At 32.9% G+C, this 66,323-nt stretch overlaps 6 protein-coding genes across 9 annotated transcripts in view; 2 read left to right on the top strand and 4 right to left on the bottom strand.

Moving 5' to 3' along the window:
- LOC134708335 (uncharacterized) overlaps positions 1-3,666 on the bottom strand; it is a 17,146-nt gene extending 13,480 nt beyond the window's left edge. Inside the window, exons 1-2 of one of the 3 annotated variants that reach the window (XM_063568784.1) lie at positions 3,506-3,666; positions 2,669-2,740 (exon numbers count right to left, since the gene is read on the bottom strand). The gene's annotated coding sequence lies outside the window, so the exon portion shown is untranslated. The remainder of the gene's footprint in view (positions 1-2,668; positions 2,741-3,505) is intronic. The other 2 variants (XM_063568785.1, XM_063568783.1) reach the window with 2 other exon arrangements.
- Positions 3,667-6,882: 3,216 nt separating this feature from the next.
- LOC134708333 (uncharacterized) lies at positions 6,883-22,845 on the bottom strand. Of its 2 annotated transcripts, none has more exons than XM_063568781.1 (3): positions 22,807-22,845; positions 9,285-9,669; positions 6,883-7,711 (listed from the first exon to the last, which is right to left on the bottom strand). In XM_063568781.1, the coding sequence occupies exons 2-3, from the start codon at positions 9,558-9,560 to the stop codon at positions 7,088-7,090; spliced, it is 900 nt and encodes a 299-aa protein (XP_063424851.1). In that variant the 5' UTR covers positions 9,561-9,669; positions 22,807-22,845; the 3' UTR covers positions 6,883-7,087. The 2 variants fall into 2 exon arrangements, with proteins under 2 accessions (XP_063424851.1, XP_063424850.1); XM_063568780.1 differs by having other exon boundaries at positions 22,744-22,818.
- Positions 22,846-26,870: 4,025 nt separating this feature from the next.
- On the bottom strand, positions 26,871-28,455 carry LOC134705525 (baculoviral IAP repeat-containing protein 3-like). The gene is made up of 2 exons (XM_063564243.1): positions 27,941-28,455; positions 26,871-27,020 (listed from the first exon to the last, which is right to left on the bottom strand). Exons 1-2 carry the CDS (start codon positions 28,260-28,262, stop codon positions 26,893-26,895), a joined length of 450 nt encoding a protein of 149 aa, XP_063420313.1. The 5' UTR covers positions 28,263-28,455; the 3' UTR covers positions 26,871-26,892.
- A 7,428-nt stretch (positions 28,456-35,883) lies between these two features.
- Positions 35,884-37,380, bottom strand: LOC134708332 (baculoviral IAP repeat-containing protein 7-B-like). Its single transcript, XM_063568779.1, has 3 exons — positions 37,350-37,380; positions 36,646-37,182; positions 35,884-36,065 (listed from the first exon to the last, which is right to left on the bottom strand). Exons 2-3 carry the CDS (start codon positions 37,157-37,159, stop codon positions 35,938-35,940), a joined length of 642 nt encoding a protein of 213 aa, XP_063424849.1. The 5' UTR covers positions 37,160-37,182; positions 37,350-37,380; the 3' UTR covers positions 35,884-35,937.
- A 4,144-nt stretch (positions 37,381-41,524) lies between these two features.
- On the top strand, positions 41,525-44,313 carry LOC134705524 (baculoviral IAP repeat-containing protein 3-like). The gene is made up of 3 exons (XM_063564242.1): positions 41,525-41,593; positions 42,740-43,284; positions 44,003-44,313. Exons 2-3 carry the CDS (start codon positions 42,765-42,767, stop codon positions 44,122-44,124), a joined length of 642 nt encoding a protein of 213 aa, XP_063420312.1. The 5' UTR covers positions 41,525-41,593; positions 42,740-42,764; the 3' UTR covers positions 44,125-44,313.
- A 16,549-nt stretch (positions 44,314-60,862) lies between these two features.
- The window catches only part of LOC134708331 (uncharacterized), a 9,066-nt gene continuing 3,605 nt past the window's right edge, over positions 60,863-66,323 (top strand). Inside the window, exons 1-3 of the mRNA XM_063568778.1 lie at positions 60,863-61,031; positions 61,872-61,919; positions 65,452-66,323. The exon at positions 65,452-66,323 is cut by the window's right edge and continues 3,605 nt beyond it. Coding sequence (XP_063424848.1) covers positions 65,597-66,323 — 727 coding nt within the window. The 5' untranslated portion in view covers positions 60,863-61,031; positions 61,872-61,919; positions 65,452-65,596. The remainder of the gene's footprint in view (positions 61,032-61,871; positions 61,920-65,451) is intronic.

The following is a 66,323-nucleotide window of genomic DNA, read 5'->3' as shown; positions in this document are numbered from 1 at the left end:
TGTCAGTTGGCAAGTAAGCCAAACCAAAGATTTCTCAATGAAGTGTAACTCATCCTTACCCGAGTCAACTAGTTATATCTAGTAAATTGTAGCTATACTGATATCAGAACATTTGTTTTATCAAAAATAAAAAATAAATAATTTATCATATATGTACATTCAAATCTTTATAATTTACCAGGTAAATTTGCGGAAAAGTAATAAATACAAATTGCGGAAACGTATACTTTAAATTTGCGGAAACGTAGTATTGGGACTTTGAATAATTAGCGGAAATGCAATACGCCCAATAAACCATAATGCGTCGGACATTGTATGCATAAATTATGCCCGCGTCACACTGTCCCGATTTTAACGCCGATGACAACACGATTATGGAAATTTACAAAATCGGGACTGATCGTATTCAAATCGGATTCGTAGTGCCATCTTTAACCGTCGTAGAACAATCGGTCACTTTTTCTAGCCTTCGGGGACAACTTCGGGAAGTGTTCTAAATTTGTTAACATGTTAAAAAATCCCCGAATGTGCGTCCGATGTTGAGGGTTCGTATTGAGTTCGTATCACCATCCTCACCATCGTATTGTCACCGGGAATGTATCTTTGAACATCGTATTGCATTCGTGTTTCCATCGTTTCCATCGGGCAGTTTTGACATTACGATGTCTACACGAAGCTACCCGAAGGTCTTACGATGGCAACACGACTTCGTGAAGACCTCGTAGTCCCGTCGTGTTGCCACCGAATAAAAGTACGAAGGCGACAAGATGGAACTACGACGGCAATAAATCCAGCTAAATGTAAGTTAATTGTCACGCTAAAATATGTTTTAAGTGCCATGCGCTGGTCAGTCTAATACGACAGTTAAGAAAGACGTTCACAAAACATGGAGCTCATATCATATAATTCTACAAAAACAAGAAAAGCGACAGCGTTGTTTCTATTAATTCAAATGGAACAAGGAGAGCAGCTTTTACAGGCTCGGGATTTACTTTTACAAGTAAAATATTATTTTTTGTCAATTTTTCATATCAAGTAACATAATGAAAATCATGAACGTGCCTCGTACACCAACACTGCAGGTACACGTATATAGGGAAATCAACTTTTTCTTCATTATTCTGATTTTTTATTTTTTTGTTGTTGTCACACGAATGTTTACTCCATCACCACTTTGTATTCTATGTCATATTTTGCCGCATTTTCCCCACATCCTTCCTTTTGTCTATATTATTATAATATTCTCCTGGAAAGAGCTCTTTTTGAATAAAGGGATCAACGAACCCATTACCTTACCTTTAAGATAGATCAGTAAACATGGGCATAATTATGGGTGATTATTCAGACTAGTGCACACATTTTACAGTTCAAACAATGCGATGCCGAGCGTGGCATCCCCTTGTATGTAACATATTGAGGACCAATATGGACACTATATTTGTATATGACAATGATAAAAATACGCATATTTGATACATAAACTATTTTTTTAGAAATCAACCAAAACATTCAGTAACTGGAAATACCTTTAATATTGTCTTTAGAACCAGCAGGTAAAAAAATTAGCAACCAATTTCCTGTGTATTATGCTATTTCAAGGAGAAAAAACAAGTCCATCTGCATGACCTTGACCTTTGGCCTTGAACGTAAAAACTGTCAGATCATTACAGGGAGGAACAATATACCAAATGTGGTTAAAATCTTTTGAAGCATGTTGGTTTTAGAGTGTCTACAAGGGTGATATTGTCTTGTATTACAACTGCCACTGTGACCTTGACCTTTGACCTTTGAAGCTTAAATACCCGTCTTCTGTTAACCTTCGTATGTCCATCTTTTGCTATCGTATATAATTTCGGCACCATCGTATAGACTTCTTTCTTCATCGTACTTTTTTGGTATTTTAACGAGATCGGGACCAACTTCGTACAATTTTCGCATTCGGATGCCCATCGTATAAAAAAATCGGGACAGTGTGACGCGGGCGTTATAAAATTAAGATTTTTAACTGTATGAAATAAAATTAATTTAGGGTTTCGCGGAACACAATGTCTCGCCTTCGATCAAGCTGTAAACTTGAACTCTGAGGCTGAAATTTAATCAAGACACTATATTTTTATGGGTAGGAGCTTCTGTCTAAGTTCAGAAATATTTCCGGTGCCTATAAAATAGCCGACTTTAATTTATTTATTTGAATCTGAGCTGGCAAAATAGCATATTATCTTTTATGCTGGTATCGGCAAAACAGCTACAAGTATTGACTTTAATTACAATGCATATAAATTTTAAATACTATTTTAAATATAATAGCTTTGAGAATCGTGTAAAAAACGTTCGTTGTTCATTCGTCAATGAATCATTCAACGTGCGTGTATCGTGTATTTATCATGCATCGTGCATCGTGCGTTCATCATTCATTTTGCGTTAATCCTCCGTGTAACGCTCATCGCTCATCATGCGTGTATCGTGCGTTCACCGTGCGTGTATCGTGCGTTCACCGTGCGTGTATCGTGCGTGTGGTCAGTTTGAATTTTAGAAGGTCTGTATATAAAAAAAAGTAGACGCGACCAGATCAACTTACTTATTATCTGAGTACTAATTGTAGTTAAAAATGTTTTGATTTATACTTGGACTAATAGTCCCGTGATTATATGATTAGTTAAATACTTACGTCTGTTATTAGTACATCCTGCTCATTCTGTAATTGTCATGCTTCAATTTATTGCACACACATTAAGTTAAACTGTGTAGAGATATTGTCGATATTTTATGCTTACATGTTGTATGACAATCAATAATGGTCAAGGATATTCTGGCAATTCGTAGACAATTGTAATTTGTAGGAAACGATATAGAGCATGTCGTCATAAAACAAAACAATTTTAAATAACAACTTCCCTAAAACGGCATGAAAATAAACTGTTTTTGCTGATTTATTTTAGATCGAAATTTTCTCAATTAGGGAAATATAAATATGTGTATAGTGTATGCGTATTTGGTTTAGTCTTAACACAGCAAAAAAATCAATGAAGCAGTGACGAAAGCTAAATATAGATCTAAAACTAGACAGATTCTAAACATAGAACTACAAATAGGAAGATTCTAAGATGACTAACTTTGTATACTTTTAAGATTAAGTACGGTAGATGTTAGAATTGGTAACTCGTCGCTAATTTTTATCGTTTATCTATGCATGGTGCATTGGCTTCCAAGCGCCGTTCTTTACTTCTTCTGTATGATACATGCCTCTCTTTTATTTTGTGTTTACGCGCAGCAGAGTTTTATGATTGTTCTACAGTTCTGTGAACTTTTCTCCAAGTCTTGATTTTCGTTATTAAAGAACTGAAAAATCATGCATTCTGTATACATAACATGAAAGAGTGTAAAAACACTCATCTTTTTGTTAGAATACAACCCTCGCTATGTCGAGGACAGATGCGGACACTTTTTGTAGGAGTTATGCCTCTATTATCTTGGAATTTAGATCTTAATATACTTCTATGCTCACCAGTATGTCAGTCAAAACACCCGATCCTGCAATGTTAGCCAGTAATAGTGGAGATCTATTAGTAAAATTAGTCCACTAGTAACACTAACAACAGTATATTTTAATACTGCACAGTATAAGATGTTAGCAGTTGTAGAACGTAACAACGTACACTATATATAATTACTCGGTACAGACACCGGGATCTTTTCCCGGATAATGTTAACAACGTACTTGTTGTTTAATCCGGATCAACGACCGAAATAACGTCTGCGGTAAAAGCGACTGCTTCTTATATGTCAGTTTTTGTAACAACACCATCAACGCATCACAAACCACTAATTTCATGAATGTTTGTACTAAAATGTGGAAATTATATGTAGATGTGCTTATCCACATAAAACTGGCACATTGGTTCAGTTGACCATTATTTGTAGAAGTTATTTAATGAATGGCTATTATCTATTTTGAATTTATTGAACCATAAAACTAATTTTTGACTCTTCACATTGAATAATCCGCGAACGGATTATGTAAAAATGTGATGAGCCAAAAATTAGTTTTATGGTTCAATAAAATCAAAATAAATTATTGCCATTCATTATAAATTTATAAATTTCTATCAAAAATAAGACTCACAGAAATTTTTATATTATCTATATTAACAATAACAACGTACACACATGTTGGCGTATGAATACATAACGTCAGAGTGGGCGTGTCGCAATCGAAATTGACAACATTGAAAATAAAACTAATAATTTTAACCAATCAGAAGACAGTAAATACACCAAATTTATTTATTAATCTTTAAACTTTGGAACCAGTTTTAATATGTTACAACTTGTGTGTTGTATAAATGTACATGTATGTTGCTACATTTAATGATACATGTGGTAATAATTTTACTGCACACATAAAAAGACACATGAGTTAGTTATGTGTTTAACTACATTTGTGCATGCGTTTCCGTTTCTGTTGCCGCGTAAATTTACCATGGATATTAATATGTATACGCCTGCTATGTATGCTGCGTTCATAAATGAAAAAGAAAGTGATCATATCAATTCCGTGTTGTTGTACATATGAACAGGGACGTATATAGTCCTTGATATGAAGCAATTAGTTATTTTTGAATTCGATTATGCTCTTTTACGTTGAACGTTGATTTTGTTGAACGAGGAATACTGCTTTCTCAAAAGTTGCTATGACAGGGCTATGAATCAATCAGTTTAAGGTCATCACTCAAGAAATTTTACGGTCGCCATCATGAGCTGATTGGCCATTTTGGCAAAAGTGTGTCAGAAATCATATCTGATATTCTTCCTCAGTCATAATAACCTTCCATCATTACCAAACCGAACAAAGAAATAACACGACGGGTGCCGTATATGGTGCAGGGAATGCTGGATCCTTCCGGAGCACCTGATATCACTCCCGGTTATTTAATGGAGTTCGTGTTGTTTCTTAACTATTATTTATAACTGTTGATGTAAATGTCCTTTGGTTTTGTGAGTCTTTGTTTACCCCTTGGTTTTGATTGTTATTGTCTTATTTTAGCAAAAATGCCGTGGTGTCGTAGTGAATATGGAGACAAGCCACCGACTCTTGTCGTTTTTTTCAGAATACAATACGCGTTATGTCATGACAACATATGCCGACAGGTTTATCAATATAAAAATAAGGAGATATGGCTGTAGGAATATGTGGTATGGCCAATGAGGCAACTCTCCATCCAAGTTACTCTTATAAAAATAAACCATTATAGGTCAAGGTACGGTTTAAAGGGCCCCTAAAAAATACTAGTTTAAAAAATTTAAACGGGGAAACCAACGGTCTTATCTATATAAAAAACGAGAAACTATTTCAAATGAGACAACTATCCACCAATTGAAAGTTCAAATGAAGTGAATGTAAGCAATTATAGGCAACCGCTCGGCTTTCAACGGGGCTGGAAATCACTTAAGTGATATATACACAAATGTTTGTGAATTTTCTAGTATTATAAGACTTTATAAATGATATTTAGTGTTAACTTTTAATAACCACGATGTTCATGTTTTGTTTAACCTTTATCCAATAAAAACTAAATATTCAACAATAAATGCGTTTATGTTTAAGATTTTCTTCATGTTTTATTCATGTATCGAATATTAAAGTCACACATTGAGCAGACTTCTTTTTATTATACTGTTATAAATGTAAATCGATCTTATAATAAAGATATTTATCCCTTCATATTGAATTGCTGCTTAAATGTAATCGTAATTACCATGACGGTTAAAATCTAATGTGAGGATCGTACCGACTTCGAATCTTATACTTATTGTTCTAAATGGATATATATGTATCAGTTATACTGATGTTGTATTATTTCTTTATCCAAAACAAGTTTGGTGTAATAAGTCTAATAATTATAGTTAGAGCTAACACTTGTAGAGTTAAACTTCGGTTGGCTTGATTGCTTTGTTTGTATAAACGTTTGCTCAGGCATTTTAATAAAGATTGACATCCGCAAACAATATAGATGGATGGAGTTAAATCTGTATACATTACAATTAAATTTGGTTTGACGTTGTTCTTGAGGTTAGGAACATTCAATTGTACTTAAAGATTATATGTCTGTCCAAAGTCAGAAAATAACCCATGATAATGTGCCTGTCACAAGTCAGATACTATAAATGATAACGTGCCTGTCCAACGTCGGAAAATATCATGGACAATGTGCCTGTCCCAAATCTTAAAATATCCACGAAAATGCGCCTGTCCCAAGTTAGATGATATACAATAATAGCTCGCTTATGAGGTGATTATCCAAACTTGTAAACCCGAGTAAGAGTTATTCTACGAGGGCTTTAGAAATGTACTATGATTTATGACCTAGTGTACTGACTGACTGAAGTAATAAAATAACACTTATTGTATAATTGATACACTTAAGATCATTCATGTCTAGTCTGGTTGTTCCGTAGTTGCCGAGGAGAAACTCTTTAAAATAGTTTAGATTAGACAACGGACGATGAAGGACGCCAGTAATAGCTAAAATTCACATGGCTTAAGAGATAAAACGACAGAATACAAACTATAAAAACACAACTCCACACACAAAAAGTTTAGCACAGGACCCCCCCCCCCCCAAAAAAAGGGGGCTGAATTCTACTGGTCCCACTTGAACCACTCGTCGTGTTACTCATTGATGCGTGGGACAAGTTGTCTTTTGTAATGTATAAATGTCGCAATAATCGTGTTCATTGATGACACTGGCATGTCATATCGGTAACAGCATCATGATAGGCTCCGACTGACTGACTACACGATAATATAGCTCATTGGAACCCTTGAAGCAATAAAGACTGCAAGAGAGAAAGCAAAACATAAGACATCGTTAACGTACATTTGAAATATTTACAATTTTGTGAAGTGATACATGATTTGGTTTTTGTTTTCATATTTTCTAGTCTGAGATAATTTTACGTAATATCCGACGATCACATAACGTTGAATGTCAGAAGAACCTATAATTTATGTGACAAAAAAAGTGAACTAACAAATTAAAAATACATGAACAATGATTGGTTACATAAAAAAAAACGGCTTACAGTATCATAAATACCATTTAAAAATCGTATTGTTTTCCTCAAATTGTTTATAACTTATTCTCCTATAAACATTTGTATTTTTTGCAAGCCACCATAATGTAGATGACTTTCTCAGTTCTTTGGATGACTTTTCATCTCTATAAAACCCATTCTTCTCCATAATGTCAAGGACGTATTGGGGAGACTGTTCGTTGATATGTCCTGTGCCTCCCTGATTCCGTGTAGCCCAGCTCAATATAATTCCATCCCGAGCATGCCTAAATATATTATCTAGATAAACACTTTCATATTGTTTTGGTATATGTTCAGCAACTTCTAACGACAAGATCCAGTCATAAAGGGGAATTCCGTATTGTGGTATAGTCAGATCCATAAACTTAACTCTCCCTTCACTCGTTTCCTCGCAAAATGGCGCTCCGTCATATGCGTCGTAAGATTTGACTTGTCCTAATTTGAGTATTTCCCGCTTGTAAGCACCGGGTCCATCACCGAAGCTCGCTACTTTTTTACCACTGAGAAATGAAGAAAGTGTAGGGATGAGGGCTTTATCTGTCAGATGACTTCCAGAATCTTCATAGCTTGTATCTTTACACCATCCTCCTTTATTTGATGTTTCTTTGTTAGAATTCTGTAAAGCACAGTATAAGAAGCGTATATAGATTCAGATTCAAAACAGTGTAGCTGTAGCCATTGATTGACGACCTAAATTATTCAATTGACTAGGGCAGATTAGGTGACCGCTTGTCTGTAACTACCACTGCTCAATACTTGCTTATTTATATAGAATTTAAACTGTGGGGTCACCAAAGGTTCTTAACGCCTTTAATAATAAAATAATTCGAAAAAAATAATCAGGAATAGCCTTTATGTTTTGATTTATATTATTGATACAAATCAAAACATCGTATCATTCCTGATTAGTTTTTTTATTTACTTTATTTAGGTGTTGAGAACCTTTGGTGACCCCACAGTTTAAGTGTCTTAAACAAGTACATAGTGAGCAGTGGTCGTTACAGACAAACGTTCACATTATCTATCCCAGTCAATGGGATAATTTAGGTCGTCAATCAATGGCTACAGCTACGCTATTTTGAATATGATTCTATGTAGTACTCAGGGTTGTTTTGTTCGCCTTGACTTTAGAAATTTGATTGAATCAATGGCAAGTCATTCAAAATTTGCAACATTCAAGGAAAAAATTGATTGACGCGTTTTGCAACACTTTGTTCACAAATTTACCACGAAGAATAAACTGGTTTGAGATAATTATCATCGTCGTCATGAAAAACTTAAAAGCATTCAAGATAATTGTGAATTTTCTGAAACGAAATGTGTAATTTAGTCCGAAATTTTGGAACTTTATGGGCCATAATAGGGTTGTACAAGCGATGATCGTCCGTGCGTCATACAAAATGTACATTTATACTTATAATGTTTTTGCATCCCAGCAAAAAAGAATACAAAACGATGCATTCAAATTCGAATAAAAGATAGTTTAACAAAGATATCAGCTTTATAAACAATATAGATATAAGTATAATAAATTTATACCAGAAGAAGTAATATTATTAACGGTACCAATTTTCCTGCACCAGATGCGCATTTCGACAATACATGTCTCTTCAGTGATGCTCGTGGCCAAAATATAATATGCGATGTTTGTTTTTTGTTTTCTTTCTTCCGATACCATGATAAGTGTATTTAAATATTACATATAATATCATAGGTCTACGTTTTCTTCTGAGAGGCAAATCCGTTATGTGAATTAGATTGAAACAAGAATGTGTCCACTATGCACTATCATTTTCTGTGTTCAGTGGACCGTGAAGTTGGGGTCAAAACTCTAATTTTGTATTGAAACTAAAATATATATATCGTAGGGAATACATTTCAGGTTGATCGGACTTCATCTTCATCAAAAACTACCTAAACCAAAAACTGTAACCAAAAACTTTAAGCTATAGCGGAGCAGACGGACGGACGAACGAACGGACGCACGGATTTAAAAACATAATTCTCGTAGAAGGGACATACAAATCTGTTTCTTATGTACACGCTTAGAATATATGCACGAAAATCCTTACCATAAACGAACTAGCGAATATTAAGTGTTATGTACCAATGTCTAAATCTTTTTTTTTTTTTTATAGAACAACTGTATATCATACATCTAATTATCTATATAAAAACAGGAATCATACCTCGCACTGTAAACGTCCAATTGTTCTGCTCATTTCATTTAATTGTTGGGATAATTGATTTCGCATCTTCCATACATCATTGAGAACCTCTCCATTTAATTCAGGATCATAGTTTGTTTTCCCACTCACTTCTGTAGGGCAGTTAGTTTTCATCATGTTCGGAATTATTTGGGGATTTTTTGTAATGACTGCATACATTGATGATAATAACAACAATAGAATCGTCAGAATGATAGACAGTTTCCAACATGGTTTTCTTTCTACATTCAAACTCATTGCATGAATTGACCGTGACAACTTTACAATTATATATATACATGTACTTCATTAAGGTCATTTGTATAATTCCATACGTCAGTGCACCCGCTGTGTCCTTGTTAAAACACTAAAAAAAAAAATTAGAAATTTCAACATAATTTCCAATTCCAAAATTTTCTCAGTAGACCATACTAATAGGACTATTATACATGACAAATTTATCATACAAAAAAAAATATTAACAAATATTAATCTTTATGCCATGCACATGTTACCATTATTTTTGTTACGTGTCGTTCATTATCCGCATTAGAATGCAATAAATACTTTAGGAGTAAAGCCGGAAAATCCAACTTTATTGAAATATGAATAAAAGTTCGTCGTTAAATATATGTTAAACATCGTATGAGGCAAAAATGTGGGGACACAAGAGAACATATAATAAAAGGGAGAATACTGCTCAAGAGGGTAAGACAAAACGTGGAATACCACTCTACTGAAAAAAATAAGATCTGAGTTATACGGTGAATTTGAATGCAATGACCAGGACTTCTAACACAGGCACTCGTCTCAATAATATGTTTTCTTATATACCTTTATATAACAGTGTTGTTATTTAAAGGTATAGAGTGGGGTGCTCATTTTCGCCACATTTTTCCATGTTTTCTTCAGTTTATGTTCAGGTCTTTATGTTTTTGAAGTATACTGATATTTCTATATGAAGATAACTTCAAATGCAAAAAATTCTTAGCTTGAAAACGTGTTTGTTTTGGGTAAAATCATCTGAAAAGTTGGATTAAAGGGTGTTTGAAATTTTCTATTTTTTTGTCAACGGGTACACATATTCGCCGTTTTTACATATCTATTTAAAACCAAATAGCTGCAACTTTAAACAATATTTATCAAATAAATTTCATTAGACACGAATAGCAGACATTTGAAAGGTGTAAAAAAGTGAAATTTAGGGCAATCGGTCAAAGAATTACTAAGGAATGCTTCTTTGAAATCGTTTTTGTCATTCAGGAAATTGGCTGAAATCGTTTTCCATTTTTTCGGTCCTTTACCGTTGGTGCCGAAATTTTGTCTCATTTTCAAAAATAATCAAATTTTTTATAAAAATATAATTTAACGGCATATTTCTTCCATTTCAACCGTCCTTTGAAGTTTTTACACCTCAAAATCATAAAACGGCGAAATTGTGTCCACGGCAAATATGAGCGCCCCACTCTATAGGTAGTTTAAATAATTATCCAGGTGTAATGATAAGTCGTTATACAGACCTTCTAAAATTCAAACTGACCATTATTCCGTGCGTTCATCGTGTATCGTGCGTGTTGCGTGCGTGCATCGTGCGTGTATCGTGCGTGTGCCAATCGTGCGTTCATCATTCATCGTTCCGTGTATTTTCCGTGTAACGTGCGTGCATCGTGTATTCTTAATCGTGTATCGTGCGTGTATCGTGCGCTCATCAATCATTCATTCTAATCGTGTATCGTGCGTGTATCGTGCGTTCATCAATCATTCATTCTTAACCGTGTATCGTGCGTTCGTCAATCGTGTATAATTGTGTATATCAGATAACGTGCATTTGTCAAACGTTCATCTCTCATTTTGTAACGTTCATACATTGCGTTTTTTATATGATAGTCGGTTATAGAGCTCACCAAAGCTTATCTTTTTTTCTCACGGTTAAAGTATAAATATTTGTTCCGACTTAAAATATTCTGACATTTAAAAACAAAAGTGCTTTTGCAAAATTTAGATGTGGGGTAGCTCCACTAAAAAAATGACACTGGAAAGTATGAAAGAAAAGAAGTCCACGAAATGACATGTGTTGTCGCTCTACTATTGAAAATGAACTTCATGTCATTCTAAAATGCCCATTATATGTAGTTTTAAGACAAATATTATACATTTAATGAACATTTTAACCTATCATTATCAGATGGCGAAAGTTTTATATTTTTATTTAATAACGGTAATGTTGCTGGTTTAGTCGCCAAAACACCAACAATATTTTATTTAAAAGAAACTATACAAATCCTTGGTTGAACTATGCTAGATTATGATTCTTCGCTTATTTGGTCAATTCATATGCTACTAAGATATTTTCAAATATTTAAGTTTTGATAAATACCATTATAAATATTTTGTCTTAGTTTCTAATGGTCACATGTACGTAATGTTATTTCATTGAGAAAATACAATATACAAGATTGTCGGGTAAATGTGGATTGCGGATTAAAATGCTAAATGTCAAACTTGAATTAACAAATTAAACTGAGGTGAATTAACACGAATATGTATATCCTCTTCAACAGTGTTTGAAATCTCTATTCTGAATTTCATTTAAACTAAACTAAATATGTTTTGTGGAAAAATTGAATATAAATAAACATTATGTGAAGACATTATTTAATTTTTAATTAAACAAATATAGGATCAGGCAAATATAATATGTATCATCATAATTTTAAATTTGAGGAACTTAACTTGAAATTGAATTTACAAATTAAGATATATAATCTTGTTTTTATTATTATTATTTTTTATATAAAATAGTTTAAAATATGGTAATATTATAAGAAGACTTTATTTAAATGGAATAAACATGGAACACTTTCACGGATTCATTTTTCATTGTGTTCATGGTTGCCTATCAATGACACCGTTTTTATGTATGTCTAAAAGATTATTATCCGAAAAAATAATTCACAATAGTATGTTGTTAACTAGGTTGGTCCCCTCCGTACAACATTCAGTATGCCTTCGGAATATACAAAAGTAAGGTATTGTCAAGAATTTCAATAACGGCCGGGAAACAGACTAGTTGTTAACCTTCTATGATTATGAAAGAATGACGGATGTTTTTTTTCTCAGTACGTCTAAACGCTTCTTAGGAGTCCTTAGTGCACTAAGGCCTTGACTATGCTACTAAGGACTAGAAGGAGTGTTGTTATATGTATTATTTTGATATATCATGTTAGAGAAAATTCTATTTAATGCATAAATTTCAAATTTTACATTTTAAGTAATTTAAAACAATTGTATCGAAAATATTTATGCTTCAAATATTTATAATTAAATGTGTTTTAATTTTGCTGTTCTTTTATTTCTTTTCCAACAAAATTGTTTGTCATATGAGCACGACTTTGATGTGCGCTAACTTATAAGTAAGAGTGTGGTCAGCTTTTTAAAATGTTTATGTAAGATACACGAAGACAAAAGGAAAATATTTATTTATAAGTGTTTTGTTTTTATTTTAATTCCGGCAAAGATGCGTGCATATACAAATGGTTTCAATAAAAACCGTAAATTCCGAAACAGCTATATATGTTAAAGGGAAATTCCGCGATTTTTTACTTATCATCTAATTATGTTCATCTTAACATAAAAAACACATTTGCAAAGTTTTAAATTTATATTCCTTCTAATAACGGAGAAAATCAAGTATCTGTAACTTTTTTGGTTGAATTCTCGAGTGGGTCGTGACGTATTAGCCCGATTTATTGAATTCTGGGAAAAAATAAAATCTGTTCAACTCTTAGAGCTTATCGACAATATACGTAATTAAAAGCGCACAGCTGACGAATGGTCGTAGTTATTAACCACAATATAATAATGAACGAAAATAAATATGCATATACCGTTTTGTATTGATTGAATTAAACTCCTATAAAATTATCTCTAGTAAATGTTTTTGAATAAATTTAATTAATTATTGTTGAGATTTTATTCATAAAATATTTATTGAACATTTTAACTGATATTGAACTGAAAATATTTCAGTTCTATTTACCGTTATTGTTTTGATAATCATTTCAATGCAACTAATGTGTGAGCAGAGTGTGTATATTATTTTGTAAAGGTCACTGTATATTTCTCGGCTTGAGGTCAATTCGTTTACCTTGTAGCTATTTAGCCGCAGGTGTGAGTTCAAGCGTACACAGGTATAAATGTTGTTATTTGGAAAGGATAAACAGAAAAAATTAGAAAGAGTATGATGTCACGATGTTAATACACTAAGATTTAATACACGATGAGAATAAAGATTCAATAATTAAATTGTGTAAATTAATTGAAAATCAAATTCAGATTCGTAAATCCGCAAATGTATAAAAATAAAAGGAAACAATTTTTGATTACTTTCTTAGCGGCAATTGGCGTAAAGATTCAGATATGAGGTAAACAATAGTAGTTTTAATCTTTAATAAAAACTAAATGCAATATTACCCAATTTGATATACCATTGTACATCTGTTTGATATCATTGACTTTACCGGAATTTCTTAACTTGTATTCAAATCTGGCTGTGTTTAAATGCTAATAAAACTATTGCAATTTTAAAGTTTTTAATTGATAAAAAAATACAACATACATGATTTTTTTTTTAGTTTCTTTTTAACATTTTATTCTTACAAGTTACATAATTAAATTCATTTGACAATCATTTACACGAACTTTTTGTGAAAAAATACCAATTATCTAAGCTAAGGCATTATTTTTTTTAAGGATTTTTGAGGATTTTTTTTTTATTCTATGATAATATTTGTGCAGTGTTGAACATGATAGCCGTCATTAATCCAAATAAGTCATATAGTAGGTGAATAAAAGTTATATTTTATTCATGCATAACTGATATTGACGAATTTAGAATGGTTCGTCCATACATCGTTGTTCTTGAAACAATCATTATTAGTGTACATGTAAGTTTCCTGACGTATACGAGCCATTGAGGATGAGCTCCAGAGAAAGCAGTCTAGTAGCGTTTAGTTCGTTTGTTTGTTGGGAAAGGAGAGGAAATGCAACCGCTTGTACAGATAAACGACAGAATTACCATACAAGCATTTATAGTCAACACAATCAGAAACAGTTCCCATCGTTAGACGGGGAATATGAAGGCTTTCAAGAATGAACAAGTGACATGTCTAACTCGAACAGTTAGAAAACGCACTATCGACATCGACCGCTTGTTCTTGATATTTGAAATTGTATGCATATATTCGTATACGTTTATGATAGTGATGAGTTCTTGTGTCTGACAAAAACTAAATTCCTTCATGGTTATATCTTGCCATACGTTTATATTGGTTTGTAAGGTGATTACTCAAAATCGTTATTTGAAAATCCTGTTTGTGAGATGTATATTCATTTTAATACAGAAATTTCGTCTATATATTTCACAAGTGTATAACACGGAGAAGCTCTGAAGGTCCATTACTCCCATTTTGTTTGGGTGTGAACCATCGATGTTGACAGCAATATCAAAGAATAAGATGATGATGGTAGAAAGAACTATGGGCGTCATGTGGCAAATATTACATGCATATCGGACAATGAGTTGTCAATCTGTATAAAAAGATTTCCTGTACAACCATATTATTGAGAAGGAATGTTTACATGCTATACTCTCGTACTAGTATTACAGGGTTCTTGTGGTGTTCACCTTAGACACACATCTTTTTAACGATGTTTAAAAAAAAAGACAGAACCAATTTAATGTCATATTTCCTTATTTTTTAAATAAAACTAAAAGTCTTTCATCTGACAAGAATACCCCTATTTAGCGGACAAGTAATTTATTCTTTTTTCTGTTATTGAATACCAAGAAAGAAAATTTGAAACTTTGATACTCAAAAGTTTCCCAGCAAAATATTCACATCCCTTCGGGATAATTAGCGTTCGTCCAGTGGCATATATAACAATTATGACGAATTTCTTCCTCTGTTCGAGAACACTCTTATTGAAATATAAATCTGTGATTTTACTATGTCCACAACTTCAATGAACCAAAGCAAAAGTTATACATCGACCTGTATTTAAATCAAATTGGTTCTCTTCTTCTTCTGGTATACAATAGTCTATCGACTATTGATTAGTGCATACTGTTGGCATATGTGGACTAGTCTATTGACAACACTTTTACCCCTATTTATTCAGAATATATGTTTTTTTCTTATGTTCAATGTATACATGTATATCTTTTAAATTGCGCTATAGTTCCGTAACTTTCTATCCAGTCGTATAAACGAATCGTCGGCAAGTGCGTACATTTTTTTAAATCAATATTTCTGGTATGTTCCAATCTGTCCTTCACTTTTGACTATCAGTATATATTACATTTTCCCAAATTCACCATTGGAAAAAATATTTAAATAGATTTTAATTTCATCAAATCTTATTTTTTGGGTATTATTTATATTTTTATGAATAATATTCTTTACACCAGAAATGTTATTTATAAACAAGCGTATGAGTTTGGTAATGACAAGAAGACAGAGTTGTATATTATACATCTGATAGTTCAAAATGGAAAGTTAAATGTTATCAGCCGTGTACACTGATCAATACCTGCAGAAGTGAAACGATGCGTGAACTTGCAAGCCCGACAGGAAATCGCTTGAATACCTGAACGTGTCAACTCACACCCCTCACAATACCTTAAAAAGTAATACCTTTAGCCATGCTGGCGATCAGAAGAGGGAAGATCAAAATTTATTTGAAAACAGTTTATTACTTAAAAGAAGAATGAACAAATTAGATTTTCGAAAACAATTTTCATGGCACACTTATTTATGATTTCAACTTTGACTTTTCACTTAATTCCAATATCAAGTTTAAAAACAACAGACCATGGTAATTTAAAGAATATTTTCCGTATCAAGTTAGTTAGTCGGATAAAACAACCATACGATTGACAAGATATCGACACGCAATTACGACTACATCGGTTACTGTGGTTTTGTTTCTTTGTGGTTTATAGACATATCTTTTTTTATTAATCGGGAAAGAAGACAAAATGGCGGAACCGTAGAATTGATACTCTAAATTTAAAATCGATGGTGGTCGCTTATCTAGCGGAATAAAACTTTAATATCTATGAATTTGAGCCTTTTTATACAGAATGAACATAATATCAAATTTTGATTTTTTTGCGAAGTTTCCCTTTAAGTTTCATGAAATGGATAAGCGGTTCTCAAGTTACAGTGCGACATGTGGACGCCCGGCGGACGGACGTACGCCGTACATTGGTATACTATAATACTTCCCGTCAAAATGTTGACGGGCGTATAAAAAAGGCGTGGTGCGCCCGTATGTCAGAAGGAAATCTGATTTGTATAATTTTTGTCGAGTCTTCGACTTTAGTTAAAAAAGCGTTAGTGAATACCAAGAAAAAAAAAATCCCGTGAAGACGAATTTCTTCCTTTATTCGAGAACAATCTTATTGAAATAGAAATCTGTGATTTTAATATGTCCATAACTTCGATGAACCAAAGCAATTTAAATATCGACCTTTATTTAATTCAAAATGGTTCTCTTTTTCTTCTTTTGGTATACAATAGTCCATCGATATCCCATGATAACATACTGTTGTCATGCGAGGACTAGTCTATTTACAAAACTTTTAACCCAAATTAAACATTATGTATGTTTCTTTCTTATATGTTCAATGTAAAAATGCCGGTATATAATTTTAAATTGCAACTATCTATAGTTCCGTAACTTTCTATCCAGGCGTATAAAGAATGGTCGACAAGTGCGTATATTTTTGTTTAATCAATATTTCTTGTGTGTTTCAAACTGTTCTTCACTTATAACAACGACACGAGTACTTACATTTTCCCATATTTACCCTTGGAAAAAAATGTGTAAACAGATTTTTATTTTATCAAATCTTTTTTTTTTTTTAACCCTTACCATGCTGAGTTGTTTTCAGAAATTGTCTAAATTTCGAGTATTTGCAAAAATATGCAAATGATATGCAAATGAGCTGTACCCTGATGCTGATGCATACTGATTACAATAAATCTAAAATAGGTGATCACGGGGTGGTGTGGTCGGGGTGAGGAAGCGGAATTTTTTTGGCGGGAATTTGCCCCAAAGTTGGTCCTCAGGTACAAAAAGCGTCAATTTTGACCTTTTTTCGTTCTTTTTCTCGACCTGTAAGTCCAAGAGATGCTAATAGATGCATCCATCTGTAGTTTACATGTAGGGTGGACACCAGTGAACACTTTTATCACAACAGTTGTTAGGTCGGAGTGAAACTGATCTGGGTTCATCAGTGTAAAGAAGGTCATTTGCACCAAAATTCACCAAATTTCGGAATTTTTCCAATTTTGAACTTTAACTGGACTTGCAACCGGAAGTAGTCGTTTCCGCGGCGTATTTTGATAATAGACACGACCAGTCGTTATGTGCCTTTATGTTAACGGTATGTTAAACGGTCCGATATCAAATTTTGAAGTTCGTATTTGAGCTCAAAATGAATATCTAAAGTGAGAAACATGACATGAATAGTTTCAGATTGAGGAAACGTGCATACACTACGAAATAAATGGTATTACGATGACCTCTAAATGTATGGAGCGCCATTGATGCCAAAATAACGGTATTCTGGGTACGGCCGTAATATTTCGGCCCCCGCACGACAAGGGTTAATTATTTAGATTTTTATTTAGTAATATTGACTTGTATATTACTATCGGACACGCAAGACAGAGATGTATATTATACACCCGACAGGAAATCGCTTGAATACCTGGACGTGTCAGCTCACAATACCTTTGGGAGTAATACCTTTAGCCAGGCAGGTGATCAGACAAGGGACGGTCCGAATTTATTAAAATAAGTTTATTACATAAAAGAATTATGAACAAATTAGATTTTCGAAAACAATTTTCACGGAACACTTATTTATGATCATTTGTGCCTTTAAACTATGACTTTTTAACCAATTCCCATATAAACAGTTAAAAACGACATGCAGATCTTGGTTACTTAAAAAACATTTTCCGTATCAAATTAGTAAGTCGGATAATACAACCGTATTATTGACAAGATATCCACTCGCAATTACGACTACATAAGGTTACTGTTTTGGTCTTTTAAATTAGTGGTTCATAGACATATCGTGGCTAAAAACGGAAAAGATAGTCAAAGATGGTCAAATTGGCGGCACGCAGAGAATTGAAACTCTAATTTCAAAATTGATGGTGATCTCTTTCTGGTCTAGCAGAATAAAATTTAATATCAATGAATTTGAGCATTTTTATACAGAATGAACATAGTATCAATTATTTTTTTTGCGGAGTTTCGCTTTAAGCTAATGGTTAAATCTAAAAAAAAATGCATCTTTTCCCGATATTTCACAGTTTGACGTCGCGCAAAATAACATGTACGGCAGCAATTTTAAATGTGTCAAAATGAACGAATTCTTCAATTATTAAGTAAGAAAATTTCTGTCAAAAATCATTATATAGGAAATTTTTATTAAGGTCATATAATATGTGATAAGACTGATAATAAAATACTAATTCAATTTCATGCAATAAGGTTTTTAGAAGAAAGAGTTTAATGTCTGCTTTTTTAATTTTAATTCTGCGAATTGTTTTTGTCTGTAAAAACACCAAACAGAGAAATAAAGAAAATCACAACTAATTGAATAAAATGGAGGATTGAAATGGAGAATGTGTCAAAGAGACAACAATCCGACCAAAGTGCAGAAAATGGTGCGTCTAACCACGACTAAGGACTCCTAAGTGCACTAATGAGTTATAATATGGTACTGGGGACCACTAAAAGGGGTGCTGTACAATGTAAACACATTTCTTATCTAGATAGATATTGTTATTTAATTTATATATATTCAAATTTAATCAATAAAAGATCACAAAGGATAATAGAACAATGACTGAGCCGGTTTTCGTTAATTTTTCCGAAAATCACTGAACTATAAGACACTTGTCAAATTACATAACTGATAACACTATAACCTTAAAATATGAAAAAATAATTATTTGGATAAGAAAATTACCCTGACATTTAGACATATTTACCATAAAATATGTTTTAAATTTTTAAAATATCATTTAATATGCATCGGTTTATGATTAATTGAAAAAATATAGAAAATTGTTAAGCTGTTTTTTATTTCATGAACGAAAATAATGTTTGCATTGAAATAATTAGCCCCTCCCCTATAAATGATCATTAACCCCAAGTAGGGGCTTAAATTTGGACACCGATCGCGAGGCCTGACTGCCACAAACAACAGATTACGAACAGCAAACAGTGGATACACCAATTGATATGTATGAAATACAACGACGGACACAAAATATTGCACTGAAAAATTTCAACTACCATTAAGATCAAATCTCCTAATCAAATTAGTCCTGCATTTAAAAAAAAGGGATATCTATTACCGTTTGGTTTCAAATTTGAATTGAAAATTGCATTTTCCCAAAGAGTTTTAGGTAAAACCCCGAGAATCTCACCTCCTAGAAATTTTAAGTGTTAGGATGTTTGGAAATATGTATGAATTTTCTTACATACTTGAAATTGTATATGGAATAAAAACAAAGTCAATAAGTTTACTGTACAAACAAACCACAGACACCAATTGTGACAGTTATATTGTTTAATTCATTTTACTGAGAAAAACATTTGATTAGTTGATTATTCAGTGGTTGTTTAAACGTCCAGTGGCAAAAGTTTCATGCATATTCAGGACGAAAAGTCGTTTCAGAAGTATATAATGTAGCATTTGGTATAACAAAATTAATGTTTAAATTTTCTATTTATTTGGTAAATGTCATTTTCTTAGCTAGTTCTAATTAATTTGTACGAATCAAATTTTCGGACAAAAAAATATCTTTTGCTCTAAATTAACATATACGATTCTGAAAACAATGGATAATATAAGGAACATTGTAACTTACATGACAAACAAGAGATTATGATTGTTTAATCAGTTGTTTTGTCAACTTCGCTCGTGCCAGTCGGATCACTGATTTTCGGCAATATCAAGGAAAACCCGACACGTTTTAAATAATCTTCAACTACTCATTTATTGGTGAAATTAACCTGATACATGGCCTGTTGATAAGTATATATGTACAGAACTACAAAAATTTGCAGTGCATGTTAACATAAAAGAATCAAATAATTTCTGCTATGCTTGTAGTGAATACGAAAACAGCTTCCTATTATTTTATTTTTTTAGATATATACGTATAAACCGTCAAAGTGAAAAATTATATAACATAAAAATAAAAATACATAGATCATTCATTTATTGAAATCAATTATATCAAACATGTAGTTGAAATAATTTCTAGAACCAGTCAATGTCTATAGACATAATGCGTCGGACATTGTAAGCATAAAAATAAAATTTAGATTTTTAACTGTATGAAAAAAAATTAGTTTAGGGTTTCGCGGAACACAATGTCTCGTCTTCGTTTGCCGTAAACTTGAACTCTATGGCTGAACTTTAATCAAGACACTATATTTTGATTGTTAGGAGCTTCTGTCTAAGTTCAGAAATATTTCTGGTGCCTATAAAATAGCCGACTTTAATTTAGTTATTTGAATCTGAGCTGGCAAAATAGAATATTATCTATTATGCTGGTATCGGCAAAACAGCTACAAGTATTGCCTTTAATTATAATGCATATCAATTTTAAATACTATTCTAAATATCATAGATTTGAGAATCGTGTAAAAAGCGTTCGTTGTTCATTCCTCAATGAATCATTCAAAGTGCGTGTATTGTATCGTGCGTGTATCGTGCGTGTATCGTGCGTGTATCGTGTATTTATCATTCATCGTGCATCGTGCGTGTATCGTGCGTTCATCATTCATCATTCATTTTGCGTTAATCCTTCGTGTAACGCTCATCGCTCATCGTGCGTGTATCGTGTATCGTGCGTGTACCGTGCGTGTATCGTGCATTCACCGTGCGTGTATCGTGCGTGCGTGTATCGTGCGTGTGGTCAGTTTGAATTTTAGAAGGTCTGTACTAAGGCTATTTTTTTCTTATTTTTTCTGTAGACTTAGCTTTAATTTTTTATAACCATGCATTGGCAAGCTTGATAACTCGTAATTGTTTGTCAGTAACTATATGTACAATGATGTCCCATACGGAACCTTCTGACCTTGTTTGTTTACATAAACATTTCATTGGCGTCAAAATCACGTGATGTCAGTTCGTTATGTCCAATCAATTTGCTCTACTGTCAATTAGGGGATTTTTCAGTCTACAGCAATTACGTTATTTCTTTCTGGGATATTGCTTCAAAATAGTTTGCAATATAGTTCTGGGTTTTATTCAACAGGAAAACTCTTTTTTTGCCACCCCTTTTGACATCAAGGGAATTTTGTATGAATATTTACATACAGTCATGATGGTCAGAATATCGATCTTTTTATAATGAATAAAAAGAAAATTCTATGAAAAATAAATGTAAATGGTTTCTTATTAACCAACTCTATATGCCTGTTCAAAATTATGGCATGGGCATCGTTTTTTCATATAGTTTTCCTTTCATTTTGGTTGAGCTTTTTTCGCGGGAAAATCGAGAAAGAGGTAAGGAGCATGTCATTTATAAATTCCTAAAAATACGTTTTGCTTGACCTATATTGCCTGTCACAAGATTGATGACGCTGAATGGAATGTACACAAAGCAATGGAGGCCGGAAATGGGATTTTGTGAAGTTCTAGAATGTTTTTAAATATTCGGAAGTTGGGATTGAAACGGGCATTAGAAAATTGGCATTTTTTGGCAATAATTGAGAACAACAATGAAAACTTACCTTTAGAAATGTTTTTTTATTCAAAAGTGCAGAAAAAAACGTATTTTGCACTGTTTTTCTACGCCAGAAGTACCGTAGTGACGTCAATGCGGAGTTTCCCCGTGTGTTAAGTTCAAACACAAATACCTAACGAACTGACAAGATGAACGATCTTAGACTACGGTAGGATATGACGTCTGGCAAGGCTATTTTAAATTTTTTTCTGGGACGCCTTGGGCCTTGGGCGTCCCAGAAAAAAAAATTAAAATAGCTTTGCCAGACGTCATAATTATTTGGACTAGTAGATCTTTATAGGGTGAAAAAAATTCTGAAACGAGTGCCTGTGACTTCTCAGAAGGACATTCACAGAGCAAGAGGCAGGATCGCCTCAACATGTTATCAACAAGAATGATTTTGTTATTTCAAAGTCTGATTTCTTGTGTAGTTCATGTACATGCATAGAATGTAATAACTCAATCATGACCAATGTTGGAGGCCACACACACACAAACTGTCCGGGGTGAAGGGGGAGGGTTGAATCTTGGCAATTCCACCTTTGTCTTTGAGTTCATTAAATACATTGCACATATTACCAAAGTTTTCTGTTCGTAAAACATAAGGGTACCTTTAAAATTCACACAATTCAATATTAAAAGGTTGCAAAGATCATTGCAATGATATGATTTACCTTGAAGGAAACCGCCACACAACTTTATAACGCCAAAAATGTATAACGTAACGGAGACGACAAGCTTCCGCAAAGACGTCAACTGGTTCTTTCCTAGCAACGGAACCGTAACTCTAAAGGTCCTTATATATAGGCGTCAATTTTACCTCATATTCTGTTAATATGTGTATTCTTTTTTTTCAATGTCTTTTTTTCTTTGAACATCAACACATGATTCTGTTGGATTGAAGATACTGTCTATGAATTCATATAAGCAGCATGCGTGAGTTAACAATATGACGCAACGTCAGATATTGCTAGTGTAACATAAAAATGACGTTAAATTAAAAACGCGCTTTATCTAATTCTTCCTGCTTTCCTTTATGGGTAAATGCAAACTATAACACACAGGAATAAATGCCGTGAGAATCCAATCCAATATGATTTTATAATTAACATAGAATATTCAGTTTTATTGTTAGTAATTCCGTGTTTTTGTTGGGATATTGCTGCATTATAAATTCAACCCGAGTATGATTTTATACAAGCAGTGACAAACAATAGCTTTACACTTATGATACTGAAGTTTTCTTACTTTTTGACAGTCTTATAGATATGTATTTTTGTAATGTGTACATCATTTCGTTTTGTTGAAAGCAGGACATTTATATTAAGTGGAGGAAGGAACACGCAGTGCATGCCGTCCCTAGCATATTACACTTGTAGCGACGTCAAATTATGATAACGGACAAACTTGCAAGACATTTTCATTAATCCGTATTTTTTTTTATAGATAACCCTGTAATATTAATGTTATTGGTGTACCAACTTCACAGTGACCAACTTCAACTTTAAAAGTCTTTCATAAAGTAAAAATTTAAGAATCAATCTTTATTTTCATGTATAATATGAAATATTTATTTCAGCATTTCTAATAAAAAATTTCCCGTCACATATTTACTTAACGCTATTTTTCGTAGTGGTAGCAATATCTTACGTTGCGTATATATGTCTGAAAATCATTATTTATAAAGGATAATGTCCAATTACAAACCAAAGTCCTATACAGTATTGATCTCTATTAAAGTATATACTTCTTATGCAAAAAGGTCATAATGCCGTCTATGTTATTAAGCAATCAGTATATTATCTCATTAAAAATAAGGCAAATTACAGAAACGATTGGTTTCTTATCAATAAATCTCTGTATATTATTGAATTGAACACGTAAACTATAAATCTTTTGATATAACTCGCTAATTTGTCTGAAAACAGCAATTCAAGGTGATCTACATTTGTTTATTTGCTACTTTCACGTACATTTTTTTATAGAGTGTCAAAGCCTTACCGTTCATCTCTATCAAGAAGGTACACACTTTACTGTATAATCTTTTTCTAGTGCGTCAAAGCCTTATCATCTACATCTCTATCTGAAGTGGCAAATCCTTACCATACATGTCTATTTTAAGTATCAAAACCTTAGGCTATAACCTTACCGTGCATAGTCTATTTAGAGTGTCTAAGCCTTACCATACATCTCAATCTAAAGTGTCAAAGCCTTCATCTCTATCTAGAATGACAAAAACTTACCGTATACTAGTATGTCTATCTAGAGTGTCTATGTTTTATCGTACATGTCAAAGCGTTCATCTTTATCTACAGTGGACAAGGCTAACCGTACAGCTATATCTATAGTGGTAAAGCCTTAACGTTCATCTCTATCTAGAGAGCTAAAGCCTATATATAGGTAATAAATATTAAGAATGGCAAAGCCTTACCAAACACCTGTATCGTTAGTATCAAAGCGTAACCATACATCTCTATCTATAGTGGTAAAGCATAACTGTACATCTTTATCTAGAGAGACGAAGTCTAAAAGTAATCTATATCTAGAATGGAAACACCTTACCGTACACCTCCAGCTATAGTGTCAAAGACTGTACATCTCTATCTATAGTGTCAAAGCCTTACCGTACACCTTTAGCTATAGTGTCAAAGCCTAACCGTACATCTCTATCTAAAGTGACAAAGCCTTACCGTACACCTGTATCGTTAGTGTCAAAGCCTAACCGTACATCTCTATCTATAGTGTCAAAGCCTTACCGTACACCTCCAGCTATAGTGTCAAAGACTAACCGTACATCCCTATCTAAAGTGGCAAAGCCTTATCGTACACCTGTCTCGTTAGGGTCAAAGCCTAACCGTACATCTCTATCTAAAGTGGTAAAGCCTTACCGTACACCTGTATCGTTAGTGTCAAAGCCTAACCGTACATCTCTATCTATAGTGGTAAAGCCTGAACCGTACATCTCTAATTAGAGTATTAAGCATTACCGTCTACGTACACCTTTATCTAGACCGTAAAAGCCGTATTATACACTATATAAGAGTATCGAAGCAAACACGTTTAACTCTGTAACATTCTGACAAAATTGAGAATGGAAATGGGGAATGTGTCAAAGCGATAACAACCCGACCATAGAACAGACATTAGCCGAAGTCCACTAATGGGTCTTCAATGTAGCGAGAAACTCCCGCACCGGGGGCTTCTTTCAGCTGGCCCCTAAACAAATATCTATACTAGTTCAGTGATAATGGACGTCATACTAAACTCCGAATTATACACAAGAAACTAAAATTAAAATCCATACATGACTTACAAAGGCCAGAGTCTAGCATTACCATTCAAAACTGTTTTCTTTCTTGTACCATGTGTTTGTTTAGGGTGTTTTTAATGTTCGCATTGCAGTAGAAGTGATCGTTTACTTTTTTATGCACTCGAAATATGCTACATACTGGATAGACCATTTTTTTACACGTTTAAACCCGCTGCAGTGTTTGCACCTGTCCTAAGACAGGAATCTTATGTTCAGATGTTGTCGTAAGTTGATATGGTTTATAAGTGTTTCTGGTTTTGTATAGATTAGACCGTTGTTTTTCTTTTTGAATGGTTTTAAACTAGTCATTGTTTTTGGCCCTTTATAGCTTGCTGTTTTTGTGATCCAAGGTTCCGTGCTGAAGACCGTACTTTGACCTATTATGGTGTACTTTTACAAACTATGACTTGGATGGAGAGTTGTCTGATTGGCACGCGTACCACATCTTCATATATCTACTGTACAAAGCTACCTTAGAATTCCAAATCTACGACATAGTCCTTATATGCAATTATTTGATTGCGATCTTGATGAAGTTGGTGGCGCTGAATTCTCTTATTACAGGGTGGTAAATATAATGAATATCATTGAAGTTAAAGGCAATTGGAACCACCAATTATTTAACTAGCGTTAAAGATTATCAATTAAAAATGATCTTTGATTTAGTAAAATCGGGGAGTAACTTGAGCCAAAATATTAAAGCAGATTATGGTTGACGAGTATTGCACTGATGCCAATGTATGTGCTGAATATTTCGATTGATTCAATTCCATGGTTTTTAAGTCTATTTGATAAAATGATTAATTCTGTAGGTGTTTGTATGCTATTACATCGTAAGCAAAATACATTGGATAGTTGCAGCTAATGTTTCGGAAATAAAGACCTGTGAATTATATTCATTACATTTTTTTCCTGAATTTAACCAACAAATCAAATCATATGGGCCATAAGTAAACAACTGTCAAGGATATTACTATTACTTATATTCAAGGCAGATGCATTGGTGTTGATGATATTCTTGTATTTTGTATTTTGTATTTTGTATTTTGTATTTCGTATTTATTTATATCTTTGCATTAACACAGTTTAAAAAACAGGAACTGCAAATCCTTTCGCAGCACATGAGTTCACTTCCGGTTTTGTTTTTCTAGTGTGGTGTATTGTATTGGTGTTTGTCTTCTCACCGTTTTTGTTCAGTCATATATTTTGTCTGTTTTATTGCATTTGGGATTATCAATTCACTCTTCTATTTTTAGAATGAACTGGATAATTTTAGGTGCAAAATCTACAAGTACATGTATGTACAAAACTGTAGAAGACCACACGATTTAGAAGAAAGTAATAAAATTATGTACATAATTGAAGAAGGCCATACGAGTTAGAAGAAAGTCATAAAATTAATTGTGCACAGCAAAGACCCATTTTTGATCTGCTGATTTATTTTTTTCAATTACAATTCTTTGAGGACAAGTGGACATTTTGGAAACCATTTTGTGTGTTCAAGCGCTGGGACATCTTCATCCTCCCAGTCTGTTAATATACCACCACACATGTAACATTGACATATATCTCCAGTTCCTAAATACCGAAAAAAGAATAGATTTAATAATTATTTCGATAAAATGTTTATGATGTGAGGAATCTTGAGTCATAATGATTTTAAAATTGTGTTTAGAAGACTCATAAAGTCATATATATCAACGGTGTCAGCACGTGCTGCGTAATTTATTTACTATAAACAACCTGTTCGTTCTAAAAAGTAAAATCACAAAAATACTGAAATCCCAGGAAAGTTCAAAACGGTAAGTTCCTAATCAAATGAAAAATCAAAAAGCTCAAACACATCAAACGAATGGAAACAACTGTCATGTTAAGCATTTTCTTATTTTCCTTATTGAACCTAGTTTTATAGCTAGCTAAACCTCTCTGATTATATGACAGTCTTTTTTTTGGCAAAATGTATTAATAGGTTGAACTTTAATGTGACAGTCTTATTTTTTTTCATGGGGTTAAATGCAACATGCAATGAATTTCAAATCGTTTAATGGTATAAATGTTAAAATGTCGACAGTAAAATCATTGACCATATCCCAGAGTTTGGTAGAAATAAAGTAGTATACATTTTGAGTGATTTATTTATCAAGTTACTTGCTTAATGTGTAGTGGTGGATAGGTTAGTGTCAATTCGATTATTCATTCACCTTGTGATAATACAAATTTTTGTGTGCCATTTCAAATCTTTTTACATCGAATTTTGAAGAATTTGTTTTTACATATGCATAAAATAGGGAGGTGTAAAGAATTTGTATACGTGTGCGTGTAATATATATATATGATAAGAATTTCGAAGGAGATTTATTTGGTACAAATGAAGTAATATATATTACGTAGTAATCACACTTTTAAGACACGTCTAATGTAAAGACAAAGAACTTTTTTCGTAATTTATAGCCTGAAAGTTTTAATAGTATCTTGTATGTTTATAGCTCGATACATACCTTTGTAATATAGGCCTGAAGATGCTAAATCTTCTGGTGACTGCTTTAAGTTCTTTGGCCAGGACTGGAATGTGGATATCCGTGAACTAAGTTTCAAGAATTGTTTATTATGCGGTTGAACGTTAGCATTCTGTGATTGTTGTCTTGCATCATATGAAACAGAATGTTCAATAAAACTGTTCGTACATGTTTGTGATTTTGTTGCAACCTTTCCACAGCACCTGCAATATTTGGTGTCTTCACTAAGCACATTGTCATTTTCTAACCAACCACTGACTACTCCTCCACAGAATGAGCATTGTGCCTTATACAATGATCCCATTTTAGAGGAACCCTATTGTATAATTTAGTCGGAGAATTGGACGATGATTTAACTTCTTTTTTCGTAACTCTGTGTTTATACGCAATTGATGAAGTCGTTCGAGTGGACGCAGAGGTACCTCGTAATAAGCTCTCTTATGGCAGAATGAAGGTAGAAGCTGTGTCAGATTTATCACGATTCCACACTGATAGAAAAATATCTGTAAATGGAATATTATAATATATGGTTTTAAATCAACTTAATATATTCTTACCGTTAACATGATCAATTCTAACAAGGTTGAATTCTATATTAATTATTATCTAAGCTTAATTCATATTATAAAAAATTAAAAAAAAGACGTTTCCGTGGCATACTTACGTTAAGTCTAACCTGATAAGTAATTAATAGTGTGAAGTTTTAGGCTTTTATATATCTCTTCTTTTTTTCCAATGGAAAATAAAGGTTATTTCCAGTGCATCTATTTTTAAACGTTTTATGAATTAAGACGAAATACTTGATTTTAAGTTGGTTTGCATGTTACATTTTCCGTGATCAGTTTTTTAAAGTATAAGAAACCAAGTAAGGTAATTGTAATTCAAAGGTCAATACTTTAGAGTGAATATTATTAAATCTCCCAAATAAATGAAATAATTTTCTTTCGCTTAAATGGGTTAAAATATGACACTAAAAGAGCGATATGCCAAAAGTTGGAATATTGACAGCATAAAACCGAAAACTTCAAGTGTCGAAATTTAACAAATGTTAAGGAAGTTCCCATCCTATTTTCTATACATTGAGAGAAAACAAGCCTTTTATGTCAAAACCAACTGAAATGACTTTACAAAATGATTTAACTCCAACTTATATAAACAAACCAAATATAAATATAGAACAGAACAAAAAGATCTAACTGCCTATGTATATATGTCTCTCTATTAATGTTGATTTGATTGATTTGTGGTGGTGATAGAAGCCGGAGTGGTCAAATAATACCTTCGATAGGAAAACTGACAATCCTAGTCAATTAAGTGCCAGTCTTTGTAAGAATCAGGCAATTTAGATAACAATCAAAACATAATCAGACAATATCCATTGAGCTAATCATGCTATCCAACGCTAACCATCATCCTGAGTTAAAAATTATTAGTCGTGTGTGTCTGGTAATATCAAATAACTCGGTTTGAAAATTGGTTAGAATGATAGCAAATTACAGAGTTATCTCCCCTAATTTGTTAATTTCTAGTTCATTTCAACCAAATTGTATCTTCTATTACCAGAACAGAAAACGGAAATGGATGTTATTTTTGTGCATAACTACATATTATGAACTGCAATCAATGTCAAATTGGGTGGGGTTTTTTTTTGTCATGTTTTCACCACTGCCTGATTCTTAGGCAGACTGGCACTTAAGATTGAAGTCAAGTGCACCCGCACGAGCGGGGTTCTAGCACACATCCTCAGTATTAATTGGCTAGTGATTACTTATACCTTTCGGCCAACGAGGTCCCCTGGTGACATTGGAATAAAGTGTATATTCCAATGCGGTTAAAAAAACGTCCATATTGAAAACGGGAAAAATAACAACGCAAAAAAAAAACACTTAAGAGAAAAACTATAAAGATTTTGCAATACAAACACTATTTAAAACATGCGAAGAACTCAGTTGAACCAGAAAAACAGTTCCTGTTCCTTTCTTATTAAAACCAAATCTATAATCAGAAAGGCCTTTGAAAATCAATATGAAATAAACTCATCATAAATACCAGGACTAAATTTTGTATAGACGCCAGACGCGCGTTTCATCTTCAAAAGACTCATCAGTGACGCTCAAATCCTTAAAAGTTACAAAGGACAAATAAATTACGAAGTTGAAGAGCATTGAGGATCAGAATTCCTAAAAGTGTTGCTAATTACAGCTAAGGTAATCTATGCCTGAGGAAGAAAAACTTAAGTATTTCAAAAAATTCAAAATTTAAAACAAACACAAAAACAAGTTTCAGCTTTCTAAAAAGCTATGGACTGCCTTACTCTATCCTATTTTAAAAGTAATATGTGTGCATTGATGTTGTTGATTTGGTATTGGAAAAGGTTTTTTTTAGACATAAATTGATATAAAATGAATGTCTTAGACATTTTTTTTTTACTTTACTTGTTGAAAATTAAATCATTTACCAATGCAAACACTTCTGGACGTGTGCTGAGTTCGGCAGAAGTTATAAATACCAATAATTCATTTTGGTAAACATTGTATACAAACATTATTTAGCAAAACAAATCGTGAATATTGTAGATAAAAAAATCAACACGTATTAATAATTGATATTTCAATACTGAATTTCAAAGGACAAGATATGCGTTATTACACGAACATGAATTAATGACAGTTGATCGGGACTCAAATACACATAGTTAATTTTCCGGCATTTGATGTCTTATCCCGAGACGAAAAAAATTGGAATTCTTTATCTCATTTAAGCCAATAGCGGTTGCTGTATCTCAGCTGCACTATAAAGCAACCAATCAGTATCTTATATGTGATAAGGAATTATTTATATTTACACATATCGACTGAAACTAATTGTTCCTCATCGTGATGCTAAGCAATAAATAGAAATACAAGTAAATAAAATGCATGTCCTCTGTGATCACGTACATTTTTTAAACTGTTTATACTTGCAGTTCATTAAATACATGGAAACTCACATGCTTTATATTCAAGGTAGTCGGTGGTTAATTTATGTATGTAAACAGTGATTGGGTGATATAAACAATCGATGGATGAATGATGTAGATTTATAGTCGGTGTTTGAGCGATATCAGGCAGTCAGATGTTTAATGATATAGGTAGTCGGTGGTTGGGTGATAAAGGTAGTCATTGATATATGGGTAATCAGTGATTGTGTGATGTAGATAATCAATGGATTAATCGGTGATTGTGTGATGTAGATAATCAGTGGATGAATCGGTGATTGTGTGATGTACATAATCAGTGGATTAATCGGTGATTGTGTGATGTAGATAATCAGTGGATGAATCGGTGATTGTGTGATGTACATAATCAGTGGATTAATCGGTGATTGTGTGATGTAGATAATCAGTGGATGAATTGGTGATTGTGTGATGTAGATAATCAGTGGATTATTCGGTGATTGTGTGATGTAGATAATCAGTGGATTAATCGGTGATTGTGTGATGTAGATAGTAAGTGGATGAAAGATGTAGCTAGTCTGTGGTGTGGTGTTGTAGGTAGTTAGTGATTACGCGATGTATGAAGTCAATGAATTGATGATATAGGTAGTCGTTGGTTGCATGATGTAGATAGTCTGTGGTGTGGTGTTGTAGATAGTTGGTGATTACGCGATGTATGAAGTCAATGGATTGGTGATATAGGCAGTCGGTGGTTGCGTGATGTAGCTAGTCTGTGGTGTGGTGTTGTATGTATTTGGTGATTACGCGATGTATGAAGTCAATGGATTGGTGATATAGGCAGTCGGTTGTTGCGTGATGTAGGCAGTCTGTTGTGTTGTGTTGTAGGAAGTTGGTGATTACGCGATGTATGAAGTCAATAGATTGGCGATATATGTATTCGGTGCTTGCGTGATGTAGGTAATCTGTGGTGTGGTGTTGTTGGTAGTTGGTAATTACGCGATGTATGAAGTCAATAAATTGGTGATATAGGCAGTCGGTTATTGCATGATGTGGGTAATCTGTGGTGTGGTGTTGTAGGTAGTTGATGATAATGCGATGCATGAGGTCAATGGATTGGATGATATAGGTAGTCGGTGGTTGCGTGATGAAGGTAGTTTGTTGTGTGGTGTTGTAGGTAGTTGGTGATTACGCGATGTATGAAGTCAATGGATTAGTGATATAGGCAGTCGGTGGTTGCGAGATGAAGGTAGTATGTGGTGTGGTGTTGTTGGTAGTTGGTAATGATATGATGCATGCAGTCAATATATTGACGATATAGGTAGTCGGTGGTTGCGTGATTTAGGTAGTCTGTGGTTTGGTGTTGTAGGTAGTTGGTGATTACGCGATGTATGAAGTCAATGGATTGGTGATATAGGTAGTCGATGATAAGGTGTTGATAAGGTGTTGAAGGTAATTGGTGGAAAGATAATGTATGTAGTTGTTGTTTAAGTAATATAGGCAGTCATTGGTTAGATGATATAGTCGGTCGATTAGTGATGTAGGTTATAGGTTGTTGATAGTTAGTCGGTGATTATGTGATATATATAGTCGGTGATATAAAGGTATTTGAGGTTTGGATAATGCAGGTTAGTAAATGACTGATGTGTAATAAAATTACTATGACATCAACAATACTATTATAAATTTCAAAAATTGTACCCAGCCTGTTGGACTATTATGTCAATTGAGTCTTATGTGCTTATTTTGAATAAGCGAAATATGAAGTTGATTCTTTACTTGGGGAGCAACCATTCACCTCAGAAAAGGGTGGTGGTGGTTGTGGTTGTTTTTGTCTGAGTCAGACAAATTTTGTTGCACTTTTCATGTAGTTTATTATTCATTTGTTTTTCTCAAAAATTTAACACTTTAAGGAAAATCTGAATTCAAATAATTATGTCATCTTCTTGACCGCAATTTTTTTCCATCAAACTAGAGACCAGAATATGTGAATGGTAAAATATTTAACCCCGTTGTCATTCCCTTAATGATTCTTGTATCTTTTTCGTGTGAGCCCAAAATGTTACCTGCATATGCAGATTTGAATTAAAATGGAATAAAAAATAGAAAAATAGAAAAAAATAGGTAAAATGATAAAGAACAGAACATAATGGGATGCTGAAATATAAAGAAGAGATGGTAATGGGGGAAATTAAAGAAAGTATTGAAGAAGAAAAAATAGTATAAAAAATACAAATAAAGAAGGTAATAAAGCCCCTCAAACCCCCTCCAGACCCTCGTATAGATTTTGAATAATAAAAATCTTGATGAGGTGTACATAATACAAATTAGTGGATTAATATAACAGACAAATGGACTTAAAAATTAAGAATGGAGAATATTATTGGATACTAATATAGGAATTCAGAGTTCTAAATTTCGTACTTCTAACGGTACGAAAAATTTGCAAAAAATCTGCATGGTTATCATCGATTATATTTACTATCGAATGGAATGAAATATTGCATTGGCCAGTTTATAATGTTATTCGTGTTCGAACAAACGTGGTTATCTTTCTGTTTGTTATTTTTTATTTGTAAAACTGGGACACAGACGATGCTACAGCATTGGAGAAGTTTTGTTCTAAAGAGTGTTTCACGTACTTTTTAAATCATTTAGTTTATGTTGGGATTTCTTTTGACATATGACTTGTTCTGAATGTGTTTGTTTCAATCAAGGATTTGATTATATGAAATCTTAAAAACTTAAACATTTAGATCTGATTCAAGTATGTGAAAGTGAAGTTTTCTAGTAGAAGTGATTTGGGTACTTTTTTATGCACTCCAAATATGCTAGATATGGATGGACCATTTTTTGTCTTATTGAAGTTTGAATAAAAATGAGAACAACAAGTTTAATAACTGCATGCATCAGAAGCGCTTTTCTGGATTTACCTTAGTTATTGAAAAGTTCAAAATCTATAAATGGACAAGTTTCGAAGTGTTAGTTAAATCGTGTCAGTACCGAAGTACTGTCTCCTGGGCTGATGATACCCTCGGGGACTGACAGTCCACCAGCAGAAGTAACAACCCAGTGATGTAAAAAGGAGAACATCATGTTTAATAATTTCATGCGTCCGGAGCGCTTTTCTGGATTAACCTGCATTAGGAACGCTCAAAGCCAAACATTTGAAATTAAAGATGTATTAGTAACAAAACCGTTGAAAAGCTATATAACAAAAATAACCTAAAATATTCATCTAAAGTCTACTTTGCCGGAGGGAGTAGTTGGAACCTTAGTTTTTGATTATTTAAAAAGATTATAAACGTACAATTTGAATCTATTCAACATTAGATTGATCTGTCGTTGAATGTTGCAGCTGTTAGCAAGAAATCGTATTTGATTGGTAGCTATGCAGCCTGGCAGATCGTTTATAAATTGTCAGTATAGTATCTAACCCAATTCAAAACCACCTTGATGAACACTTATTGTTGCAGGTTTTATCTGAGTTTTTTTTCAACTAGCAAAACTATCAGTGTTCTAGGAACTATTCGTACATTCACTTTTTATTTTTCTTTACCCGTGTACGAAATTTTCGTTGGTGGATTTCGTCCAAGGTTGTGGTTGTCTTTCTGAATTTGTTTCGAATCTGACCCCTTGTTCAATTATGTTTGTCTTTACATTGTGTCATAGTTCAAATTTATTCGTTCAATGATGTATAAATAAAAAAGATGTGGTTTGATTTTCAATGAGACAACTGTTCACCAGAGACCAAAATGACACAGACATTAACAACTATAGGTCACCGTACGGCAATCCATACCACACATTCAGCTATAAAAGGCCCCGATATGAAATTAGAGGCTTTTGACTTGGGACAGGCACATAAATAAATAATGTCAGGAACCTGTTGATCAGTGGTTGTCGTTTTTTGATGAGCTTTAAGCGTTTCTCGTTTCTCATTTTTGTTTTTAGAATAAACCGCTGTTTTTCCAGTTTGGATGTTTTTGGGGCTCTGTATACCTTGCTGTTCGGTGTGAGCCAAGGTTCCGTGCTGAAGCCTGTAATTTGGCCTATAATAGTTTACTTTTGTTTGCTTCTATTACTTGGGACTTAGATGGAGAGATGTCTCAATGGCACTCATACCACATCTTTTTAAATCTATTGTACAAACCTTAGAATTCTAAATCTACGAAAGTCTTTAATATGAAATTCGATAATGGTGATATTAATGATGTTGGTAGTACTTGTTGTTCTCTTATAACAGGGTGGTAAATATAACGAATATCATTGAAGCAAAGGCAATGGGAACCACCAATAACTTAAACTAGATGTCGCTTTTAAGATCACCTCTTAAGAGTCATATTTGATAAAGTATACATCGTGGAGTAACTTGAGCAAAAATGGAACAGATGATGGTTGAAGAAAATTGCACTGGCACCATTGTATATGCTTAATATATTTTAAATGATCCTGTCCATGGCTTTTTAGCCAATCTGTTAACATAATTAATTCTGTAGGTATTTGTATGTTGTTACATGTGAGCAAATACCATGGATATCTGCTAATGATTAAGACCTATAAATGCCATATTCATGTCATTTCTTTTCTGATTTTAACCAACATATCATATCAGAGAAGAGTAGATCAAACCCACCCCACAGTTGCATGTAACATCATTTATGTCATAAGAAAACTACTGTCAAGTTTAAAAAACAGGAACTGAAAATCATTTCGCAGCACATGAGTTCACTTCCAGTTTTTGTTTTATCTGGTGTGGTGTATTGCATTGGTGGTTGTCCTTTCACCATTTTTTGTTTAGTCATATATTTTGTCTGCTTTATTGCATTTGGAATTATCAATTCACTCTTCTTTTTTAGCATGTACTGGATAATTTTATGTGCAAAATCTACAATTATGTACACAACTGTAGAAGGCCACACGATATAGAAGAAAGTAATAAAATTATGTACAAGTTGAAAAAGGCCACACGATTTAGAAGAAAGTCATAAAATTAATTGTACACAGCATAGACCCATTTTTGATCTGCTGATTTATTTTTTTTCAATTACAATTCTTTGTTGACAAGTGGACATTTAGGAAACCATTTTTTGTGTTCATCCTCTGGAATGTCTTCATCCTCCCAGCCTGATAATATACCACCACACATATAACATTGACATGAATCTCCAGTTCCTGAAAGACAAAAATGAATAGATTTTGAAATCATTTCGATGAAATGCTTATGATGTGAGAAATCTCGAGTCTATTAATGGCGTCAGCACAAATTGCGTACTTTATTTACTATAATTAACCAGTTCGTTCTAAAAAGTAAATCACAAAAATGCCAACTCTAAGGAAAATTCAAAACGGAAAGTCCCTAATCAAATGACATACTCAAAAGCTCAAATACATCAAACGATTGGATAACAACTGTTATATTAGGCATTTTTTTGTCTATAAAAAGGTGGATTGAACCTAGTTTAATTCATATCTAGCTTAAAATATATTTATACATAATATATGATCGTTCCTGGTGAAGATAAATCCAGAAAACTGTTCGGACGCATACACAGAATAAAGTGGTTTTTTTTATATACAATATGTTATGAACTCTTCTTTTTTGTACATTCCAAACATGAAAAGAAGTAATATTAGAAATTTTGAAAAAATAATTTGAACTATTTAAAAAAAAAAATAAGGTAAGTATATGTGATTTTCATAAATGTTTAGACCATGTCAACTTCATTGTCAAAGATTTTTTTTAGATACATACCTTTGTAGTATAGGCCTGTAGATGCTAAATCTTCTGGTGACTGCTTTAAGTTCTTTGGCCAGGACTGGAACGTAGAAATCCGTGTATTTAGCATTAAGAATTGTTTATTATGCGGTTGAAGGTTTGCATTCTGTGAGTGTTGTCCGGCATAATTTGAAACAGAATGTTCAGGTAAACTTTCCGCACAGGTTTTCGATTTGGTTGAAACTTTTTCACAATACCTGAAATGTTTGGCGTGTTCACTAGCGACATTGTCATTTTCTAACCACCCACTCAATACTCCTCCACAGAAAGCGCATTGTACCTTGTCCTTTGATCCCATATAGTAGAAACCATTGTCGCATAATTCAGTCGGACAAATGGGCGATGATTTAGGCCAGGTTACAAACGTGCGTCGTCGTAGCTCTGTGTTTATACGTAGTTGATGAAGTCTTTCCAGTGGATGCTGGGGTACCTCGTCATAAGCTCTCTTGTGGTATAAACAAGGTGGGAGCTGTGTCAGAGTTACGGCCATGGTTCCACGCTGATAGAAGAAATCTATAAATAGAAAATAATATATGGTTTAAAGTCATCTTACTGTATTGATCAATCTGTATTCCTACCATTTACAGATTAACTCTAACGAGGTAGATTTCTATATTTACTATTTCGGGTTATTCTATATAAATGAATAAAATATAAAAAAAAACATTTTGCATACTTACGTTAAGTCTAACCTGTAAAGTAATTAAGAGTATTTTATATATCTCTTTTGAAGGAAAATAAAGGTTATTTCCATACTCTATTTTTAGTTTCAATTTGAATCCGCTACGTCACAAACTTATCTCGAGCATGTTGGGGTAAGACCGGACATCGCCGGTTTAATCGTTTCACCTGAATTTACGATAGTCCAAATACCGAAAAATTACCGCGGTATCATCAATTTAGTCGTCTGTGCTTTCGTAAAGTATTCTTTTCATAAATTCTCAGCAAATAAAATATCCTTTTCAAAGCATATACTGTGGATTCATTTATTTTCGTGGGTATAAATTTTCGTGGCTGAAAGAAAAATCATATGTTCGTGGATATTTAATTTCATGGTTTTGCGGAAGTCTGCATATAAACCTATGGAAAATGTGTCATTCGTTGAACATTTAATTTCGTGGTTCACCTGTTCCCACTTAATCCAAGAAAATTGGTATCCAACGAATAATAATGAATCCACAGTATATAGCTTTTAACTTCTTTGGGGTTGGTGCGTTCTTGATAAAGGTTAATCCAGAAAAGCATAGGACACAATTAATATATAACAGTGTAATTGTTTTATTATTAATATATATGTTGGTTTGATTTCACTCAAGGAAATAAAAGCTGTTTCAACCGATAAAGAAGAAAGGCGACAAATGTGACGGATTCCGTGATCGTTTCAGCAAAGTATTTTAAGCGTAAGCGATGAAGTAAAACAAATCGCATTTATACACTGGGCAGGTCAATATTTTAGAATGAACCTACTAAAATCCCCCCAAAAAAAGAATGCCCGGCCGTGGTAATAGTTTTCTTTCGTTTAAATGGGTAAAAAATCTGGCACTTAAAATAGATATATATATATACGTAAGTGTGTAGCTAAATCGTTCAAAATGTAATGAGAGAGCGAAATGCCAAAAGTCGGAATATTGGTAATCACAACATAAAACTGGAAACTAGCTTCAAATGCCGAAATCTTTTAAATGTCAACAAAGTCAAGGAATATTTAACATTATAATGGAATACAGGCTAGAGGTGTAGGGGGAGGGTTGAGATCTCATAAACATGTTTAACCCCGTTGCATTTTTACGCCTGTCCCAAGTCAGGAGCGTCTAGCCTTTGTTAGTCTTATATTATTTTTAATTGTAGGTTCTTGTGTACAACTTGGAGTTTAGTAAGGCGTTCATCATCACTGAACTATCATATATATTTGTTTAGGGGCCAGCTGAAGCAAGCCTCCGGTTGCGGGAATTTCTCGCTACATTGAAGACCTGTACGTGATCTTCTGCTGTTGTCTTGTCTGTGGTCGGGTTGTTGTCTCTTTGACACATTCCCCATTTCCATTCCCAATTTTATACATAAAATATTAATTTTAAAGATGTTTCCAAAATATTTTCTTATCTTATGATGTGTATGAGGTAAAAGAAAACACTCCTTCTATGTCAAAACCAACATAATATATGAGTTAACAAATGATTTAAAAACACGCACACCTTAAATGATTTCTAATTTTAGTTTCACCCAACATTGCAAAAGAAAAGGGTATTTCCAACTTATATAAATAAACTACATAATTATAAAAAACAAGGGAAAGACTGTCTATTTATATATCTCTAGTGACATTGATACCAATGTCCTAGATCAAATTTAAAAAAAAGGATATATATATATCTGCTTGCATATCGGTCATTATCAAAAAACAATATAAACATGCATATTTCAATAATGGAAAATTTGGGAATATTATGTCATTGTTTGAAAATTTTGAATTTGTTCTCCTATTCTTTAATATGCCGGGTAGCAACTTTATTCAGAAATATGCAATGGGAAAAATAAAGAGTTCCTTCTTTTTAAACAATTTTAAGTCATCCTTTGATAGAATGATGGCAATGGTGTTACCAATATAAAAACATGCATTTAGTTCTTAAAAAAAATATTGATAAATATCAAACAACTGTTCCAATTTGTTGTTAAGGTTTAAATTACCACTTATTGACATTGTTTTTATAGGTATTCATTCTATTTAAAAATGAATTTCAGAATAAAGTGGTGTAACAAACTTGGCTTTCCTAATTATCCTCGTTGTTAATATTAGAAAATACTTTTAAACTAAATATATGTATAATGTGTAAGACTGAATGATAAGTTAATATCTAATCCTTCGTATACGACCTAAAACACTAGCAATGAATGAAAAATAACAATTATTGCATTTTTATATAGGAACACTACTGACCCTTCAGTGACTCAAATGACGCAAAATAGCACCATTGGTAACAAGTTTCTATTTTACTTTTATTAAGTACAGAACACAAAACAAAGAACATTAAGCAAAAGAAAAGTAAAAAAAAATATTTGGCTAACAACATTCCAAATTATTTAACATAACATCATTAACTAAAAACGTCAATAGTGTTACAAAACTAGTGTCATTGGTGTTACCAGCATACACCAGTTTGTGAAAACTTTGTATAAGAAATACATCATGTACTGTTAAAACATTGCTTAATAAGAATTATTTGATAATACGATTAAAACAGCCCTATTACTACCAAAACGGCATGTGTCATAATGGTGACGTCGTCCTAGTCATATAAATCACGTGATCTATATTGCTTTTTCAGCCCGGTCCAATATTTCCAATACGTAGTGGCAAAGAATCCTGAATAACATGTAAACACATATTGTGCATGTAATTCAGGATTCAATACCAGTCCGTATTGGAAATATTGGCCCTATAGTCACATCATTGCCAGTTCGTATTAGAAATATTGGCCCTATATTCACATTTGATGTATGTGATACAACATTCAGAACAAGTCTGTATTGAAAAAGTTGGACTATTTCATAAAAGTGTTATGAACTGGCTGTTTCTGTATTGGCACTGGTATAGATTCTCGGTCAGGTGTATTGGCCATCGACCCTACGGGACTCGATGCAAATACAGTAAACCTTGAATCTTATTAATGATAAATATGCAGTCAGTAATAAATAAGTAGCCGGGCGTTGGGTAAGGTATGTAGTCAATGGATAGGTGATGTAGGTATTCCCTGTTTGTGTGATTTAGGCAGTCACTGGTTGTGTGATATAGTCGAAGTTTACGTTATGTAGGAAGTCGATTGTTAAGTGATGTATGAAGAAGAGATGATAATGAGAAAAAATAAAGCATAAATAAATTGCATACATTTTTTTATCTCCCTCCCTGGTCCAGACCCTCGTATAGATTAGGAGCTAATGATGAGGTTTACAAACGATGAAAAATAGTGGGATCCTATAACAGACAAATGGACCGAAAATAAAGAATGGAGAATAATATTGAGTGCTAAGATATAAATGCAATGTTTATGGAAAAAAATTGAAAAAAAATGTATATATAAAAAAAAAAAGTAGGGCCATATATATACAAGTTTGACTTTCGCTGAGTGAACTTTTGTAACCTCTCTCGCTTGTTTTGTACATATTGTAAATATTTATTGTTGTATTTGTTATATCTGTACCGATGTAATGCATTGCCTTTATGAGAATAAAGATATAGATTAGATTCCAGTTATAGGAGGAAATTACAGTATAACATGCATTGAATATTTAGCAAAAATTACTTACGATTAGTATGTATGTGATTCTCTTTTAAGCCATATATACAATTGTGGTCTCTCTAATCTTTTGAACAATATGCATCTTCGGTATTCCATTGTTTTTGCCTTGTAACAATTGATGAGGAAGTTCACTAAACAAAATTCGTCATTTCTTTACTCACAATAAAGAAAATACTCTGAGAAATTATATCTGAAGATTTCAACCATACATTGTTATACTACATTCTGTTTCATTTTCACTATTGGTTTTCACTGTATAACTAAAAAAGAGGAAATTTTAACCGTGTTATTTTTATATTCCAAATATAGTATGACCTCTTTTTGCTATATTATTTCCTTGTATTCTATTTTGAGATATATATAGTATCACAATCTACAATTCGTGTTACCACATACTTTTTTTGTCTAATAAAGCATTTGTATTTTTAATTTTGTAATTCAAAAATTACAATTTATTTACTAAAGTTCCAGGAAGTTTTAATCCGTTTAAAGTTATATTTACTACAGATAACCATAGAAATGCAAATAACAAATAACAAATAACAAATTTTGATTGGATGTGAAAATATAAACATTCAAATAGCTCGAAGTTCAATTTTAGTCATTACAAGAAGTTGTTGATGTATAATGTAAGTATAATATAACAGAAAATGTCATAATTTAATTAATTTGTATATCATTGGCAATCTTGCCACATTTGCTTAGAAAGTATATTTTTGTATAAGTTTTTTTAAAGGATTTAGCTTTATAATTTATGAAATGAAAATGCAAAATCGTGGAATGATTGATCAATTGTTTGTTGTTTAACGTCCAATATCAAATATTGTATTCATGTTCGAGAAAAACTTGTGGAATGTGGTACTCATTCATTGAAAGCATTGAATGACTTTTTACTTCACTTCAAATGACCCTTTCGGCAATGCGATTAGTTGCCATGAATTAGCCCAATGACCGGCGTCTGACATCTTGACTATCTAACCAAACATTGACACAATCATTCTTGGTGTAGCGTATTTCAGACTTAAAAATCTGTTGTCCCTAAATGCTCTCCTGCCGACCCACATGACTTATGCTCCCTGAGGTCAGATACGAAAAATTTCAAAAATATAGTAAACCCTTATACAATTATTAAAACAATGCATATAAGAAGCTGTACATTTCGCTAGATATAATTTGTCCAGCATGAGGCGGTTTCTCTATCAAAATGGGATAAAATTGATGAAGGTGTTTACTTTTCATTGACTATAAACAAAAACATCGTCCAGATGACGTATTGTTTTATCTCTACTGTTGAACTTTTATTTAAAAATATTTAAGAGAGAGAAAGAAAATAGGTGACCCTAATTTGTTTTCTACAGATTTTACAATTCAGTGCAGATTCGTTTCATTTAACAGTTTATTCAGTATGGTTTGGTTTATTTTGAAATCAAAATCATGTGTTTTCATATTTAAAAAGTAAATAACAAAAATACTGAACTTAGAGGAAAATCAATTCCGAAAGTCCATAATCCATAATACAAAAAGACTACAAAAATCATAAAAATACTTCCCTATACAGCTCATTGATAGATGGGGAATTTACCCTGTATATTTCAAGATATTAAGAAATGTAAAACTCTTATTTTAATTTTGGAATTTCGTATCTTTATCAGTATAAAGTACCGAAAATCATTTACCAGTTATACATATGATAATAGTACACTTCAACAAAACCATATCATTTCCTTTCACATTTTCATAGTACTTCAGATTTATTGGTTTTTTTTGTTGTACAGAACAAGTCAAGTAATTACAGCCAGTATGTTGTCAGTGATGCGGTCACCGTCTTTGTCAAGAGGGGACTACGATGATGTATCTCAGCACCCCCTAGAAAGATTACATCCATTACGGGTAGATGTTGAACTAAGGAGGAACACATTTACAAACTGGCCAACGAATATGTTTGTGTCACCTGGAAAGTTGTGTGATAATGGCTTCTACTATATGGGAATCACGGACAAGGTCCAGTGTGCTTTTTGTGGAGGAATTTTAAGTGGCTGGACAAAAGACGATGATGTCCATAGTGAACATTCTAAACATTTTAGCCAATGTGAACTTGTTCGCGTGAAGAACAAAAACTGTGTTAGAATGTTTGAATTTTCTAACTCTGCCACGGTCCAGACATATCAGAAGAAAGAAAATAAATCGCCAGAAAAGAATGTAAAACCACACAACAGCCAATATTCCTTATATTGTGACAGATTGTCCACTTACCAATCATGGCCAAGAACATTGAAACAGAAACCAAATGATTTAGCAGCTACTGGTCTTTACTACAAAGGTTGGTATATTATTTTGATTCCCATAACGAAGAATTTTACTATCAGTTGGAAATTGTTTTGAACATCTGATTGGCACGAATCACTAGAACATTTAGCTTACATGAAGACAATCAAATACACAAAGAACGTATCTAGAAGTACTTGAATATTGAAAATATTTGTTTAGCCTTTAGCAATGACGTGTTATAAATAAATAAAAAAAAGAAGAAGACATAAATAGTATTATAAAAGCATTACCTTGTGCAGTGTCGACAAATGTTCGTAATATCGACATGATGCAGTATCATAAGTTTTCATGACTGAATACCAATACTTATTAAGTCAAGTTTTGCTTTTTTCAAAAATCCCTGTTAGTACCGATTCATGAAAACACGAATCTAACGAATGCATAAAAAAATAATTGATTTTCACCGGATAGTTTTCTTATCATTTTGTTTTTAAATCTGAAATTATAAAAAGAATAATAGTGCTTTCATAAATTCATTTTATATGCTCGTGTGAAAACGACAATGATAAGTCGTCTACAAAATATAAAAAAATCTTGATACTTTCTTTACCAAGCCAAAGAGTGTGTAACAGTGTAAGCGAATTAAAAAAAACACAAATTAATTTGAGACCCCGAATGACCTAATAATTATACAGAAATAACATTTAATCAATAATAACCCATACATGTAAGCTATAAAATCAGAACTCAATTATATTGTACATTTTCAGGAACTAGAGACACCTGTCAATGTTTTATGTGTGGAGGGATACTATCTGGATGGGACACGGAAGACATTCCACAAGCTGAACACAAAAAGTGGTTTCCGAAATGTCCACTTGTTTCCGGTTGACCGTGTTACTTGTGTTACTATAAGAACTCGAAAAGATCTCTTTCTTTTGTATTCTAGAAAAAAAGTATTCTTAAATTCCTTTTATATCTGAAAGATTTTCCTTCAAACGCTCTCTGTCTTTACAAGTATTGTTTTAGCACTGACGTCATACAGATAGTATTATAAAATAATAAATAATTTATCATTGCCTTTACCGTCTTTCATAAAAGCACAGAGGAATGTAGCTGACAAGTTTGAAAGTGATCATGTCGTTGTATTTCCAAAGTGAATACTTTGAATCTAATTGCACATATGAAGCAGTGGGGTGCAGTATTTCTATAAAGGGTATCTGGTATATACATCCAAAGTTTCAGTTTCAGACATTCGCATACCAACACCCGCGATCACCGGTGACCTAAAGTTAGACTAGTTCATATTATTTTAAAAACTACCCAAGGCAGTCTCGAAAAGTATCAGAAAGACAAATTGAAAAAAGTCACTTGCATGGCACTGCACACGTAAATGTCTTGGGAAACGTACAACAGATGGTATATTGTTTGCTTTGTGCATCCCTAGCTCCTCTTTGATTATGTACAAAATAAGTGAAAATATTTCTTTTAACGACATTATATATTTATTCACAAAATATGCTTATTATATTGTGTTTTTTTTTCTCAAGAAACCAAGCTTGATGAGTGTTATGTAGACGAAACCCGCGTCTGGCGTACTAAGTTATAATCCTGGTACCTTTGATAACTATTGTCTTGATGTTTCCTGTAATATTCCACTGATTACCCAGCTTAATTGATAACTATTTACACCACCGGGTCGATGACACTGCTGGTGGACGTTTGGTCCCCAAGGGTATCATCAGCCCAGTAGTCAACACTTCGGTGGTGACATGAATATCAATTATGTGGTCATTTTTATAAATTTACTGTTTACAAAACTTTGAATTTAAAAAAAAAAATAACGATTTTCTTATCCCAGGCATTGATTACCTTAGTCGTATTTGGCATAACTTTTTGGAATTTTGGATCCTCAATGCTCTTCAACTTTGTTTGGCTTTATGAATATTTTGATATGAGCGTCACTGGTGAGTCTTATGAAGATGAAGACGAAACGCGCGTCTGGCGTACTAAATTATAATCCTGGTACCTTTGATAACTATTGTCTTGATGTTTCCTGTAATATTCCACTGATTACCCAGCTTAATAGTTAAATCTGCACATTTCTTGTAATACAATTGTACAAAAGTTTAATGCATTATAATTATTCTTAATTATTCAATTGTGATTCTGCTTTTAGGTGACTGCAGAAATGGTTCTGTTTTCGTTATATCGTTTTTTTTTTATTCATCATTAAATCTTACAAAATACCTTATTAAAATTTCTGTCTGTTAATTTTACGAAGTGAATAGTACAAAGAAGAACAATGGGGTAAATTTTCGTAAACTTATTTCCGTTGTGATTTTACACTGTTTATAAAAAGGATGAATCTCTATATTCTAAAAATAATATGACTTGTTGTTGCTTTTTCCTTGGTTTTGTTTTATGATCATGTTTTAAGTATTTGTTTCTCTGTAATTGGAAAAATCATTCATATGTTCATTTTTATTTTAATCTTTCAGAATCTTTTTTTCCAATTCATATTTTGGTAACTCAAACAATAATTTGCAAATGAGAGGTAAATTGTTAACTCTCACTGTCATCTGCTTTTAACTATATATAAAGGCAACAGTAGTATACCGCTGTTCAAAATACAAAATTACATATAAATGAAATATAATTTTAAATTTTCTGAAAATAAAAGATAACCTTCGTCACCGACATCAGAAGTATTTGATGCTTAATATGAGTACAATATGTGTATTTAGACATAAATAGATAGGGGAAATGTGACAGGCCATAGATTGACGGCAAGAGCATTATTTTGGTAATCAATACATTTTCAGTGAGGAACTGTCAAATTCTGGAACATATTGTGAGAAAACCCTCTGATAATTTTCTTTATCATACATGTTTTAGTGTTTGCTCGTTCTTCCCTTTTAATCCTTGATGAATATACAAATTTTGATAAACTGTCTTGATCTAAGTAGCAAAATATAAAAAAAGGTCCCTAATCAATATATTGTAATTTGAAATAGCTTGAATCATCCGGTATGCACGAATCACAAAAAAAATAAAAAATCTGCCCTTGGCTTTCCTTTTTTATTTCGTCATATTAAACTATGATTATTGCACAAGGGGACATTTAGGAAACCATTTTTTGTGTTCATCCTTTGGGTCATCATCATCTTCCCAACCTGCTAATATACCGCCACACATGTAAAATTGACATTTATTCCCAGTTCCTGGAACAAAACAAAAATATTAAATAACAACGGTAAAATAATTAACATGATCTTCATTCGTAATATCAACAGGTCTTTTCAAATTGGATAATTTGTTTTCATTATAAGCGAAGTATTTCGTTTGCTTGCCCGTACTTTGTAAAACATGTGACTTGGAGGTATGAATTTGCAGTAGTTTTATATCTAAACCAAAGACCTGATTTAACATTTAAGTATAATAGATATAGGAAGATGTGGTGTGAGTGCCAATGAGACAACTCTATAATGCATGCTTAATATCAAATAGCAAGTACTTATTACGTATTCAAGACGATTTTTTTTAATATCAGAATATTGTTTGTTTATAAATTTGAAAACTAAACAGAAACTAAGGTTTTAATACCCTCAGGACTTTGCTAGTTTTAGGTACTTATTGGTTACTTGGTATGTAGCTCTCCAACTGTTTCGGTCCACATAAATTTTCGGTTTTAAAATATTTGGCTCTAGCGTTCTTTATGAAGATAAATCCAGAAAAGCGTGTCGGACGCATGCAATTAATAAAGTGTTGTTTTATTTTTTTATTTAAGTAGTTTCTTTTTTAGTATATATTGCATACACTTCAGGTGCTGACCTTTGGACACTCTAACTATGCAGAAGCAAAGGTTATATTTTATTCATCTGTATTGATATTGTTAATGGAAATGTATTGTAGAAATTTCCTCTTCTTTCATAGACTCCGTTTATTTCAATAAATAACTGGGAAAACTTCGGACGTCACTCTCAGATTCTTATTTTATTTCATTTTTTTATCAGAACAGATCTTAAATCAAAACATCAATTTGGAATAAACAAATATAACTATATTGTTCGTCTTTTGTCGACTTATCATATCGGTACCCTTAATCATCTTTTTCCTCTGTTTAATATACGATTGTTATATACAATGAGAACGTTAAAACATCGTGATGAAAACTATCTTTGCTTAACAGATATCCTACTTCAGTAAAAAATTATTAAATGCAACACTTTATTGTAGTTTCAACATGGGGAGGTATTATATTCGTGATCAGTTTTGCCCGAACAGTAGCATGGTTAACTACAATAAGTAATAGCTTGTATCAATTATTTGGATTCTGATTAGACAACTACGTGTTATAACATGAGCAACACGACGGATGCCACATGTGGATTAGGATCTGTTTACCCTATATACGAGATAACATGACACCAAATGGCCTGCACTGTAGCCGTCCGGCTAGACCACACGACCACCTGGGCTTCAAAAAAATGAAGCTTACGGTGGTCAGGTGTTACCTTTCCACGTCAGTTTTAATCTAGCGTCGTGCTACAGTACATGATATATTAAGGCATGGAGATGTTATTATTACAGATCAGCTAAATTATCTATAGTAAAGGATCCTACAAATTAATGTAAGATACAGTTACAGAAAATAATTATATTTATAAGTACGTCTGAGACGGTGACAACTCTACAACAGATGTATCCATCGGATCACCAGCAGTGATGGTGATACATGGCTGTGTACATTATGTAAATGCAACTCGTCTAACTCATCAATCCAACAATGTTAGATCTGTAAATTTCCTTTCGCAAATTTTTTGTTCTTCCCTCGACGGGATTCGAACCCATGCTACTGTGATATCGTGACACCAAATCGCCTGCACTGTAGCCGTCCCGCTAGACCACACTGTGATCGTGTGGTCTAGCTGGACGGCTACAGTGCAGGCGATTTGGAGTCACGATATCTAAGTCCTGAAACAAATTGACAAAGCAATCGAAAAAAAACAACAGTATACAATACACAACGTACAAAACCAGAGTGATCAACACGAACCAAGCCAATGACCAATCATGGTGATATAAGGTGCTCAGATAGAGAAGGCAGGTTCCACATACATCACCAATCATGATGCTCATATTGTTACAACCCGACGACAAGTCTAATTCAGTACGTTTGATTCGAGGAATGAAAGTGGTTGTTACATTTTGGAGTAATTATGAATTATTATAACGCGTTTTAAAGTTGCATAAATATTTTTTTCAAAACAAATATGTGTATTTCTTTAATAATTATATTCAACTCTTAATTGCAACATCAAATATAAAGGCTTTCTCATTAGCATGGTTCCGAGCAACTGTTTGGTTTTCTTCTCTATCAAAATCAAGTGATATTGGAGAATCAAAGTTAGTACAAAGTACCCTTGTACTGCCTACCATCTGGAGAAACAACTATTCGGTTTTCTTCTTTTGTCAATGGCATTAGGAAACATTATCTCCAATGCAAGTTGATATTACATATTTAGTGAAATAATAATCTTAACGCGTTGAAAAGATGCAGTCATAAATTTATCAAAACAAATTTATTCACTTCTTTTATTATCTTTTCAACTCTTAAATTCAACATCAAATATAAAGGCTTTCTCATCAAAATGGTTCCGGACAACTATTCGGTTTTTAATCCTGTCAAAATCAAGTGATATTGGAGAATCAATTGAATCAAAGTTAGTCAGAATATCCTTATATTGCCTGCCATCTTGCGAAACAACTAAGATATCCTCACCATCAGCATTGTCCACATACATATTTCCCTTAGAATCTGTTGCCAGACCAAACATATCTTAATAGTCTTCTTTATTAAATTCCCATTTGACATAAATTTTTAAATATTTACATGTTTAATAGATGGCCTTTTGTTAGCTATTATTCGTGTCTTTTTCTCTGTCCTATATATTCTCCTATTTATTTGTATTGTTGTCCTGTAATGCTATGTTGTCATTTTATTGTTATATTTGGGAGATAAGGTATTTCACAAAACCAGGTTTAATCCACTTTTTTTGTCTTTAAAAAATATCCTGTACCAAGTCAGGAAAATTACCATTTTTATATTATAATTTGTTTTTGTGTGTGTTACATTTTAACGTTGTATTTCTGTTGTGTCGTTTGTTTCCTCTTATATATGAGTGTGAATTCGCATGGCTATAAGACGTGTCACGGTACTTTCTATCATAAATTCATGTATCATGTAGTTGATTTTTATGTTATATTTGTTATTCTCATCGGATTTTGTCTAATGCTTAGTTCGTTTCTGTGTGTGTTACATTTAACATGTTCAATGTTGTTTTTCTGATGTGTCGTTGTTCTCCTTTTATATCTAATGCGTTTCCTTCAGTTTTAGTTTGTAGCCCGGATTTGTTTTGTTTTTTATCGATTTATGAGTTTTGAACATTGGTATACTACTGTTGCCCTTATATTTCTACCTCGTTTGACTATATGATAATACCAAATTGTATTTTAAGGTTAAAAAGATCACGATCAATTGGGTACATATGGACTAATGACCGACATACTAACTTCCTTAAAGGCTCTTTAAACTCCCTCGAGTTATTCATTTTCGGCTTTAAGCGTTCCTCTATAAAGGTAAAACTAGAAAAGCGCTTTGAACTCATATTATTAAACGTGTTGTTTTAAATTTATTCACCAATCAGGAGTTTACCTAGTTTTTAAAGGATAATAACTATATAAAATGAAGGCGATACACAATCGCAAACTATTAATTTAATGCCTGGCGTTTTAAATTTTAGTTTCTTGTGTATAATTCGGAGTTTAGTATGACGTCCATTGCACTGTACTAGTATGCATACTTTTAGGGGCCAGCTGAAGGACACCTACGGGTGAGAGAATTCTCGCTGCATTGAAGAATTGTTGGTGGCCTTCTGCTGTTGTCTGCTCTATTGTCGGGTGGTTGTCGCTATGACACATTCACCATTTCCTTTCTCAATTTTACTCCAATGCAAATTTCTATTTCCGCATAAGAAAAAGTACGATTACACACCTTGTCATCCGTAACAATGTTTAAATGAGCAATTTAAAATCAAACCAAAAGTTTGACACATTTTTATTCAATTAATGCTTGAAGTATTACAATTTCATTATAATAACTGCATGAATGCTTATTTGTATAATTCTATAGGGTTGCAAAAGTACTGGTCGTCAAGACTTTCACACCCTTATATAGACTGGAAAATAATTATTTTATCATTATGTAAACCTTTTTAAATATTTCACGTAAGAATTGATGTTGTGACTGGTTTTTTTTTCTATATTAGGGTGTGAATCGTACCTTTTTTAAATGGATATTGTAATAATGGTAGCCAAATCAGGATTGCGTCCATAAAATTTAGTAAGTTCTTCAGAGCCGAGCGTATGTGTTTTTTCTTCATTCAAGCTTGATTTTCTATGTTGACATATTTGTTTGTTTTATAAAGTTGGCAAGATTAAGACACAATATATTGACTGTTTTATACGTCACATAAATTTGTCGTTCAATGTGCATACAAACAATTTTAAAACTTACATAGGCAATGTTAGCATACAGGGTTAAAAAATCAAAAGTATGTAAGAATAAATTTCAGAAATAGCCCGAGATTTAAACTAGTCCAAAAGAGGGACGAAAGATACCAAAGGGACAGTCAAACTCATAAATCTAAAACAAACTGACAACGCCATGGCTAAAAGTGAAAAAGACAAACAGAAAAACAATAGTACACATGACACAACATAGAAAACTAAAGAATAAACAACACGAACCCCACCAAAAACTAGGGGTGATCTCAGGTGCTCCGGAAGGGTAAGCAGATACTGCTCCACATGCGGCACCCGTCGTGTTGCTTATGTGATTACAAATCCGGTAAATAGTCTAATTCGGTAGGTCAAATTCATGAAAGGGAAGGGGATTGTAGTTACGACGTGAGGAACATATCCGATATCATTTGTCAAATGGTAATTCCATAACGGTCAACTAACTCGTGATGGCGTCCGTAAAATTTACGAAGGGATGATTTAAACTTCACCATTTGGAACTCTTGATTTAATAGCTTCCTTGTGAGCAGTAACCCTCTATCAAGAAAATCATGATAGGAAATGCAAGCACGGGAATATCGTATCAATTGAGAGATATATACCCCGTATGCAGGTGCTGCTGGAATGTTGCTACTTAGAAATGGAAAGTTCACAATTGGAAAGCTGAAATCATTTCTTTTGTCGTAAAGTTTTGTCTTCAACCGACCCTCATTGTCAATTTCTAGATGTAAGTCAAGATATGAAGCTGACTTAACTGTATCTGTAGTATCCTTTATCTCCAATTCGATGGGATAGATGCGTTCCACATAGTCACCAAATTTTGAATTGTTTAGTGAAAGAACGTCATCTATATAGCGGAAAGTAGAGTTAAAGGATATTGCTAACTTCTTATCTTTCTTCCTAAGAAGTTCCTGCATGAAGTCAGCCTCATAATAATAAAGAAACAAGTCAGCAAGTAGAGGGGCACAGTTTGTTCCCATTGGGATGCCGACAGTCTGTTGAAAAACACGTCCTCCGAACGTAACAAATATGTTGTCAATCAAGAAATCAAGCATCTTGATAATATCGGTTTCAGAGAATTTTTTGTTTGAATCAGAGTGATTCCTTACAAAGTAGGATGTATCCCTCCCCAAGACAAGATACTTGTATCTACGTTGGCCATTCTTTTTTATGAAGCAAAGTAATACCAACTCTTTTAATTTGTCTTTTAAGTTTGGAATGTGGAATACTTGTGTAAAGAGTAGAGAAGTCAAATGTTTTAATACTGTTACAAGATGAAAGAGAGTTAGACTGTATGTACTCTAAAAGATCTTTGGATTTTTTAAGTATCCACATCTGATTCACGCCACCTCTAGAATAGGCAGTTTCACAATAACTTTGAAGCCCGTCTTTGATTGCTGATAAAATGGATGTTAATAATTTAGAAAGAGGTTTTGTGGAGCACTTGGAAGACCCAGCAATATACCGCTGTTTGTAAGGACACTTATGTAGTTTAGGTATCCAATACAGTGATGGAAGATGCAGTTCTTCATCTTTGGTTGAAATACCAAAGGAACAAAGAACAGACCTATGATTATCCAGGATTTCCTCTTTGGTAAGTGTCGTGAGGGTATATGTTGAGTTTCCAAGTGAATTGTCTATACCTTATTCGTTTATCAAGCAATTAATGTAATGACTTTTACAGACAAAAACGATGTTATTTGGGGCTTTGTCTGCGGGGACAACAACATATTTATCATGGAGGTCGGATAGGTGTTTAGCAACATTTGGGTCTTTAAAAATTGACGTAGCATGGGCATTGATGGACCCATTCAGTTTCTTAATTCTGATTTGTATTAAGGACCTCACTGCCTTTATCCATTCGGATAGAGTGTCTACGTCTTCCTTCTCGCGCTTAGCCCATTGCCTGGCATAATCCTCGACTGAATCCATCAAAATTTTAAAGTTGTATTTCCAATTGATAGATTTAGGCTCACGATATTTCGGACCTTTCGATAACACGTTTCGTAGAGAAGTGTTATTAACAATGTTAAGGTCACCGGTAATAACGTGGCCAGCGGGATTATATGTGAATTGGGAACTAGCACAAGTGCAATCAGGAGGTTTAGACTTGAAGTCGTCAGTATCGAGATCCTGCAAAACGCGTTTGTAATTGAAAATTTTAGTTGCAATAGGCGCGTCTGGCGTATTAAATTATAATCCTGGTACCTTTGATAACTATTTGGTATAGGTATAAGAAATTATTGGTACAGACTGGTCTTTAAAATAAGGAGGTATTTTCGATTGAACTAATTTATGATGAAGGATATTGCCAAGGTTGACGCCATCGAGATCTTTGTTGGCAAAGGAAAGATTTAGAAAATATCTTTTCTCTTTTTCATCTTTTCCAATGCGAACTGGCTTGAAAAGTCTGTGACTTGCAATATCCGAAATTATAGCTTGAAGTTTGTATTGGTTTGAATGAGGGTTTGTAACAGTGGATTCCAAACATAAATTGAACAGAGAATGAAGTTTTGAAAGGGGTAATGAATAAAGTTTCGTGCGAATGTGATGAATACCTAACGGTTTTTGTATGAATGGCAGCAAGTCATTAATAGAGACATCATGCAGAGAGGGTGATGTATAATGACGATGACCATGACTGCGTCTACGTCGAGGAGTCGAGTTGAAAATATTCATCACATTCACCGAGTTACAAGAAGGACTAGATAGAATACCTATATCATCAATTTAGTCATTGCAGCCATACGGTGTTGCAGTTCCCAATTGTCTAATCCAGTAGTCTTCTTTTTGTCTACGGAGAGTCGCAGCCATTTTATGAGCATAACATGGTATTCAGAATTAAGAGTATGGCTAATCCTGATTGGTCGATATTTGCGCCCGTAATTTTTATATTTTTAGAGACTTCGTGCACTCTGCTTTATACAAAAGGCAAAATAAAAATTATTCCGTAGCCCTAAAGGCACTGAGATGACTTTTCAACGCCAGGACAAGACACGTATTTTTAAGCGCAAAATTGATAGGCATGGGAGATAAGTACAAAATACGCTAAGAAAAGCAACGCGAACCTATATTTTTGGGACCAAAAAATACTGTCCTAATAACTTTTCTTTGATTCTAGCAAGGTTTCGTTTAAAAAATCAACTTTCTAAAGTCTGTATCTCGAAAAAGGCTACCATTGTCGCCTATGGGAAAATTAATTGTTTATTTCAATCTGAAAGATTAGGATTGTTAGAGCTATGGTATATCTTTTCGATAATGCGAACTGTCATAGAAACGATGGAATGATCGGGCTGATTGAAATGCTGGTATAGAATGTCGTTAGCATTGAGGTTAATGTCTGATCTATGACCGCACATCCGTTTGTTTAGCCTTCCTTTCGTTTCACCGACGTATACCAATCCGCAAAGGTTGCACTCTAATCCATAGACGACATTTATCGATTTACAATTCAGATCATCGTAACTTCTGGTAAAATATGTATATATAGAATTTATAAGAATCCACAAATAGTTTTAATTCCACTGATTACGCAGTTGAATGATTTTGACGTTTGTGGTTCAACGTATATTGTAATTCATATTAGAAATATACCATAATAGAACAATATCATACTGACGGGATCTTTTGAAGTACAGTGTCACGTTATAAGAACAAAAGAAATACAAAAAGTCGCATATACAAAACAAGCCACCAAAAAATGAAAACCAATACAAACACATTGACGGAATGTTTTTAAAAGTACCGAGCCACGTCAAACGGATATCACATAAAACCATTCAACAGTAAAAGTAATATTAATAATAGAACAAAGACAAATGAAGAACTATAAAACATGTTGTTAAGATGATAAACAACATCAGTACGCAGAATCTATACAACAAGACCATCGTGTATTATTTGAGAAGTTGATACGGAATATTTATCAACAATGTCTTGGTACCTTCCGATGAACTTTTTTAGAAAAAGGACGAGACGTTCTTTGACATACCCCTGGTTCATCAACTTTCTACTCAGACACTGATGACGTTTTACAAAGTCTGAGTAGGAGCTGCAAGCTCTTGAATATCGTAAAAGTTGGGAAATATATATCCCATATGCAGGTGAAGTTGGTATATTGCTACTAAGGTGGGGGAAATTTATAATTTCAAAATTAAAATCGTCTCGTTTGTTATAGATTCTGGTACTGAGATGACTGTGTAAATCAAATTTGAGATATAAGTCTAAAAATGAGGCGAAGGAAGCCGTGTCTGTTGTTTTTTTAATCTCTAATTCTGTGGGATATATTAATGGTACCCAATCAGAAAAGTTCGGATTGTTTATGGAAAGAACATCATCAATATATCTGAAAGTGAAATTAAATAATCTGGCTTCTTTGATCCTCTTGTTTTTGACAAGTGTCTGGAGGAACTCCGATTCATATGAAAATAAGAAGAGGTCGGCAAGAAAAGGCGCACAGTTTGTTCCCATAGGAATGTCGACAATTTGTTGGAAAAGTCTAACTCCAAACTCAACAAATATGTTGTCGATAACAAACTCCAGCCGATACTGACCACTTGTTCTTCTGTGTTTGTCACTATTAACGAAATATACCTTATGAAATCCCAAAGTAATAAATTTATAGCGTATGCTACCATTTTTATATTGAAAGGCATTTTGGATTATTTCTTTTAAGCGATTATTCAATTTCACATGGGGAATAGTGGTATACATGGTTGAAAAATCAAAAGTTTTGATGGAACTAATTTAAGAAAAAGACCGAGATTTAAAATTGTATCTAGCAGTTCTTTAGAATTTTTAAGAATCCAATTATGGTTAATACCACTTCACGAGTTAACTTCTGAAGACCCTCTTTCACTGCGGACAGAATTTAGTCTATCAAATGGACAATTCTTTAGTGGAACATGAAGATGAGCCAGCAACATACCGTTGTCTGTACGGAATTTTATGAAGCTTTGGTATCCAATACAAACAAGGTAAGTCCTCTGATTTGGTGTTCATTGTAATTTTTATTGAAGTCATGAAGGACTTATGATTTGCTAAAATATCATCCTTGTCAAATGATATGTCTTTGTATGTGGCATTACCTAAGTGCTCCTTTATACCCAATACAAGACACTCGTAGTAATAAGATTTACATACAAAGACAATATTATTTGAAGCTTTGTTCGCAGGAACAACAACATACTTAATATCATGAAGAGTTGATAGACATTTCATGGCCTCTTTGTCTCTGAAAACGGACTTTGGTCGATCGTTCACACAGTTTTTCAACTTATGAATGCGACGTTTTATCAGAGGGGACCATTGAAAGAGACGTTTTTAAACCTCTTTTGAAAATATTTTGATATGGGCGTCACTGATGAGTCTTATGTAGACAAAGCGCGCGTCTGGCGTGCTACATTATAATCCTGGTACCTTTGATAACTATTTACACCACTGAGTCGATGCCACTGCTGGTGGACGTTTCGTTTCCGAAGGCATCACCAGCCTAGTAGTCATCACTTCGGTGTTGACATGAATATCAATAATGTGGTCATTTTTATAAATTTCCTGTTTACAAAACTTTGAATTTTTCGAAAAACTAAGGATTTTCTTATCCCAGTCATAGATTACCTTAGCCGTTTTTGACACAACTTTTTGAAACTTTGGATCCTCAAAGCTCTTCAACTTTTGTACTTGTTTGACTTTATAAATATTTTGATATGGGCGTCACTGATGAGTCTTATGTAGACGAAACGCGCGTCTGGTGTACTAAATTATAATCCTTGTACCTTTGATAACTACTGGGTCGATGCCCACTGCTGGTAGACGTTTCGTCCCCGAGGACATCACCAGCCCAGTAGTCAACACTTTGGTGTTGACATGAATATCAATAATGTGGTCATTTTAATTTTCCTGTTTACAAAACTTTGAATTTTTCGAAAAACTAAGGATTGTCTTATCCCAGGCATGCATAGATTACCTTAGCCGTTTTTGACTCAACTTTTTTGAAACTATGGATCCTCAAAGCTCTTCAACTTTTGTATTTGTTTGGCTTTAGAAATATTTTGATATGAGCGTCACTGATGAGTCTTATGTAGACGAAATGCGCGTCTGGTGTACTAAATTATAATCCTGGTACTTTTAATAACTATTGGACACTTTTTTCCCAGTCTAACAACCTTGTATTTTATCAATAAGACTAATGAAGTGGAGTTCTATCAAACCCTGGGGTGTAACACAAACTTCTTAACTAGAGCGCTGTTGAAAACTAGCTTATGGACTATGTAGATTCCAAAACATTTCGCTCTGTATTGGTTTAGTTTTCTGATCTTTAATTTGCGTATTTTTAAAGGCAATAGAAAGTTAAGCTAATTTGGGCTTCAAAAATCTACATCGGGGTTGATTACTTTATACTGAAAATTCGCCCTTTTAATATATTAAATGTTTTACAAATTATACATGGATAAAAAGTTAAATTATTTCTTAAAACATTGCAAAAAAATCATTCTGACCGTTGTTATATAGCCAAACATCTAATTCCCTCACAAAATGTTGTTTGTACACACCGTAAAGTGAGTCCCATTCAGTTTGATTTCTTTTTTTACCACATAAATTTGAATTATATCTAGTACATTAAAATCTATAACTAGGCTCTAGTTTAATATATATCTTTTTTAAATCGCGAAATAATCTTTGATTATATGTTTTTAATAATCTTTGTTGTGTGACCGGCTTGGCGGAAATTCATAGCTGTTTCCGTCTTTCGTGTTGTTTATTGTTTTGTTGTTTATTACTCGGATTACCTCATGTGTTTTCTTTGAAGCAATGGTAGTGAGTAAACGAGGGAAAACTGAGCAATACAGACTTTCTTCTGCAACATTTCATTAAAATGTAAAATGATACAGTCCTTGCTTGGTATGCCATTAATGCATAGTTACAAATGGTTAATGTTTAAAGTGTGAACATTATCATTGAGCATCCACAATCATGACAATCCACTGTTTACTTTTTTTTAGTTTGCCTGTTTGTGCTTTATTTTTTGCATACATTGTATTTTGCATGGTTTTTTTTGTATAACAGACTTTTCATGACTTCAACATTGCTTCATATGTATTTCAAAACATATTTTAAGGTCACTGGTAATATAGAAAATGCAGAGGGATTCAAGAACAGCCTCACATCTTATTTAACAGAGAATTTGCATAACAAACACTAAATTTTTATTTTTAAATTTCACATGTATCGTCGTGTCATATGTTTTCGTATGTCATATGTTTTCGTATCAACCACATTCCGTCGGTTTCGGCTGCATACGCGTACATTGTGGCGTGTTTTTCGGTTTCTATATTTAGAACAACAACACCACTACAACTTGACATATTTAAAACATATTCAACGTCGCTTTTTAAAGACGTTAGAACAAATTAAATAAAACTGACCTATTTAGCCATTTTTATTTAATGTCAAAAATATGCATCACTAGAATAGCTATAGAAAAAAATTCTGAAGGGTTAAAATAAAGTCCAGATATGTTTTTTGCAAGTCAGATACCGGATCTTCAAGACATATGACTGTCATGTGTTTTTTGGGCCGTTTTAATTACAAACCAGCGAGTTAAAATTAGTAGGGTTCTTATATAAAATGGTTGTTCAAAATCTAATTATTCAATATTTCATTTATAATTTTTTTGTATACATCCTTGATTCATGAAGAAGATGAAACATTCTTGACTTTATATTTAATCCTAAATTTTGAAAACTGCATTTTATTTTAGAAAAAAATAATGTATTTTGTACAAACCAGGTGCCAATCTGAAATTAATCAAAATCTTAAAATTTCAGCACACAATTTACCAACCTAAAACTATTTTACTAGTAATTTTTAGAACTGAAAAGTATTTATTTACTTTTTTTATGATTCAAGCGATCATTAGAACCACGACTTTAGAAAATATTAATTTCCAGATTTTGTAGTCATTTCCTGTCCGTGTACTGATCCAATTTTTATTTCATATGAAAACATATGACGCCGTTTTTTTGACATACAAAAAACGCAAGGTAATCAGAAACAGTAAAAAATCGTAGTAAGCATTGAAAAAAATCTAGATACCTTAAATCAATCTACAGGACATGCTTTTTAAATTTGAGTAAACACCGGAATAAAAACTCAACAGTGAAAACTGTAAGCAGTGAAAATTGTTATTAGTACGAAAACACATTACACGATGATAAATATGTTTTTTGATGAGCATCAACATAGTGCTTTTCATGAATGTTTGGCAATATTGAATAGGGGCAGATTTTGAAAGAGGTGGAAATAGTATGAAAGTATGGGAAATTCTACATGTTCTATGGATGTTTCCAAGCAACTGCTCTGTTTTATGATGTTTTCACACAGGCACTTGTCTCAGAAAAAAAATCTCCTATATACCTTATTATAACACAAGGTACTTAACTTGCATTTTAGAAAAATGTTGGGTGGTGACAAAGTTCCGTTATATGCCGCTTTATAGGCTGTTAATCCCACTAAAGCTTGTTTTATCGTAAATCTAAATTGATTTATCTTTACACTGGTGTATAACATGCCTACATTTATTGTCGGAATCATCCGTAGCAATCCTACCAAAGTATGTCAATCGTTATAATTTTGCAAACCGCTGAAGAATTGGCAATAAACCTGTCATGCTCCTTGTATATCTCCGTTTCCGATTGGTCAATTCTATGGGAAAGTCTAAATGATTCTCGGAGTTATCTGATCTTGTTTCATTTCATACGTAAAGTCAAGAGAGAGTCTAAAAGACATTGACGTCATGGGAAAATTTGTAACTTATTAGACATACAACAAATAAAATTGAGAATGGAAATGGGGAATGTGTCAAAGAAACAACAACCCGACCAAATAAAAAAAACAACAGCAGAAGGTCACCAACAGGTTTTCAATGTAGCGAAAAATTCCCGCACCTGGAGGCGTCCTTCAGCTGGCCCCTAAACAAATATATACTAGTTCAGTGATAATGAACGCCATACTAATTTCCCAATTGTACACAAGAAACTAAAATTAAAATAATACAAGACTAACAAAGGCCAGATGCTCCTGACTTGGGACAGGCGCAAAAATGCGGCAGGGTTAAACATGTTTGTGAGCTCTATGATGCCACCATATTACTGAATGATTTAATTATTACTTGTGTGATGGGTCTAAGTACTCTTAAGACCATTGACATTTCAACAATGTAAATGTTGCATGGATCTCCATGACCTGTTTAATGAATAAATAATTTTCCACTATCATCAAATGATCAATGGATTGAATTTGACCCCAAGACACAGGGGTGTTTAACCATGTTAACTGAGAAAAATGATCTGCACAAGTCTTAAAAAATTAGGTAAACAGTGAGGAAAAAACATTTCAAGAAACTTTCTGATATATGAAAAAAATCAGGACTCCGGGATCGGCTGTTTTTAAGCTCGGGATTTCGGGATTGACCCTTTCAGAATCTGGGAATTCTTTTCTTCTAATTTCGGGATGCTGGGATTTACCTTATTTAATTTCGGGACCTCAGGATATAGTGTTTTTAAACCCAGGATTACCGGATCAGGACCCCTCTTATCCTCCCTCTAGTATGGTAACAATACAGTTCATGGTAAAAAAAGGAGGTTTTCTGACAATAACTGAAAAACACTTATATGTGTAGATCAATTTGAATTAAACTTTAGTGAATTATTTATATCTATTGACATGAGGTCCCTTTCGATTTTTATAAATTAAAAATTTTATGATTCTGAGTTATGGGGTTATATTCATTAAAAAAGTGTGAATTTTTCAATTTTAGGTCATTATAATTAAAAGTTGTGTCCATACTTACAATACTGTATAGGGTTAACCCTCTGCAGGAAAATATTATTTGCTGTCACCGGACAGCCTATTGTATGATAAGTAACAGCATGCATCATCTGGGTCCCATGGACACATTCACCATTTTCTTAAATACTTCACATTAAATCTTTGTTTACTAAATAACAATTTTCTCTCAATCTCACTTTTAAATACTTCATATACTTTAGCTTGAGAAGAACAGAAAGTCAAGAGACAAAAAGAACAAGAAGCAAGCGAGGCCTTGATAAAAAAGCTTGGAGAAGAATTAAAAAAGTCAAGTCTGTACATCAGCAGATGATTTAGGAAAGAGAGCAGGATTAATTAGCTAAAGAGTTAGGAATTGTTGTCTCTGAGGTATTTGTAGTTTTAATTAAATTTCTTTGTGGTTAAATAAAATAGTTGTTTTGTCTATTAGTACATGTACATGTATCTGTTACAAATGGTTTTCATTTATTAACCTGAATATCTTTTAATACATTGGAATTTAATTTTTTCATGATAATATATACTGGAAAGGGTAAGAAAAACTTTTATAGATAATTTATACTAAAAAGGGGAAGGAAAACTACAGATTTTGGAATGTTAAAAGTTAAGGTCACTTTTACTAAAAAGGATTTTATTTGCAAAAATTTTAACATATTTAGTTCCCTTTGTAAGCTAAACCAAAAGATGCAGTTAGGGTGAAGAGCCTTTATTAATTTTAATTCAATACACCAAAGGTTGCAGATGCAAGAATTAGACTGAAAGTAAAGAAATATATATAAAGTGTAATTTGTTGTTTCATAGTAATTATTTGAAAGACATTTTTTTGTATTAAAAAAAATAAACTGAACATTTCAGTTAAGGAAAAAGGTGTACTGATGTTAAGGCCAATAATTGAAAGGGGAAGGTCAACATGGTCAAGTGTTAAAAAATAACATAACATTCAACATCCACGAATTCCCATCAATTAAATGTCATTGATATAATGATTATTTATTTATGCAAGAGTAAAAATACTCTATGGGCTATTCACACTTATTTAATATAAATGATATAAAAATTATATAAAAATATAAAATATTTACAATTATAAAAAATACACAGCTATATTTTTTTATAAATTTTACATGATCTATTTATATTTGAAAAGAATATGAAATGCCTAATCAAATATGTATACCTACATGTAATACTGGTCATTATATTTTTTAGATCTAGGCTAGATTTTATTAACAAGAAAAGAAGCTGGGCTTTAGAATGGTAAGCCCTTATTTCTATATAATCCATTTTAAACAAGGAACTACATGTATATTGAATTGTAGAAAATTTTTCAAGATATGTATGTGTTCAAGACCATTTGGGTAATTAGACTGTACATGTATGACCTGGACTGTATGCATACCTTTTCAAAATACTCACACAGTCGGATCCCACAGGTACGGTTTGACTAATTTAAAGATGTTGATCAAGTTTATTATAAAAGAGAAGATGTTGTATGATTGTCAATGAGGCAACTGTCCACAAGAGACCAAAATGACTATATTAAATTAAGATGTATTTTTTTTCCATGTTTCACAATATAAATGCATTGCAATCATCATGTAAGACTGCAATTTCGCAGCAGATTGAATAAAAGTGATATTCACTGTGCCAAATGTACATTGTACTGTTATACCACTGTCCCAGGTTAGGGGGAGGGTTGGGATCCCGCTAACATGTTTAACCCCGCCACATTATTTATGTATGTGCCTGTCCCAAGTCAGGAACCTGTAATTCAGTGGTTGTCGTTTGTTTATGTGTTACATATTTGTTTTTCGTTCATTTTTGTCGAGCCTTTGACTTTAGTTGAAAAAGCGAGACTAAGCGATCCTACATTCCGTCGTCGTCGGTGTCGTCATCCTCTGTGGCGTCCACAAATATTCACTCTGTGGTTAAAGTTTTTGAAATTTTAATAACTTTCTTAAACTATACTGGATTTCTACCAAACTTGGATAGAAGCTTCTTAATGATTACAAGATAGTATCCAGAAGTAAATTTTGTAAAAATAAAATTCCATTTTTTCCGTATTTTACTTATAAATGGACTTAGTTTTTTCTGCGGGGAAACATAACATTCACTCGGTGGTTAAAGTTTTTAGAATTTTAATAACTTTCTTAAACTATCCTGGGTTTGTACCAAACTTGGACAGAAGCTTGTTTATGATCATAAGATAGTATCCAGAAGTAAACTTTGTAAAACAATAAATTCATTTTTTCCGTATTTTACTTTTAAATGGACTTAGTTTTTCTGTGGGGAAACATTACATTCACTCTGTGGTTAAAGTTTTTAGAATTTTAATAACTTTCTTAAACTATCCTGGGTTTGTACCAAACTTGGACAGAAGCTTATTTATGTTCATTAGATAGTATCCAGAAGTAAATTTTGTAAAAAGATAACTCCATTTTTTTCTGTATTTTACTTTTAAATGGACTTAGAGTTAACTTCCAGTTAACATTACATACAGTCTGCAGTTAAAGTTTTCAAAACATTTATTAGATTCATTAACTATCCTAGATATTTACCAAACTTGGACAGAAGGTTCTTACAATCATAAGATAGTATCAAGAGGAATATTTTTATTGATTTTTTCCTCATTGTTGTTGAGCCTGCGATTTACAGCAAAAGTAGGCGAGACACTGGGTTCCGCGGAACCCTTACAATTTTTTTTACATAAATAAGGCCGTTAGTTTTCTCGCTTGAATTGTTTTACATTGTCCTATCAGGGCCTTTTATAGCTGACTATATGCGGTATGGGCTTTGCTCAATGTTGAAGGCCATACAGTCAGGGGTTTCATTATTTTTTAAGACTGGTGGTACCTTTTAGATTTTAGGGGGAACCAACAAAAAGGGCAAGGGGTCTGGGGGCCGCCTAAGGCTCTCAGTGGGTCCAGGGCTAGTCCTGGTAGGGGGCTAGGGGGCTTTTATGGGGGCAAAGCCCCCCTAAGCTCCTGGATTTTAGGGATTTCAGCCTTAATTTTTTACTTTTAAGAATAGGGAAAAGTCTAATATTTGCTTCAATTTTGGGTAAGTTAACATTGAATTGGTTTTTTTTCTAGAGTATTTATCTGAAAATACATTGCTTATAATTATTTTGAAATCAGTTATAAAATATGTATGACCTATAATGCAGGGGTTTCATGTGAAATGTTGTTTCAATGTTTTGTTTGTTTTTTACTTTTATTAAATGTTTTGTATTTGTTCAATATGGTGAATGAAATTCATAAGTTACATACAATGTAGTATATTATTAAAAAATATAATAAAACTTGAAGCTTTTTTTATTGCTTTCAACTTTTTGTTATAATCATAAGGTAAAGGGGGGGGGGCAAATTACTTATAGGCTCCTTAACTATAGTAAGTAACTGTAAAATTGTTTTTTCACTTCTTCAGAGCTTTCTTTTTTATTTATTTTAGAAGTCTAAAAATTCGTCAGAAATTATATTTTGTTAACATAACTGTAGTTATATATGTTACTTCAGATTGTTTCACGAAATCTTACACTAAAAATTTCCTGCAGACAACAGTCATAATTTTTTAAATCACAACATAGAACTCATATCGAGAAAACGGTGATCAGGAACAAGGTACGGTCCAATGGGAAACGAACTGATTTGATGCAATTAACGATTTTCTGAATTTCATATAATGTACATGTTCACCTTTGTTATCCTTTTATTCATAAAATAATCTGTGATACAAGATGCTTTCCTTTTCATAGAAAGCATAACTAGACATAGTTATGTTGTTGTTGTTTAAATTCATCAACAATTTGCCGCTTAAAAATATAGTGCTAAATCGTCGCATTATAAAGCGCTCTTACGATACAGATACAGACACGTGGTTTATAAGTATCACTTCTGCTTATTTTGGAGGTGAACCTAAATTGGCAGAAGATATATAAATATACTTAAACGCGGACCTCGACGAAGACACCTATAAACATACACATGAACGGCGTAAACTGAGATTATCACTTTAGTAAAGAAAGAAATTAGATTTGAACGATTTCAAGAGAATTTTACACATTATATTTTTGGTATTATTATTTTTTCTGCCAGTACCAGACGCTTCCGTAGGCGGGTAAAAGTACTGGGTACTGGCTCTTAATGAATGCACTGAAGTCTACTGGAATGTTGTTACATAGAAATGGAAAGTTCACAATTGGGAAGCTGAAATCATCTCTTTTGTCTTAAAGTTTTGTTTTCAACCGACCCTCAACCAAATGTTATGAAACTTACACACAATGCTAATTACCATAAAACGTAAATCAAGTACAATATTATTTTTTTGTATTAGGTAACTAGCAAACTGTTACTAATATTATGCAACTTCCTGAACCAGAAGTACAACTATTATAGTACAGATGGAATCATTTTACTAACACAAATTTTTGTTGGGGGGTTAGTCACAAGGCTATGACATGTATAGGTAGATTAATAAGGATTATTGATGCTCAGTTCTGCCTTCATACTGTTAGTGTTACTAACTACTGAAAATTCAGAAATATTGCGATGTTTTTATTATAATGAAAAATGCAACAAGGTTATTATAAGTTATAATCGCAATAATTTTAACTCGCGATTTGAAATTTTGTATATGAGTTAAACAGTTTTTTTTCCTCAATACTGCAAAGATTAAAATCGAATTTTCGTCTAAAATGAAAAAAATGCAATAATAAATGCTTGCAATAATCCCTTGACATCAGTGGTTCAATTGAACATTAAATAAAATTATCTGTTTATATATTTTTCAGATACAGAATGAACAAGCAGATAGTAGTAGATTTTCCAAACATTGATAATGGTTTTCTGTAACCATGGTAACTGTACTTAAGGATGAACACAACTGTACCTGATATCAACCTATAAAGCCATTGGTCAAATATCACATCATTCAAAATGGATGACTTTTTGTCGTTTACGATTCTTGATGAATCTGACTCAGAAGATATTCTGTATTGTAAAAATTGTGGGGAGTTATTAGAGGAACAATCAGATATGGTCAGTCACGACTGTCCGAAACTTTCTGCAGAACACAAAAAGGATTTGAAAATGACCTTGACACTTGATAAATTAAATCACAAGGATAAAACCCAAAATAAATCTTCATCGAACAAGCGTAAACATAGTGATGTATTAGACCAAGAATTGACGGAGCAAGTCTTTTTAATAAAAGAAGATTCCCTAATAAAAAACAATTACAATGTGAAAAAAACTCAGAATGAAAAAGATGCAAAAAGAACAAAATTAGACATGCATGAAGACAAGCAATCTAGTCAATCTGAAAATAGAAAAAAGTGGACAAATAAAACAGCAATGAAGATTGAATCTCAAAAAAAGTTGAAAAATAATAAGTCTTCAAAAGTAAAAATTCAAAGGTTAGATGTCAATTTGAATAGAAAAGATGATCCATTGTCTACGAAATTAGATAGTTATATTTCACCAAAAGGAGTTTTGAAAGGAGGTGGCAAAGTTAATGGTGAGTCTGTTGAAATGCAGGAGAAAATCCAACCTGCATTGAATAGGATAGGAACAGAGATGAATAATAAAGAAAAACAAGAACTGTCTAAAATAAAACAAAACTCCAGAAAAACAGGAAGTCACAAACATAAAATAATGCCTTCAG

This window comes from Mytilus trossulus, chromosome 2, assembly GCF_036588685.1.
Source record: "Mytilus trossulus isolate FHL-02 chromosome 2, PNRI_Mtr1.1.1.hap1, whole genome shotgun sequence".
NCBI classification, from domain to species: Eukaryota; Metazoa; Mollusca; class Bivalvia; order Mytilida; family Mytilidae; genus Mytilus; species Mytilus trossulus.
The sequence above is the reverse complement of the archived record's forward strand: the minus strand, read 5'-3'. Positions and strand labels throughout refer to the sequence as shown.

Excerpts from the sequence above, each read along its gene's own strand:
- LOC134705524 (XM_063564242.1), top strand. The coding sequence starts at position 42,765 with ATGTTGTCAGTGATGCGGTCACCGTCTTTGTCAAGAGGGGACTACGAT. Across the intron at positions 43,285-44,002 it reads TACTGGTCTTTACTACAAAG|GAACTAGAGACACCTGTCAA; the intron begins GTTGGTATATTA and ends GTACATTTTCAG.
- LOC134705525 (XM_063564243.1), bottom strand. The coding sequence starts at position 28,262 with ATGGGATCATTGTATAAGGCACAATGCTCATTCTGTGGAGGAGTAGTC. Across the intron at positions 27,021-27,940 it reads TTCAGGCCTATATTACAAAG|GAACTGGAGATATATGTCAA; the intron begins GTATGTATCGAG and ends TTCGGTATTTAG.
- LOC134708333 (XM_063568781.1), bottom strand. The coding sequence starts at position 9,560 with ATGAGTTTGAATGTAGAAAGAAAACCATGTTGGAAACTGTCTATCATT. Across the intron at positions 7,712-9,284 it reads TTGGACGTTTACAGTGCGAG|AATTCTAACAAAGAAACATC; the intron begins GTATGATTCCTG and ends TGTGCTTTACAG.
- LOC134708332 (XM_063568779.1), bottom strand. The coding sequence starts at position 37,159 with ATGGCCGTAACTCTGACACAGCTCCCACCTTGTTTATACCACAAGAGA. Across the intron at positions 36,066-36,645 it reads TACAGGCCTATACTACAAAG|GAACTGGAGATTCATGTCAA; the intron begins GTATGTATCTAA and ends TTTGTCTTTCAG.